Source organism: Hevea brasiliensis, chromosome 9, assembly GCF_030052815.1.
Source record: "Hevea brasiliensis isolate MT/VB/25A 57/8 chromosome 9, ASM3005281v1, whole genome shotgun sequence".
In the NCBI taxonomy this organism is placed as follows: Eukaryota; Viridiplantae; Streptophyta; class Magnoliopsida; order Malpighiales; family Euphorbiaceae; genus Hevea; species Hevea brasiliensis.
In genome coordinates, this window is record NC_079501.1 from 6,527,991 (window position 1) to 6,595,981 (window position 67,991).

At 34.3% G+C, this 67,991-nt stretch overlaps 7 protein-coding genes, 1 long non-coding RNA gene and 1 pseudogene across 10 annotated transcripts; 4 read left to right on the forward strand and 5 right to left on the reverse strand.

Annotated features, from left to right (window-relative positions):
• The first annotated feature begins 1,596 nt into the window (after nucleotides 1–1,596).
• LOC110646825 (probable galacturonosyltransferase-like 7) lies at nucleotides 1,597–3,830 on the forward strand. The gene is made up of 2 exons (XM_021800388.2): nucleotides 1,597–3,203; nucleotides 3,468–3,830. Exon 1 carries the CDS (start codon nucleotides 2,093–2,095, stop codon nucleotides 3,182–3,184), a length of 1,092 nt encoding a protein of 363 aa, XP_021656080.2. The 5' UTR covers nucleotides 1,597–2,092; the 3' UTR covers nucleotides 3,185–3,203; nucleotides 3,468–3,830.
• A 3,541-nt stretch (nucleotides 3,831–7,371) lies between these two features.
• LOC110646818 (cellulose synthase-like protein D5) lies at nucleotides 7,372–11,721 on the reverse strand (annotated as a pseudogene).
• Nucleotides 11,722–17,509: 5,788 nt separating this feature from the next.
• On the forward strand, nucleotides 17,510–20,074 carry LOC110652335 (COBRA-like protein 7). The gene is made up of 2 exons (XM_021807899.2): nucleotides 17,510–18,201; nucleotides 18,590–20,074. Exons 1-2 carry the CDS (start codon nucleotides 17,688–17,690, stop codon nucleotides 19,996–19,998), a joined length of 1,923 nt encoding a protein of 640 aa, XP_021663591.2. The 5' UTR covers nucleotides 17,510–17,687; the 3' UTR covers nucleotides 19,999–20,074.
• A 143-nt stretch (nucleotides 20,075–20,217) lies between these two features.
• Nucleotides 20,218–24,269, reverse strand: LOC110652336 (syntaxin-42). Of its 3 annotated transcripts, none has more exons than XM_021807901.2 (9): nucleotides 23,789–24,269; nucleotides 23,068–23,341; nucleotides 22,657–22,746; nucleotides 22,353–22,430; nucleotides 21,948–22,025; nucleotides 21,805–21,870; nucleotides 21,637–21,717; nucleotides 20,593–21,400; nucleotides 20,218–20,469 (listed from the first exon to the last, which is right to left on the reverse strand). In XM_021807901.2, the coding sequence occupies exons 1-8, from the start codon at nucleotides 23,974–23,976 to the stop codon at nucleotides 21,293–21,295; spliced, it is 963 nt and encodes a 320-aa protein (XP_021663593.2). In that variant the 5' UTR covers nucleotides 23,977–24,269; the 3' UTR covers nucleotides 20,218–20,469; nucleotides 20,593–21,292. The 3 variants fall into 3 exon arrangements, with proteins under 3 accessions (XP_021663593.2, XP_021663594.1, XP_021663592.2); XM_021807902.2 differs by having other exon boundaries at nucleotides 23,068–23,312; nucleotides 23,789–24,244; XM_021807900.2 differs by having other exon boundaries at nucleotides 23,068–23,344; nucleotides 23,789–24,230.
• A 71-nt stretch (nucleotides 24,270–24,340) lies between these two features.
• LOC110646824 (PRA1 family protein F3) lies at nucleotides 24,341–28,613 on the forward strand. The gene is made up of 2 exons (XM_058152621.1): nucleotides 24,341–24,758; nucleotides 25,217–28,613. The coding sequence occupies exon 2, from the start codon at nucleotides 26,528–26,530 to the stop codon at nucleotides 27,137–27,139; it is 612 nt and encodes a 203-aa protein (XP_058008604.1). The 5' UTR covers nucleotides 24,341–24,758; nucleotides 25,217–26,527; the 3' UTR covers nucleotides 27,140–28,613.
• Nucleotides 28,614–28,651: 38 nt separating this feature from the next.
• LOC110646821 (cytidine deaminase 1) lies at nucleotides 28,652–29,835 on the reverse strand. The gene has a single exon (XM_021800385.2). It carries the CDS (start codon nucleotides 29,707–29,709, stop codon nucleotides 28,777–28,779), a length of 933 nt encoding a protein of 310 aa, XP_021656077.2. The 5' UTR covers nucleotides 29,710–29,835; the 3' UTR covers nucleotides 28,652–28,776.
• A 13,882-nt stretch (nucleotides 29,836–43,717) lies between these two features.
• LOC110646807 (uncharacterized) lies at nucleotides 43,718–49,945 on the reverse strand. Its single transcript, XM_058152622.1, has 7 exons — nucleotides 49,421–49,945; nucleotides 48,407–48,606; nucleotides 45,319–45,601; nucleotides 45,123–45,208; nucleotides 44,926–45,017; nucleotides 44,604–44,803; nucleotides 43,718–44,481 (listed from the first exon to the last, which is right to left on the reverse strand). The coding sequence occupies exons 1-7, from the start codon at nucleotides 49,694–49,696 to the stop codon at nucleotides 44,281–44,283; spliced, it is 1,338 nt and encodes a 445-aa protein (XP_058008605.1). The 5' UTR covers nucleotides 49,697–49,945; the 3' UTR covers nucleotides 43,718–44,280.
• A 2,704-nt stretch (nucleotides 49,946–52,649) lies between these two features.
• On the forward strand, nucleotides 52,650–62,603 carry LOC110646816 (nicotinamide adenine dinucleotide transporter 1, chloroplastic). Its single transcript, XM_021800380.2, has 9 exons — nucleotides 52,650–53,068; nucleotides 53,321–53,416; nucleotides 53,702–53,808; nucleotides 60,170–60,218; nucleotides 60,434–60,540; nucleotides 61,050–61,144; nucleotides 61,245–61,333; nucleotides 61,409–61,503; nucleotides 62,014–62,603. The coding sequence occupies exons 1-9, from the start codon at nucleotides 52,999–53,001 to the stop codon at nucleotides 62,248–62,250; spliced, it is 945 nt and encodes a 314-aa protein (XP_021656072.2). The 5' UTR covers nucleotides 52,650–52,998; the 3' UTR covers nucleotides 62,251–62,603.
• A 1,192-nt stretch (nucleotides 62,604–63,795) lies between these two features.
• Nucleotides 63,796–65,130, reverse strand: LOC110646815 (uncharacterized). Its single transcript, XR_002493229.2, has 2 exons — nucleotides 64,997–65,130; nucleotides 63,796–64,132 (listed from the first exon to the last, which is right to left on the reverse strand). It is a non-coding gene; the product is annotated as an uncharacterized LOC110646815 (long non-coding RNA).
• Between the last annotated feature and the right edge of the window lie 2,861 nt (nucleotides 65,131–67,991).

The window sequence follows — 67,991 nt, forward strand, 5'->3', positions numbered from 1 at the left end:
TTAAATATAAGCTATATACTAATTTATTTTTACTCTCTCTAACTTTTTGATAAAATTTTTATCATCAATATTTACATGATTTTTTTTCAATTATTTTATAAAATTTTTATAATATAAATTTATTGAAAGCAATAATTATAAATTATCAAAATCACAAATTTTATATTATAAATATCTAATTAACTCATCATATATATATACATGATATATTTATTTTAGATTAATTTATTAAAAAATTAATTGATAAAATATTAAAGAAAATTAATTACTATCTATAATATCTGTAATATATATATATAAGTAAGAAGCGAAATTACCTAAATCATTCGAATGATTTAAGAGACTAATTTGTTTGATTTTTTTAAATCTTGTTTAGTTTTGCATTAATAATCCAATTATATTGTATAAAATATAAATAATAAATTCATAATATTAGTATATAGACTTCTTATTAGATTAGTTTTCATAATAATCTAATTATATTTTATAAATATAAATAACATATTTATAATATTAGTATATAGACTTCCTATTAGATTAGTATTTTTAAGTTCTATTTAATTATAATTCTATATTGGTTAATTAGTAAAATATTTTTATAGCAATTAAATAAAATAATTATATTAAACACATAAGAATAGTTTTGTCCATTTAAAAGTTCTCCCTTTATTCAATATAGGAAGATAAATATAGGTAAACTCTTATTGTATTATTTTTTTTCCCCCAAAGATACTTATTGTATTAACTTAATTGGTTAAATTTTGTTTGGAAATAAGCTCAATTTGCCCATTGTAATTTTAGAAATATCTAATTTAGCTCATTTTTAACTTTTTGATCTAATTTTATCATTTTATTTTTTGTTTCAGTTCAAATTAGTTCAAGCGTTATTTTTAATATTTTAATATTTTTTCATTTTTTAATTTTAAAATGTTATTTTTATTATTTTTTATAATTAATTAAATTAAATAATAAAAATAATATTATTTAATATTATTAATAAAAATGAAAGTATTGAAAAAAATATTGTTTTTATATCTTCATTAATGAAATAAAAATAAATTAATTAAATTGAAAAATAATTAAAAATATTTTTATTTTCATATAATTAATTAAAATTAAAAATTACTATTATATATAAATTTAATTATTTAAAATAAAAAATATTATTTTATATTTTTATTTTCTTAATTAAAATTAGAAAATTATAATAAAATAGAATTAAAAAATATAAAATATTATTTTTTCCATATTATTAATTAATATTAAAAATTTAAATATAAAAAATTAACTAATTATAATTATTTTATTAATACTGAAAAATGATTAATTAAGTAATTAATATTAAAAAAATAATACAAGTATTAAGTGGTGAGTAAATTGCATATTGGATTAAATATTGAATTAATTTAAATTTAAATTAAAAAATAGAAAAATTAAATTAAATTAAAAATTATTTAAAATATTAAAAAAAAATATAAGAAACAAATTAAGCTGATTTTCATTTTTTTTATGAGAAGTTGTATTAACTTATTATTAAGATATTACCATTTGTTACCCTAATAAAATTTGTGTGTTTTTGTTTTGGCCGTGGATTTCTATGGTGGAAAACGCAAGCAAAAGCTGGAAAAATAAACGCTTAAGTCCCCTCTCTCTCTCTCTCTCTCTCTCTCTCTCTCTCTCTCTACTCGTGTCTCTGTTCTGCTTCTATCGCCTTCTTTCATAGGCCAGTAGCCAGAGATAGAGTGCAAGCTGAGAGTCAGAAGGGAAGAGGTGGGAGACGAGCGCAGCTAAGCACTGAGGCCTGATTCTGCGCCCTGGTTGGTTCCCTTTTCATGGATTCTTCTATTTTCTCCGTCCTCTATGATCGCTTCGTTACCACGGCAATTCTGGTTTCAAACTAAGGAAAACATGGATTCTTGTTTCCATTTCCCCCCCCTGGTTAGAATCTCTGCATTTCTCGTATCTACAACTAACTCTGGCGGACCTTAAAGGAACTCTTGTGTTCCTTCGATCCTCTCTTTTCTCCTTCCTGTCAGATCAGTTCGATTTCAAATCTAATAAAAAAAAGAGGAGAGGGATTTATCAGGGGAAAATGCTATGGGTTATGCGTTTTTCAGGCTTCTTCTCTGCAGCCATGATCATGATTATCCTCTCCCCCTCTCTTCAATCCTTCCCTCCTGCCGAGGCCATTCGATCTTCTCACCTCGACGGCTTCTTGGGAAATCCTATCACTGATTTGCCGGACCGATTCTGCTTCCGAAAAGCGGCTGTATTCCACAATGCCGACAAATGTGGCTTCAGAGATAACAGAATCTCCGGAAAAACTGACGTCTGTGATCCGTCCTTGGTACATGTTGCCATTACACTCGATGTTGAGTACCTTCGGGGGTCAATCGCCGCTGTACACTCCATATTACAACATTCATTGTGTCCAGAGAGTGTTTTTTTTCACTTTTTGGTTTCGGAGATCAATCTGGAATACCTAGTGAGGTCTACTTTCCCTCAATTGAAGTTCAAGGTGTATTACTTCGATCCAGAGATTGTGCGAAATCTGATCTCCACTTCCGTGAGGCAAGCCCTTGAACAGCCACTCAATTACGCGAGGAATTACTTGGCTGATCTGCTGGAGCCTTGTGTTCGCCGAGTGATCTACTTGGACTCTGATTTAGTCGTGGTTGATGATATTGCAAAGCTGTGGACTACGAATTTGGGTTCTAGAACAATCGGTGCCCCGGAATACTGCCACGCAAACTTTACGAAATATTTCACGGCGAGCTTCTGGTTGAATTTAAAGTTTTCCGGTACTTTTAGTGGTCGGAAATCGTGCTATTTCAACACTGGAGTAATGGTGATAGATCTGGCTAAGTGGAGACGGGTCGGGTACACAAAGCGGATTGAGAGATGGATGGAGATCCAGAAGAGTGATCGGATCTATGAGCTGGGGTCGCTGCCGCCGTTCCTCTTAGTATTCGCGGGACACGTAGCGCCGATTGAGCACCGGTGGAACCAACACGGATTAGGTGGTGATAATGTGAGAGGCAGCTGTCGTAACTTGCATCCAGGTCCAGTTAGCCTTCTGCATTGGTCCGGCAGTGGCAAGCCTTGGCTGAGGATAGACTCGAAGCAACCTTGCCCGCTTGATGCTCTATGGGCTCCATACGACTTGTACGGACACTCACATTGAATCACAGGAGTAGTCGCCGGTAACTTCCCTCCTGCACTGTTTTGTCACTATTTTTTTTTTGGTTTTTTATAATTTCTTCTCATTTGGGCATTTCTTCTTTTTCTTCATCTTTATTATTTTTGTGTCTTTCTCTGACTAGACCTTACCCATTTTTCTTTGATTTTCATTTTTTTTTTTAGTTATAATATCAAGTCATTTCTTAGGCGATTTGTATTCTATTCTATTATATTTTTTTTACTTCTGTCTCTGAAAATAACAGAAAGAAAAAAAAATAAAAAAACAGGGAGATATTCAATTTGATTGTGCGAGTGTCTGTTGGATTTGGCATTAAAGTTACAGTAGCAATTAGGGCCACAACTGGTCTGTCAGCTGGAGATATTCAATGGTGAGAGGGAGACGGACCAGACGGTGCACGTGATAATGGTGCCATTGCGGTGGATATGCATTTTTTGAAATGACCAAATTGCACTTGTTGCTGTTGGGGAATTGTTAATTATAAGCATTCTGGCTGGTGTCGGTCAACTGATTTGTGAAAAATTATGTGATGAAACTGATGAGTATCTTATAATTTTATTATAATAATTAATTGTGATAAATATTATAAAAATAATTAATAATTATAATAATATATCGATTTTATTTATTATTTGTTTGAGCTCTCGGACTCATTAGTGAAAGAAAGATTATAGTTTTTATTAAATAAAAATTCTTTGTTTAGGCTTTCGGATCTCTTTATGAACGGAGGGGAAAGACGGTACTATTGAATTGATTTTCCCTTTTAGTACACTTGGCAGGCCATTTGGGTTTTGTGGCACAGTACTTGCTCGCATATAGGCAGGGAACTTTGAAAAGAGGCAATTTTTTTTTTTATTTTCGCACACAATCCTTTTTGCATCCCATTTTCTAGAATTAGAAGTGCGCATATACTTTGTGAAGTGATGATTTATGTCTATAAATGTAAACGTTGGTGGAGGGCAATGAGCAAAAAGGGCGGAGGGGCATGTGAACGAAGTATGGCTAGTCGGTTGTCCATTGTGTGTAATGACCGAAAGGAGCATTAGTGCGCATCATCCAAAGCAAAAGGAAGGTGCCGGCTTGGAGGAAATTTTGAATTAGGCATCGGAAGAATATATAAGGTGGTGATGGTATTCTCCAGAAATAAAATAAAAATAATAATAAAGAAAGGGGTTGATGATACCGAAGTCGAGTCGACGGGAGTTGGTGGCAGCAAGAGGCTTGTGAACAACTCATATTCTTTGCCTCTGCGCATATGGGTGTTTTTCTAGTTAAAAAAAGAAAAGAAAACTACCATGCGCCACAGAAAAAATATATTTATTGTTTATCAAGCTGCCAAAGTAATCAAGTATTATTACTATTGTTATCGGGTTTAATTGTGATTTGTGGCATCGAAAGGAACCCAGAATTCATTTGTTGCTTTGGAGCTGTCCAATGTAGGGGTGGGGACCGATTCCTTCTGCCGTGGCATCACACGTGGCTATTTGCTTGGGCTTTCTCCGGGAATCAGCTTGTTACATCTTGCATGTGGTTTCTAGTTTATAGCATGATTGGATGGATTGTGTTCTACTCACCAGGTTTATGCTCTTTTTCTACAGTGCTGGCTGCTCGTGTTGCTTTCTAATTGTTTTGTTTGCGCCACAGATAAGCTTAATTAATTTTTTTAGGAAAACTGATTAGGACATAGCAACTGCCTCTCAGAGGTGAAATCATAAAGATATTAATCTGACCTCGGCAGATTTATGGTGGATAATTATTGTAATCTTATTCTTATACCAAAATATATATATATATATATATATTTTTTTTTAATTTTAATCATTCGGTAAGGTTAGTTCTAGAACGGAATAGCTGGGCAATGATCTGGTGCAACACAAGTTTGGAGTCGGGCCTCGCCTTACGACATTGTTTTTTTATTTTTATTTTTTATGGGCTTTGAGAGAGTCGGTTACTCACGTGGATGGAATCGCACACGGCACATCATAATAGGCAATGTTCTGATGAGTTCTCTTCCTTTCCTGGATAATGATACGAAATTTAAATCTGCAAATCTGAATGTACAGGCTTTTATAATGTAAAATAAGTTTTTTTATTTCTTTTATAATGATAATAATATAAATAAATAAGATAAATATACATTAAGAAACATTATTAAATGGATTAAAAAATATATTATTAAAATTAATAAATTGTATCTAAAATTAGAAAATATTAATTATATTAATAAACTGAATGATAAATAAATTATTTCAGAATATGGATATATATATATATATATATATATATATTTAAAAACTTAGAAGTGCATTTATGTAATGTGAAGAGAAAATTCTTGTTATAGAACTCCTCGGTCAATCTAATTGCACAAATTCTTATTTCATAATAAATAATGTTTATTGACAGTGATGAATTGTTTATTTTGAAGTTTTAATACAGAAAATCCTATTATCACAAAAGAATTTTTGAAACCATATAAATGTAATTGGTTTCAGGTAGTCTAGGTATGGTTCGTTTGGGTTGTATTTTATGAATCATCCAATTTCCTTCAGATAACGCTTAAAACAACACGTTTAGATTATGGCTACGGCTTCGAGGATGAATGCACAGCATCTCGAACCGGGCGACACTTAACTGGAGCAAGAGGCCCTGGAGACACTGCTTGATCTTCTTCTTTTTCTCTTCTTACGTTTTCAAATTTAGCTCCACTCCTGGAAATCATTCCAGGTGGCCTAGAATGAAACAGATTAACATCTCTTTGGCTCAGAGGTTCAAGAACTGAGATGCTTAAAAGACCAAGAGTCGTATCATGTGGAGAAATGAATAAGCAAAAGAAGAAAAGGGGGACAACCGCACATGAATGAAAACTTGAATTTCATAGCATTTACAGCTAGAAGCGGCCGTTCGGTTTGACATGAGGAACAATGGACCATTAGCAATCCCTGGTCCACCACCACCACAGTTTGTTCTTCGCTTGCTACCGTACATGTTAGGAAGTGCTACAATTTAAACCTTTGCTAGGCCTAACCTCAAATGGCACATGCCAACCAGTTAGTAGCAAGAATCATATCTTTTTAAGGGGGACAACTCCGGTAATAAGTGAATCTATGAGTGGACATAATGGGATTATAAGAGGGTAACTTTTGTCTGAGACAGAAAAACACAAAGGAACAATACAAAGAGTAATGAAAACAACTAACCACAAATCCCATCAGGATATATATGATGATGGTATACTGGTAGCCTTATATGATAAGGGACTATAATTAGCCAGGCTGTAAGCCTTTTCAACAATAATGTTATTAGAATTTTTCCTAAGGACAATGATCACTGTAATTTCTGCAAGTTAGAGCAAGCTTGGCTTCTTCTGCAGCTTCTTCCTTCCCTTTTTTTTTTTCAATCCCCGTACTATGCAAAGGAAACCGAGAAGAGAAAATAGAGACAAACTTTATGCCCAAACCCAAAAAAATAATCTGAGTAAGAACTAAAAGCAAATGATAAGGACAGGAAGAGCATATTATGTTTCTCTAATTTACAAGATACAAAGCAGACAAGGGCTCAACAAACATTACCATGAAAGTAAAGACAGCACTCCTTAATTTGGCAATTCATCATCCTCTTCTAAAATTTTGAGTGTCTTTTCTTTTGCTTTTGCCAACATCTTAGATGCCCCATCATTGTCAGAACCAGCGGAAATTTCATCAACTTCCTCATTACTTCTACGGTCCTTCAACGTTCCTTATCTTAATCGACAGGACCACATGAAAAGCCTTCTCAACAAATGAAACGTGCTAGGGAAAGCGTCCAAAATTTTGCGGTGCAGGATAGGGATAACAAAATTGAGTTTGATTGCCTAAAATTGGATTATAGGACTTCTGCAATATCTATTTAATTTCGTAAGAGAGGTGTTATTTTCATTCAGATAAGATGGGAAAGAAAATTCTTATTTGCTCAGATATATATTTTAGACACTGATTTTAGTTTCAGAACAACATGAAAAACTTGCTGTTACATCGTCAGGTCTTATAATGTTCCGACAATGAACTGATAATAATGTTCCAACAGATGATGAGAAGGTTTTATAATATTTTCAGTTAAGATTTAACTTCTAAGAATTCGAAACATTGAAGGCATGCATGAGTTATTATAAGGCCCGACTATGTATGATCCTCAGGTGACAATAAAACCATGAACTATGAGATTACACTTTTAACAATAAAAAGAAGCAGAATTCAAATCAATTAAAGTAAAACTACAAAGATGAAGTTGAGAAACTTCACTTTTTGTTTACTGCTGTAGTTACATACATGCCTTGCCTACCACTATATAACCAGTTAACAGCATATCAAGGGAACTGAAACTTCATGTAGTCTTCCCTTCCTGGAGGAGGACTAATGCACACCCAAAGTCAAGAAATGATGATGGAGAGCAAACCGGACCACACATAAACAATGAAATGATGGAGAGCAAACCAGACCACACATAAACAATGGTTGGTACCTTCCCCCTTCTTCCCATCAAGCCTTTTGCAAATGGGTAGAGATGGGACAAAACCCAGAAGCTGAAGAACACCCCTCCAAACAGCTTGCTCCACTGTGGATAAGTACTGTACCCATTTGCACATTGTCCTTGCAACTCCTACTGCGATTGCAATTATGTTCAAAATCATTATTGTGATTGGGGGTACCATTAAGAAGCTCCATTTAACCACATATAGCTCAGCAAACTCATCATCTCCTTCATCAGAGGCGGCAGATTTAGACGTCAATGTGAATGAGATGTCAACTCCTGCTATAACTTTTAGTAGTCCTTGTAGCACTGCTGCAGGATGGGCACTTGTTCCCCCAATCAACCAAAACTGTTCATTTCGCCACCAATCGTGGAGAGTGATTCCTGACCACTTAATTTCGAGGAGTGCAAGCATGCAAAGAGTAATTGTGATAGCCAACAAGAACACTAGAAATGTCACGCTGAGAGATTGGACTATGAACTGACCAGAAAATAGAGATACTGTAGCTAGGACGCAATAGACTATGAGAAACATAGATGTAAAAGGGTACATTCCCACATTGAAATATGCCACCCTTAGCAAGAATTTCATCATGGGACTAGCAAATAGTGCATTATTCCTTGAGAAAAATATTTCAACCGACCCAGTTGCCCATAGGACCTCCATCCTCTATTGTGCATTCGATAACCAGTCAACACATCTTCTGTCACAGAACCATATATCCAACCCACCCTTTTCCCCCACTCAGTTTTATCCTCGTAGAAGCAAGAGATAACACTAATTGCCTTCTGCAACAGTTGCGGCATCCAAAGGCTCCCTAGGAGAACAGCAAGGGAAGTGGAGTTTCCAAATCCTTTTGGTAGAAGCAAAGATTCAATATCTGCATCATCATCATGGTGTTCCCCATTGATTGGCAATGCTATCTCATCCTCTTGTTTCTTTGTAGTCTTGGGTTTCCTCAAAAACAATTTGATTTTCTTTCTGCCAAACCATCCATGGTGTTCTGTGGTTCCAAATCTTTTTGGTAGAAGCAAAGACTCAATATCTGCATCATCATCATTGTGTTCTCCATTGATTGGCAATGCTATCTCATCCTCTTGTTTCTTTGTAGTCTTGGGTTTCCTCAAAAACAATTTGATTTTCTTTCTGCCAAACCATCCATGGTGTTCTGTGGTTCTAGGAGGACTAAACCCATAGAGAGCTGTTCTACGGAATATGCAGCCTGTTCCTACATACATTGGACCCTGCAACCCATCAAGAGCTCTCATGCTCACATCAAAGAATACTGTGTTTTGATTAGCATACCGATCACTTGGATCAATCCCTTCAAACCTTTGTGGAAACTGAACATAACAGTTCCTATCACCACCTCTATGAAGCATAAAGCACATTCCCTCCCTCAAAGCCAGGGAATTATAAATGTAGTGATCGCAGTCGAGATTTAAAATAAATGGGCCATTTGACATGATTGCACTAGTTCTAACTAGAGCATTCATAGCTCCAGCTTTCTTGTTGTGATCGTAACCTAGCCTCTTCTCACGAGACACATAGACGAGCATTGGCAATCTGATATCAACTTCTGTTGTGCCGATCATGTTCTCCCCATCTGCTTCTGCCCCATAAACAGGTTCTGCATTTGGTGGGGCTAACATTGCCTGCAAACAAAAGCAGAATGTTAAATCATAACCATTTCAGAAACATTGTTAGCAGAAAGCTTACAGGCTTAAAAAGAAAGAACTACTTAAATTATGCCCGCATGGTCTCCCCTTGAGTGGTCACTCTCTCCCGAAGCCCAAGTCCCAGGCCAATGAGAACCATCTGACATCCAAGCAGCCTTTGGTACCTTAATAAGTTCTGATGGATTGCCACCCATTTCCATCTGTTTCTTTTTCGCTCGAAGCTCTTCATGGGCGTTATAAGCATCTGATCTTCTCAACGAATTAATCCTCACCTTAAATTCATCATATTTTCTCTTCACCCTTCTCCTCTCTCTAACAAAGTCAAGCCTCACTTTGTTCTTAAGAAAATCACGCTTCTGCCCGAAATAGGCCTCAGGGTTCCTGGGTTCTATATTGTGTTTTTTGCAGAAGGGAACCCAAATTCTGGCCAAGCTAGCAGTCTCAGCTAGAGCTTCAAATGTCAGAAGAGATCCACCATCATCCGATAAGTAACAAGCCAGCTTCTCCTCTGGATAGTCAACTGCGAGGATTGAAAGAATTGTGTTTGCAGTGACAAAAGGGGGTTCTTTATCAGGATCTACTGTTGAAACAAACACGTCAATACCAGGAAGGTCCGATCGGCCTTTTGGGTTTCGAAGATTGGGGGATTCAAAGCGGTCTTTTAGCACGAAAAGGCCAGTCACCCTATTTACAGGGCAGAGCTTAGGAAGCTGATCAAGAATCCAAGAAATGGCAAACCAGGTCTCACAAGAGTTATGGACATCCCCCATAACCACATTGCCTCGCGATTAGGATGTCGGATTCTCCATGTAAGAAACATACAAAGGGCTGCCAGACGTATTGCAATTAGTAGTCTGCATAGCAACAATATCATTCTCATCGTCAGATACTAATGGCTCGGTAATAAACAGAGTGGTTCATCTTTTAGAACCAGCTAAGATGTGTTAATTCAGGCATACAAGTTCATTCATCATATCACACACACAGAGAGAACTATAGATTCTAAATCCAAGAAGAAGCTCATCTTCTGGAACGACCAGTAGTCTAGAAGCAAAGAATGAGATAACTAAAGCAGAATATGGGATGTAAAAATCTCCAAGGAAATCTAAGAAACCAGGCACTCGTAGAAAGTTGAAATAGATTTGTCATTCCTTTAAATTTAATGCATACAACCAAAAGTTAAAAGCAAATTATTCAGGTTGCAACAATAGCCATTCAAGTTCAATTAAAGAAAGAAACAGAAATTACACTGCGAGTGTACATGTAGGGGCTGAGAATTGCAGCGGAAACCCCAACTTTCCTGGTCAGAGGCCTTCTACTTCTCTCTTCAAAATCTGGAGGATGCTCAAATCCATTTGCTCCTGACCCAGCTCCATACCCATCTTTAGGCCACACAGCATTTCTATACCCATAAGTTCCCTTTGTCTCAAACAACCATCGCGTGTGATCAAAATCAGGAGGATGATTCAGCGCCTTGGTTGACTTCACAAGGGAAAGTCTCTTATCCAACTTTGGCAACGGCAATGCCTGGTCTTCTTCTTCGCTTTTAGCCTCATCATCTTCGTCAAGTTCCTCATCATCAACATCCTTGTATGGTTCTTTGCAACCAGGACAATGGCCCACCCCATTAGACCCCACACAATCTAAATAACAATCCCTACAAATCTTGAATCCACACTCGCATAATCCTTGAACTGCTTTGTCATCACAACCCTTCACCCCACAAACAAGCCCTGATTTCAGTGACTTGGTTACTTCGATCAAGCGGTCAATGACATGCCCACGCGTCACCGAATTCAAACCACCGGTGAAGATAGTACCAGAAATGTAAAGCCTTTCGGGCTTTGCAGCGTTGTTGATATCTTCACAGAGGCTAGTCTGTGAGACTGACATTGGCTGGTGGTCTGGAGTAGGAGGTATATGAACTGTGTATGTGACAAACTCTGAGCTCATCTCCTCCGAGGTATCATCTTTGGACATTGAACAGAATCTGCCTCCGCTAGAGGTCCGGTTCTTACTGTTGCTAAGAGTTGCTAAGAGGGGAATTTGGGTTGTTAGATATTGAAGCTCTTGGTACTGAACTTGTTAAGCCCATGCTTCTACTTCCTCCTCCTTTGCCCCCAGATGAGACCATTATGGTCACCGAAGAAGAAGACGGAGAATTAGCCGTTTTCACCATTATTTGATGCGTTACCCTTCCTCAAAATAGCATTCAGAGGATGGAAATTCAGATAAAAAAAAAATCTTCAGGAACCAAAAGGAAGATGAGAAATTTTGTCAAGTGAAGAATAATAATGGTGTAAGGTAAGCATAAAAGAGGGAATCACTCAAGGGGGTTTGTGTAATCAGTGCGCTAGTTCAATTTGAATTTGTGAGCGAGAAGAGGTTTTGAAGGGTTGGGGTTTAATTACAACGGTCGGCTGATCAGGACCGTAGGTACGATGGGATCCGACAGTTTAGATTTATTTTAAACGGTCAGGTCGGGGATGTGACATGTCCAGTGGTCCCACGAGGGAAGAAAGTAAAAAAAAGTTATGGCCAAAAGCGCTTTTTCTATGCTTTAATATAAAAGAGAGATTTTTTTTCTTTTAAAATTTGACGATTTATTAATAATAATACGCGCATAACATAATATTTTTGTTAAAGAAAAAAATATAAATATAAATAATTAAATAATTTTATTTAGTGATGATTTTAATAGAGTAAAATAATTTTTTAGATAATAATTATTTTTTTAATTTTGAATGATTAAAAAATTTTTTTGTAATATTATTTTTTTTTATCTGATTATTTTTGTGATTCATATAAAATATTAAATCACCAAACATAAGAAATATGTTATATATTAAACTACATTAATAAAAGATCATTATCAATATTTTAATTCTTCAATCAAAAGAAATAAACTATTTATGTTATATTTTAAATTATCAAATAATTTATTTAAATATTATAAAAAATAAAATAAATAAAATCCTATTAAGAGAAGAAGAAAATAAAACCCCAGTGAAGGAAAGATTACAACTTACCTTGTAAAGAGAAATTATATAATAAAATAAAGATTTTATATAGAAATTACGTAATTTTAGATAAGATTTTCTATATAAAATAATAATTCAATAGTGAGCGAATGTGTATAAGTCTCAAAATATATAATCACTTTATAAGTTTTTTTTTTAAAAAATAATAATTATACATTTATTTATATGTCTAATTATCATTTGATTATCATTCCATATGATATTATATAATTTCTTCATTATAAGGCATAATTATCTAAAGCTATATATTTATTTTTCAATTAAAAATAAATACAATTTCCAAAGGTTTCATAAATATAGATATTAATTTATGATTTTTTAAAACTTTTGTATATGTAATTTATTCTATATTTTTTTATTATTTTCTCACTTTAACTAATAGAAAATTATTTTTTTAATCAGAGAATCACATTACTGACATAATTAAAATGAATAAATAAAATTAAGGATATGTTAGGCAATAATTTTTAAGGTAGTATTTAGTATTTTGATAATAATCAAAACACTGTTTCTTTTATTTATACTGCTCAATGATATAATATTGTTGCTAATGTTTAGAAATTGAGAGAGTGATTCATGAAAATGTACCCCTCCTAACTTTTAGAGGTTAAGGAATCATTTTGATTAAGGTCAATAAAATATTATTATCATTTTTAAATTTAATAACTAATTCAATAACTAATCATTAATAGTCAATATCTAATAGCTGATAACTATTAAAACAGTTAATATTATTAACCAGTGCCTAAGAATAAAAAAATTTAATTATAATTTTTATCAAATAATAAGAATTAAATTATAATTTATCTAAATATACAACCGTTACTCCATTAGTAGTATATATCAATTCAGTAAATTATTCAGTACTTTTATATTTATATATATATATATATATATATATAATTATATAAAACTCAATTTTTATATATTTAAAAAATAACTTTTGTAAATATAAAGTGAATTAATAAAGTTTTTAAAGAAAATGTGATAAAAGTTTGACTTTGGAGCTCAGTAAAAGGTAGTCTACTCCCTTCTAAGTTCTATCTTACGGGTTAATAATAATAATAATAATAATAATAAAAGTTGTATCAGATCGGAGAAATTAATTAAGTATTTTTTTAAAATTAAAAATAAATATGTATAAATATAAATTTAGAGAATGAATACATTTTTTAGTAGAATTGTAATAATTTTATCAAGACACTAACTTTTAGAAGTCTTTACAATCTTTTTAAAAATATTTTTAACAAAAACAAGTAAATGGATACTTTCTTTCTATTTTTATTTTTGGGCTCTGAGCCTTCTACGGGTACCGTTCCCGGAGGCCTGGAAAAGCCATGGGCTTTTCATTTAATAAAATACGCAACTAAACTCAACTCAACTAAATTTTTATCTAAAAAATTTGGGGTCAGCTATATGGATTCGCTTTCTCCACTCTAAATTATTTTGGGTTAAATCCTCAGAAAATGTGTAATGCTTCTAGGTCATGTTGCACTACTCTCTTCTAAGTCAATTTAGGTCTACTCATTTTTTTTCTTTCTATCCTCTAACCTAATGTGCTCTACTTGTCTAACTGGAGCCTCCGTATGTCTACGCTTCACATGATCAAACTGCCTCAATCTCCCTTTTCTCAACTTATCTTCAATTGGCACCACTCCTACCTTTTATCTAATACTCTCATTACGGACTTTATCTAGTATAGTATGGCCACTCATCCACCTTAACATTCTCATCTCTGCAACTCTTATCTTAGACGCATACGACTCTTTCAGTGCCCAACACTCACTACTATATAACATAGCTGGTCGTATGGCTGTACGGTAAAATTTTTCTTTCAACTTATTGGGAATCTTATGATCACATAAAACTCCCGTGGCACGTCTCCACTTCAACCATCCGGCTTTAATCCTATGACTAACATCCTCCTCACATCCCCCATCTACTTGAAGGACTGAACCTAGATATTTAAAGTGATTACTTTGGGACACCATTCAAACTAACTCATTCCCTATCACCAGTTTGGCCTTCACTGAACTTGCAATGCATGTATTCTGTCTTTGTTCTACTTAACTTAAAAACCCTTTGACTCTAAAGCACTTCTCCAAAGCTCTAGCTTTCTATTGACTCCTTCTCGTGTCTTATCTATCAGAGCAATATCATCTGCAAATATCATGCACCAAGGAATACTCTCTTGTATATGTTTCGTCAATTCATCTAAAACTAATGTAAAAAGGTAAGGGCTTATGGCTGATCCTTGGTGTAATCCAATTGAGATCGGAAAATCTCTTGTGTCCCCTCCCACCGTACGCACAATAGTAGTTACTCCTTCATACATATCTTTCAACACTTGTATGTACCTAATAGATACCCTCTTTTATTCTAACACATTCCATAAGACATTTCTTGGAACACTATCATAAGCTTTCTCCAAATCAATAAAAATCATGTGTAGATCTTTCTTCACATCTCTATATTTCTCCATCAAGCTTCCAATGAGAAAAATCGCTTCCATAGTTGAATGACCGGGCATGAAACCAAATTGATTGAGAGAGATAGAAGTATCATGACGTAGTCGATGCTCCACAACTCTCTCCCACAACTTCATAGTATGGCTCATGAGTTTAATTCTCCTATAGTTTGAGCAACTCTGTATGTCTCCCTTATTTTTAAAAATAGGTACTAAGATACTCCTCCTTCATTCATTAGGCATTTTCTTTGAGTTTAGAATCTTATTAAATAATTTAGTTAACCATGCCACTCCCATATCTCCCAAACACTTCCACACTTCAATTGGTATTTCATCGGGTCCACAGGCTTTACCCATTTTTATTCTCTTAAGTGCTTCATTTACTTCTAAAGATCTAACCCTTTTAGTATAATTCACATTATTTTCTATTGTTCTATAATCTATTTTCTATTGTTCTATAATCTATATTTACGCTATTACCATTTTGACTATTATTAAAGAGATCATTAAAATAATTTCTCCATCTTTCTTTAATGTCCTCATCTTTCTCCAACACTTTTCCTTCTTTATCCTTGATGCACCTAACTTGATTGAGATCTTGACATTTCCTTTCTCTCCTCCTTGCTAATCTATAAATATCTTTCTCCCTTCTTTAGTTCTAAATTTCTCATATAACTTTTCAAAGGCCTGTGCTCTTGCTTGACTAACTGCCTTTTTTGCCTCTTTCTTTGCTATCTTGTACTGTTCATATGCCTCATTATTATTACATTTAGGTAATTTCTTATACCATTCTCTTTTTCTCTTCACTGCCTTTTGTACTTCCTCATTCCACCACCATCTCTCTTTTGAAGGTGGTCCATGTCCTTTAGACTCTCCAAGTACTTTTCTAGCTACTTCTCTAATCTTTGATGCCATCTGTATCCACATATCATTGGCCTCCATATCCAGCTTCCATACTTCGGACTCGAGAAGCTCATTTTTAAACTTCACTTGCTTTACTCTTCTGAACTCCCACCACTTTGTTCGAGCTACACTATTTCTTCTGACCTTACTTGACTTGTTCCTAAACTTGACATCCAAGATCACCAACCGATGTTGACTTGTTAGAGCCTCTCCTGGAATGACCTTGCAATCCTTGCATAGAGTTTTATTTGTCTTCCTGTTTAAGAGGAAGTCGATTTGGCTTCTATGTTGCCCACTTTTGAAAGTCACTAAATGTGACTCTCTTTTTATAAAGTAGGTATTTGCTAGTATTAGGTCGTATGTCACAGCAAAATCCAGGATGCTTTTTCCCTCCTCATTTCGACTTCCAAAACCAAAACCTCCATGAACATTCTCATAATCTTATCTATCACTTTCTACATGTCTATTCAAATCTCCACCAATGAAAATATTCTCTTCTTTCGTATGCTTTGCATTAAATCATCTATATCTTTTCAAAACCTTTGTTTATTGTCACTTTCTAGTCCTATTTGTGGGGCATAAGTACTAACTATATTTATTGTTTCTCCTTCTAGTACTAGCTTTACTAGTATAATTCTATCTCTTACTCTTTTCACAGCTATTACTGCGTCTTTCAATGTCTTGTCTATGATTATGCCCACTCCATTCTTATTTCTCTCCTTTCCGGTAAACTACAGTTTGTACCCTGAATTACCCACTTCCTTACTTTTCTCTCCTACCCATTTAGTTTCCTGAATGCAAGCAATATTCACCATTTTCCTTTCTAAGGTATCCACAACCTCCATTAATTTTCCTGTAAGTGATCCAACATTCCAAGTACCAACCCTGATCCTGCTCCTAACCTACTCCTTAATTGGTCTCTTTCTATGATATCTTCTATTGTTTTCTATGTCTATCATGTATTTTGTTCCACTATCTGTTCTACTATCTGTCTTATGGACTAACTTCTTTATCCACACCCGTCCATGATATGGGAACCCTTGCTCACTTAACACCACACCCGGGTGCCGGCATGACGCGTCGCTTTCGGTTAACGCCCTACACCCTTGCATATTTCTCACTACACCCGGGCTCTGATGTAGCGCGTCGTTAGTAGAGGACGCCCCAATGTTTATATCATTTGAATCCATATTATAAGGTGTGACGAAATTTTTACGCTGGTTGTCACCTACCGCAACCCTCCTCCTTTATCCGGGCTTAGGCGGAGTTATTTAATAAAACACGCAATTGAAAAAAAATAATATTAATAAACGTTTAAACGAAAAACCTTGGAGAACAACTCCCGTTTATTATTCAAGGAGACCATTGGAATTTCAACTAAAATTTAAGGAAAAAAAGAAAAAAGCAAACCTCCATCATGCCAGTAAAATGCATCCATGCATAAAATCAAACTCCAACCAAATCATGAATAAATAAAATAAAAAAAAAATCTGCAGCTAACATCAATATCCATTGGTCGTTTTTACTTGGTAAAATATTGTCCTGAACGATAATATACTGAAATAAAATGATCGGAGACTCGGTAAGCTTACATGCACTAAAGGACGTAATCCATGGACCTGTTCTTCCCAATTTCTTGTACAATTCATTAAATATCAGTAATAATAATAAAGAAAGACCAGTTCTTTCTCTTCCTCTATTTCTCTTGCAGCCGCCGGCACGCCACTGCGTTTGCTAGTTCCATACTTAAATTTCTTTCATTTTCAACTACCACCTGTTTACTAGAAAGCTTTTGTCCTCCATCTTCCTTCTTTCCCTAATGTCTCTACTTATGTTCCTTCTCTTTTGTTAATTCATAATCTGGTTACCCACTACAAAAAAAATAACCCATATGGCTAACAGGAATCTATTGCTTATTTTTGTTATAGTCTCATTCTTTGTGTACAGTTCTCTCTCTCAGCCATTAAAGACCACCTGCAATGGTGTGTTCTTGTCCTACAACTACACCGGAGGCTATCCTATCCCGCCCACTGACCCCACTAACCAACCGTACCGTTTCGAATCCACTGTAACCGTGCTCAACAACGGACGTGATGAGCTCAAATCTTGGAGCGTCTTCGTTGGGTTTCAAAATAATGAGGTCTTGGTCTCTGCGACAAATGCTTTGTTGGCTGATGGCAGGTCGCTGCCCGCTTTCGTTGGAAACGGTACCGTTTTGGTCGGGTCTTCTAACACTGACCTCAAATCAGCTATTGAGACTGCAGGCGATTTGACCCAGATGGAGGTTATAATCCAGGTTGTTGGGACACGTTTTGGAAATAGAAATGGAACTTTGGATGCTCCGTTGCCTCTTAATTTGACTCTGGCTAATGATGGCTACTCTTGTCCTTCTCCAACAAGACAAGGTAATTAATATGGTACTATTTCAAAGGCTTCCATTACAATGGTGTTCATCTTGTAACCCAAAAAAAAAATTGACAGTTTATCTGTTACTTTGCCTTTGAAGAAGTTAAGGCTCATAGTTCCTGTTTGTTTCTTGACAGAATTGTTATAATAACTGGTATTTGGCTAGAAATTGTAGAACTAAAATTAGTAACAGAGCACAAATAAGATCATTTTATATGCTTTGTTTCCTTTTTTTTTTGATGGATGAGAAAGAAAATTCAAGATTCTTTTATGCAAATCATATGTGTGTAGGAAATCCAAACTTCTTGTCAGGTTTTTCAACCTCTTTATTCGGTGACTTGAGTTCCGAATTTGCTTAATGCTCCTCTTTGTGTGACTTGTGTTCAGGCAACGAGTTGCAACTGTGTTGCACTAGAGATTTGAATGCTCCATCAAACATCACCCTGGAAAATTTCCAGCCCCGAAAAGATGGTGACCTTATAATCATGTATGATATAATCAGAACATATGAAACTGATTACTGGGCACAAGTGTCTATCTCGAACCATAATCCTCTCGGACGTCTTGACAATTGGAAATTAAGCTGGGATTGGACAAGGGGTGAATTTATCTATGCCATGAAAGGAGCTTATCCTTCTGTTGTTGATACAACAGGATGTGTTTTTGGTCCCCAAGGTCAGCACTACAAGGAAATGGATTTTTCTCAGGCACTGAATTGTGCGAGGAGCCCTACAATCGTTGACTTGCCTCCAACAAGAGCAAACGATACACAGATTGGCTTGATTCCCTTCTGCTGTCGAAACGGGACTATTCTACCACCTAATATGGATCCAAGTAAGTCTCTTTCAGCTTTCCAAATGCAAGTGTTCAAGATGCCGCCAGACTTGAACAGGACAGAATTCTTTCCACCACTGAACTGGAAGATTAATGGCACATTCAGTTCAAATTTCCAATGTGGGCCTCCGGTGCAAGTGAGCCCAAGCCAGTACCCTGACCCAACTGGTTTGCCTTCAAGAACAGAAGCAGTAGCTAGTTGGCAAGTGGCTTGCAACATAACACGTTTCACGGAGGAGCCCCCAAAATGTTGCGTATCTTTTTCGTCTTTTTTCAATGATTCTGTTGTCCCTTGTAGCACCTGTGCATGCGGCTGCAACAACCCAAGTCAAACCTGCAATGCTAACGAACCAGCTCTTCTTCTACCATCGGAATCTCTTCTGGTCCCATTTGAGAACCGGACTGCTGAAGCTTTGAAATGGGCAGAATTGAAAAGGAGGGATGTGCGTAATCCACTGCCGTGTGGGGATAACTGCGGAGTTAGCATTAACTGGCATTTACTATCAGATTATAGAGATGGCTGGACCGCAAGGATCACCCTTTTCAACTGGGGTGACACTGATTTTGCAAATTGGGTTGCTGCAGTGCAACTCGACAAGGCAGGGCCAGGCTTTGAAAAAGCCTACTCCTTCAATGGAAGTGTCCTGCCTAATTCCAGCAATATCATATTCATGCAAGGCCTTCCAGACTTCAATTACCTAGTGGCAGAAATGGATGGCGCCAACCCAAGAAAAGATCCTCGGGTTCCTGGCACACAGCAGTCAGTTCTTTCTTTCACCAAGAAAAAAACACCTGGCATTGATGTGGCTGATGGCGATGGGTTTCCTATGAGAGTCTTCTTTAATGGTGAGGAGTGCGCACTCCCTACAATACGTCCAACCAACAACGGTCGCAAGGCAATCGCAACTAATAGTGCTTTCAGCTCTCTATTAGTTCTAGCTCTCTTTCTGATGTATTGGTAGCAGTTATAGGGCTTGATTGTTCTTGATTTTTGAAATTGTCTCTCCTTCCTGATTAATCTAATTTTTCTTGGTTTGATTTAGTAAAGCCAAATTACATGTTTGGTAATTTGGACATGCAATCAGTATCAATTAAAACAATGTAATTTACTTTGATGTAATTTTTTTTGGATATATTTTTTAATTAAACTTTTAACAATCCTAAAATACTTAAAAAAAATGTAAGCAATATAAAATCTCATGCGAGACAATTTAGTTGATTATACTTGAATTGATGATGAAAGATCTGTCCAAACATAAAGAGATGAACTCTAGTTTCAATGAGAACATGACAGTATCTAACCTTTCCTATCCATGAAGAAGAAAGCTGCACGAGAAATGCAGAACAAGGAGGCTCGAGAGGTCTGTGCAGAAGAATCATTTGTCTGATTGCCCAGCAATGCTATATTTTATTAGAACTGGTGCTACCCCTTGCTGTAAGAAAAGACAAGAAAATTTCAGTTAATTCTCAGCAACTTATAATATCTATCAATAGCAATCAACCATGAGGAAAAAGATGTGCAAAAAATAAAAAATGAGCAAGTCCACAGAATTGACCTAGATAAATGCTCCATGAAACATCTCATGATCTAAATGTTGGAGATAAAGTTAAGGCTCGTAGGTCAATTTAGCAGTCTCATAAGAATCATCAAATGAATCAGCAACTGAAGCAGTCCGAGAATTCTGAGCAATCATGCTCCTCCAATACTGACATGAATCATGTAAAAGAATTGGACTCTAGGCGACTTTCTGGGGATACTTGTGGGTGCTCACCAATGACAACCATCTCTAAGCCTCCTTGAACGCTAAAGGCCTCACAAGCCACATTCAAACTACACGCTTTATTAATTTACAAAAATCTATAATTCAATTCGCCATATTCTGGAGTAAGATGTCTTCTACATTTATTAAATTAAATATATTTGCAAGAAAAAATTGTTAATATAAAGCTATACTTTTAAAAAATGCTGAGGAGCCTAACAACCAAAAATGGTAGGGCCTACAGAAAAATACATGTATAAAAAAGGGGGTAAAAACTAAAAAGGAAAGAAAGAAAAGGCCCAGTCTGCTGGCAAAATTTTCTTCCAATGGCAAAACTGCAATGGAAACTCCCATGTAGATGATAATTTCCCACAACTCAAGTGGGTCAGACACGTATTCAGGTCATCTTTACACACTTCCCAGTCAGCTTGCAAACCTAACATGCAGGTTCACATTCAACTAGCGGGCCAAGGTATCAGTAACAAACATAAAATGATCACAAAAATAACTGCTTGAGGATCAAGAGGACTAGCATGATGAAGCACATAATAACAAGCACTGTTGCACACATCACCATCCCTCCTTTCTTCTGCGATCTTTCTGCCTGCAATTCCAGGATACCCAACATGATTATTGTTCAACTGACCTCCAAATGCTCGCACAAACATATACACAAATTAATCTCAATTAAAATGGAAGACTCAATCATATATGGATGATCTTGGTAAAACACCAAACATATTGACCCTCAGCAAAAACATATTCTAAAAAATAGATGAGCATGTGCATGAATGTGCGCATGCCCACTTAAGCGTTATGTGAAAGAATAAGACATAGAACCTTCTGCAGCTGTTTAAAGCCCTCATCCACTGATGAAGCAACATTCTGAATGTTGTAGTCTATCCGATCAACAATTGTACCCTGCTTGAGAGAATTAAGTTTCATTAGTACCTGTTGCTGTAACTCAAAAAACCTACCTGCATGACACTATAAATTTGTAGCTCAAACCTGATCTATCACAAGGACAGATAGGTCCTTCATGATTTGAGCAAGCTCATTTACTGATGCCACAACCTACAAAGAGAGATTATATCAATTATAGTGGAAATCAAAATTTGATCTCGAACAATCAATTAAATCTATTTCAATACCTGTTTAATCTCTCTCTCCCTTTCCTCAGTTAATTGCTCACTTTTCTTTAGCTGAATTGTTTGGTGCTGATTAAAACCCTGGATTTATCAACCATGGAACCAACAAATTGAATACAGAAGTAGTTAAAAAATATGATAAAAGGTTTCAAAAACGACCCAACCTTTTCCAGAGAAAATGTTAGGGCTGTGAGACCTACCACTTAGGCAAAATCCTCAGACCACAAACTTTTTGACAGAAGGATGACTTAAATCAGTCATTTTATATATCCAGAGGAATATTTAAAGAATATTTAGATAATAATTTCTTGAAGGATATTTAATGACTAATTGTATACATAGGCCGTAGACGTTCCAGAAATCAAGTAGAACCCATCAAATGTAAGCTAAAAAAGCAAAGGAGCATACCAGGTCACTGAATTCATCATCTTTATATCTGGATTTGTTCTCATTTAGGTTCATCCCGAAGTCAAACCCATCGTGTTCCTAAACAACCAGAAGAATAAATATTATATAATACAAGCACAGAAAAATACTACAATAAAATCATTACCACTGTAAGCAGACAACAATATAAAACCATAGCAAAAGAGCAACCAGTTCCAGATTATCTAACAAGAAACCCAAGGTGGCCAAGTATGCATGCTAGTTCCAAAAAAATAAATTGACAACATTTTCCTCACTAGTAACATGTGTGTAAGCATATGCAGACCTCTTTTTGCTGCTGCAGACGTTTAAGATATGTTGACTGTCTTCTCCGAAGATCCATTGAGAGGTTCTGAAGGTCTGTTGCAAGACAATGCTGCAGGAAAAAGAGACATCCCAAATCAACTAAAAATAGTCAGCAAGGAACATAAAAGCACAAGCATGCCAAAATGCATGAGTCTGGAGCCATTGGTGAAGAAAACCAACTTTTTAAAGTATAATAGCACATAAAGTAGTAAAAGTAATTAGCTATAAACAATTTTACAACATTGGAACAGAAGTTGCAGCACGGCAGAAAAATAATCAGTGCAATAGGTCATAAAACACTAACATAACTATAAGAAACGCAGCTCAGATATTTTGTGAATGTCTTACTGAAACAGAATATACAGCACATACCAACCAAACAGAACCATACCTGTACATTTTTTCTAATATTTGAATCCTCGGGTGACTCACTAGCAGGAAGTTTCTGTAATCTCTTCTCAGATTTCCTCAATAAATCAGTAATCTCACGAGTAAGAGCCTCAATGGTTCGCTGATCTTCTTTGCCATCTCCAAACGTAGGCATTAACGCTTTCGAATGCGCCTTGACTAACTCAGCCATTTTGGTTCGGACAATTTGAATGTTTGCAGCTATTTCTTCAGTATCATCCAACCAGGCTGGTGGCAAACCAATGGTAAAGGCATCACTACTGTACCAAGGAAATGGTATTCTCAAGATGAAGATGCGTTTGCAGTTTTAAAACAAATTCAATGAGCCAAATTCGAAAATAAAGTAGAATGGAAAATGCTGGAGCAAAATCCTCGTTGAATTATGACGTTTCATAGACTGAAAACTTTTTAGCCCGTGAAATTGTAATTTCCCAAAATTCTCTCTTGCCAGCCAACCAACATGAAGCAAGAATTCACACACGCTCAACAGAGCAATTACTACAAAATTATTCACCATGGACACAATGGATGCAAATTATGAGAATATTTTCCTCACAATACTACTATAATTAGGTATATTAATGCGAATTATCGCTTAATTGGCGGAAATTAAAACAAATTATGATTGTCTAATTCCTTATACCATAACCAAAGACCCCTACACCAAGTCCATAAGAATCTTTAAGCAACAAAAGGTGGGTTACCTGGAAGGACCAGGATCTTCAGTGCTAAGGGGAGCATAAGAGGCATGATTGGAACGTAGTATCGAAGTGTTAACCATTTCAATAACCGGACCGCCCAAACCTGACACCGACGATGACAAAGGATCACGCACGCTCTTCACTGCATCTCTGTGCTTTTTGTGCTGAATGGTCCGGTTTCTCGTCGCCATGGATTCCCAAAAAAAAAAAAAACCAGGAGAAAAAGAAAAACTATCGATGAAAATTTACAGTGGGTTTGTTGGCGGACGAGGAACTTGTGAGTGAGGAAAATGGTTTCTCAGGAATTTCAAGAGTGTGAGCAGGAGAGGAATTGAACTACTCATGGAAATTAGGATTTTGGGGGTTTTAAGAAGGGATGGAAGAGCTGGGAAATGCTTGCTAATCAGGGAAGGAAGCTTTGAAAAGGTAGTTACGGAGACTGCTTTGCGCGTTTTCATACACAAACTTGGTTGCTGGGCCGCTTCGTGTTTGGGCTTCCATTAGCCCAATCTACAATAGACCATGTAAAAGGGCAGCAGCAAACAAATAATAGCAGCTGAGCAGAAGCTGTGAAAATGGGAAAGGCGAGCTCTCTATGGAGGAAATGCGCAGATTACCTGTACGCCAAGTGGGAGAGGACGATTCTTTGGGATATGATAAAGCCATACAAGGGGAGACCCAAGTTGTCTACTCCTCTCGTTACTATTTATATAGCTGCTTTCTACATGGGGGTCATTGGCTCTGCCATTACTGAGCAACTCTAAAAGGCAAACTCACTTCCTAAATTCTCATCTCCTCACCCTTTTTTTTTTGGCTGGAAATCAGTTAGATGTTGCATATATATATATATTTTTTGGCTGTTAGATAAAAAAAATTTCACCTTGGATTGTAAGAAGCTCTAATCTGTTCCCGCTTTCTAAGAATTCCACATGGATTAAAAAAAAAAAAAAATTCTAGATTGCTCCTAATTCAGGTATGTTCCATCTTCTATGCTAATAAAAAGCCGTGAATCTTATTGAATTGTAATAAAACTCTGCATATCCACTATGTTGATTTTTGTAAAGCTTCACTGTAATCATGAACACTGAATGATACAGGCGCATCAATGTTTTGCTCCATTTGGCTAGCTTGCATAAAGGATTTTTTTTTTTAAATCATTATTATTTTTTGAAGCCACTTTAACAAGGTAACTGAATGTAGCCTATACTTTTATCTTGTTCATCCATGCTCATGATTTATGATTTATTATTATTATTATTATTTTTCAAAAAGATCTTATTGGAATTTATTTGCCCTCATCTATCAAATATTATCTTAATATTTTAACTTATTTCTTGGTCTAAATTTTATTTAAATTCTGGTAATTACTTGTTTGGGGCTGCAAGCTTCTTGGCTCTAATTAAAGACTTGCTTCTGGTATTGATTGAGCAGGAGAAGTACTGGGAAGATCATCCCAGTGAAGCAGTGCCTCTCAAGAAGCCAAAATTCTACTATGGCCCTTGGAAGGTGCTTAGAGGGGAGGATCTGCCGCCCAGTCTGTGAAAACCACAACAATTTTATTTGTTTTCAGTTACTTCCAATTTGTTTTTTGTTTCTTTTTTTTATATGTCACAGGCTCCATAGATTTTAGCAAACAAGGATTTCCCACTGCTTGAAAATAAATATATGGAGCATACATTGTCAGTTGTCATAATGATTATGCTTTTTGTTGGCCAATGCCTAATTGAATAGGAAGCGTTTTTAGTCCCTGTTTGACATACGATTTGCATTTGAGAAATCTTGTTGTCTGCTTGAACCAGAAAGGTTGCTTTGCTTAGCATTTAAAAAATCATTTCACCACTAAAATTTCTGCCTAATTCCTCCCTTTTTGCCTTTTTGTTTATAAAGTTAACGAAGGAGGTGCTTATTTACCCTTTAGATAGTTAGATCCTTGAGATTGGGACTTTCTTTTGATACTTTTGTCCATGTTTCGGCCCATGTAATTGAATTTAATGTAAAGAAATGATTTTTTCAGTTTACTGTGTTCAATTACATTTAGCTCTCTTTTTGGCATGGAGTTTGTTAAAAACACTCTCTTGAACTGGTTGGACAATATTTAATATGCACCAATTAAATGTGTCTGTATGTTTTGATATCAGCGGCCTGCTTAACAAGATTCATTTATTCACCTGTAGTGTATGGTTTCTACAATGGTATTAATAGGAAGGAAAGGAACATTTTGTTTGTGAATTGGTATTTCTAGGGAAGGAATGTATGGATCAAGTAAGTTTTATCTATACTCGGATGTATATACCTAATCAATCAACAAATGTCATTTTAGTTGAAATCATAGCAGGTCTCACATATAAATATATGGCAGTAGTTTTTAATTGATGGGGTGCATAAATATCCCAATGTATGCAAGAATTTTTCGTAAAGATTTGTCTTTCCATAGGTTGTTTATTTAGTTTGTCTTAGAAAGGAACAGAATCTAGTGCTTCTGGTGCACAATACAAACCACAATCTCAAACTTGCTCAATCACTTGATCAATCAGCAACCTAAGATCAATGTGTGATATTCTATTGCAATATAAACCATCAGAGTCAGGACTAACAGTCAATTAATGGTGCACCTTTGCCATATTTCTCATGCCTCTTTCTTGAACTTGTAAAACCGTTTTTTTGGCCTTCTTCTTCCCCTTCCAGGTTAGCATTTCCCTAGAGTCCTTTCTCTCCCTGTATGTGTGCGTTGATCGTCGAAAAATGGCAACATATGGAACAATACCAACAGAATTGCATCCACCATCAAACCTACGCATCATTTCAAACGCAAAAGAAAAGATCGAATTGAGCCTTGGCACACGAAGACCATGGAGGGAAATGATCCAGCTGCAATCTTTCAACCTTCCTTTCACATTAAGCGAGTCCGTTCAAAAGATCAAAACGAATGTTGCATTCTTTCGTTATAACTATGTTATTATCATACTTTTCATCTTGTTCCTCAGCTTGCTCTGGCACCCTGTATCGTTGATCGTCTTCATAATAATGATGGCTGCATGGTTGTTCCTGTATTTTCTGCGTGACGATCCCCTGGTGGTTTTAGGCATTGTAATCTCTGATAAAGTCGTGATGGTAATCTTGTTGATGGCTACAATCATCATGCTTTCTCTTACAAATGTAACTGATAATATTATTGTTGCCCTGTTCTTGGGGGTGGTGGTTATTTTGGTTCATGGGGCATTTAGAAATATTGATGATTTGATGTTTGTGGAAGATGAAGAAGGTTTTGGATCGGCTGGCATATTGAGCGGCAGAGATAATGCAGCCACTGTGCCTCTCAAAAATGCTGCATCTCCTTCTTTTTCTGCCTCCTAGTCAGTCCATGCTAGTGGTTTTTGGTTCTCCGTGTTCTCCTCCATTGAGATTTGTTGTTACAGTATAATCGTCACTTTGAAATGGGTGATATTGAGCTTGAGGTTTCCTAATGTTTTTTACCCTTTGATTTGATTATCAATGAAAAGTAGGAAAGGGGGAAAAGATTGGGTTAATAGTATTGATTTTATTAGACAATGAAAAACATCATTGTTGATTAATTTAGAGATAAATAGATTATTTCTTCCACAAGGAACTTATGCACTAACATTATTGATATTGGTAAACAGTCTTCTCAGAATTTTGATAGCGTTGTTGGTGTTTGTTTTTCAACGACTTTTGTATTTTTCCAACCTCAGCCGACGCATCAGACTCATGAGTGACTGTTGGTCATGTGATTCATATGTATCTTAATGTCAATTCCCAAAACAAGACAAGCCAAAAAAATTCTAGTTCCAATGTACAATGGGCTACACAGGTGATACTGCTTTGAAAGAGAAAAAAAAAAAAAAAAAAAAAAAGGGAAGAAATAGTTATTCTGGCTCTACGGCCTTGTCTGGCCTACTGTTGAACCTTAAAATTTTTGCATTAATTATGGAATTGGAATGGTGCGATGGGAATTTAGAGAAATCTTGGATAAGGGTTAAAGATACAACAAAGGAAGCAACCACAGGTAGATAAACAGATGCGTTGCCTAGTTAAAGTCTTCCTGTTCTCAATTCTACAGGGAAGTCTTTTTTTTATTCTTTTATTTGCATAGACCACAAAGTAGTTCAAACCTTCTGGTCAGAGATCCAAATCCACAGAATTGGCCTCCAGTGTGCTATTGGGTAGTTTCATTTTGTTTGCATAATAAAATGTCATCAAATTCTGCACATACAGGAGGAAAACATCGAAAAGAGCAGTTTCTTTTGGTCGCAATCCGCAGCCACTAAACTCGATAAAGACGCGCTCCTGCCACAATCAACAACATATGAAATGCAACTGCCACTAATTTATTTTATTTTATTTTTTTTTTGATGATGCAAGTTCAAAAGGATAGTTAACGAGTTTTACATCTGACACTTGTGTGATAGTATTATCAGCTATTGATTGCTTCCTTAGCTGTATTACAATCACACAAAGTGTGTGTTGAAGTGAACCCCTTGTAAATATTGGAAGTCCAACTCAAGAGTCTCACGCCACGCTAACAGCCAATCATACAACTCTCTGATCAGATGACCCAAGCTTCTTTTGAAATGTCTGTAATCTCTACTTTTTTACCGGAAAAAATTGCTTTAAAAAATGATCAGCAGCCGCAACTGCCTTTTCCTTGCCACAGTCTCATCGCATAGAAATGGTCAAGACCCAAAAGAGTCCAAGTCCCATTGTTCGAAACAAATCATATTTTCCTTGTTCATTAATTTGAAAATATAGTAAATTTTTCACAAAAGGAATTAATTTAAACTAAAAGAACAAATTGTATATTTGCATGCTAATATACAGGCAGAAGCTAAAACTATCAAGAAGGTGGAATATTATAAGAGAGAGATATTCATTCATTTCCATCTTTCATGGCCAAGAAATTGGCCCTCGAAACAAATACAGGAAGAGATAGTAAGAAGAATATAAACACAAGTTACCAATAGCTACAAGATGATTCAACAAGACCTCGTAATACAATGGAACGCCTTAAACTCGCACTTGGGAGAAATCATCTGCAAAAGCTGCCTTGCCGCGTACTCCTGTCGCACTACAGCCCCTTCTTTCTCCACCAATACAGCAGCCACAATTTTCTCATAGTCATCACCGCCTCCGCCCACCACATAAGCCACAAGGGCCGCCTGTACAGGCCCCAGGCTCGGATTATACGCGGCAGACTCCATGTACGACCCTCTATGGACCTTCCCTGCACAATCCATCAACGCCACCCCAGATGGGCAATTACTATACGGAGCATGGGACTTGTTGGCGGCCTCTAAAGCCGCATATTTCAAATCATCGCAAACAGGACTAGTAATCCCATTTCGGATGTAACTATTAGAATCGCTTAGAAAGGACAAGTGATTATGATGTGGTTCTAAAGCCAAAGGAACATCCTTATCCAAAAGGTCATCTGGTCCGAACCTGTGCGGTAGAAAGTGGGACAAGGACTCGAATTTCTTCATGTCCCCATAATTATCAGCCACACCACCGCAATTACTATTCTTACTATCGTCTGTGATGAGGATCTGGATATCGGGGGCGTTGCGAATTTCTTGGAAAAACTGACGGCAGTGGCCACAGGGGGCGGCGGAAACGGCCATGTAGTTGAGGCCGCGTTCAGCATTGAGAGTGAGATTGGTGATGAGAAATTGTTCGGCGTGGATGGTGTGGTGGAGAGGGAGGCCCGGAAATTCGATGTTGGCCCCAAAAAAGATGCGGCCGGAGGATCCAAGGCCAACGACACCGACGTGGTAGTTGGAGATGGGCGTGCAGGCCAAGGACCGGGCCTCTTTAACTAGGGAAGGAAGAAGCTGGAGAACCGCAAGACCTGATTCTTTGGCCATCGATTCGGCTTCCGATGCTTCTATTACGAATCTGCGCTGAAACATTTTTGTGGTGGGACTGCTTGAGATGGGAGATTTAGATTAGGGAATAAAGAAACGCCAGAGAGAGAGAGAGAGAGAGAGAGAGAGAGAGAGAGACTTCCCGGAAATGAGGAGGACGGGCCTTGGGGTGTGGGAGGGAGTGACGGGATTATTTATAGGGGGAAAGTGTTCTAAGTTTCAGTCAAATTTTGCTATCTCCAGGAAGATTCCCCTTGAATCATTATTTTCGTTGCCATTTTTTAAAGCTATGTATGACAGTGCTTGCTACAATTGTATGATAATATTCAAACAATTAGTTTGATAAATTTATCAAAATTATAATTGATAACAAATAAATTATTAATTAATTATAATTTATATCAGTTGTGAATAAGAGTTTTTTTAATTGGTAGTTGATTTGATTTTTTATTTAAATTATATTATTTTTTAAAATTTATTAATTATAAAATTTTATATCTTTAAATTAATTTTTATATCATTAAATTATTTATAATATAAGAAATAATAGATAAATATAAAAATATTATTAAATTAGTAATAATACTAATTTTTATATGATTAAAAAATATGTATACATTGAAAAATAATAATTTTTAAAAATAAAATTTAATTTTTACATATATTATATAATAAATTAATAATTATATATTTATTTTAATATTAAAATAAATATTATTATTTTTATTTTAACAGTTACACATAATCATTTTACACATATGTACTGCCTCACACAGGCCCATTCCGTCCTCGTCCTCGTCCTCGTCCTCGTCCTCCTCATTTTCGGGAACTCTCTCTCTCTCTCTCTCTCTCATTTCTATGTTGCCTAATAATTGTTTTTTCTATTTGTTTTCCATTAAATAATATATACGAACCATAATTAATTCCCCGCCCTTTTCGTTCAATACAAGTTATCGTTGGCATACTAATTAATAGATTAAAGTAATATTTTAATAATTAAATCATGAAAAAATCACTTTTTACGTGAAGATTGAGGAGTCCTTCGTTACCTTCACTCCTAATTACAAAGGCTCATGGAAAATGCTAATTAAGTTGGTATTTTCAGTACACGTTTGCAATATTTTGATTGTTATAGAAAATGCAGTTTGATTGGAGTTTTATAGAGCAACTTTTTTATTCTCGTGCCATGTGATCGACTTCTGTATTGGACAATTAGAGTGAAAAATGCTTATAAAATTAGTGTTTTTTTTTTTTAAGTTTATTTACGATAAAAATAATTTAGTTAATAAAAAATTTAAATATAAACGTGTCAGATACTGTAATTTCAATGTAAAAGATAATTAGAATTTTAAAAATAATAAATAAATTAATTAATTACTTTGATATAAAAAAAGCGTTTTTCTTATAACATGTACAAACATTAGCTTTTGTAAATTATTTTTCGGTTGATGTTATTTTGATAAATAATTTTTTTAATGTTATTTTAATAATTAATCCTTAAATTTACTATATCCAGGAAATGAAAATTCTTATGTAATGCATCCAGTCCACAGTTGTGAAATAAAAACATGGATTTGCTGTTGAGTGAAAGCATAAACTTGGTTTTTGAGAAATATGATGAAGGTTTGTGGTTGAGAAATTGTCCTGAAAATGGCAATTACGAATAAATTAAAAACATTAGATAGAGATGAATGACTTTTTTTGCTTTTAATATTTGCAATTAGAAAATTGATATGATTTTATAATTTTAAATGTTATACAATTCATCAAAGCAGAAAAAAGTAGACAAACTGGAGATGCAATCAAACAAGGGAATCATGCCAAAAGCATTTATTTTATGATTTAACTAGTCATCCACTGTTGCAGACGTAATTGCATAGCTTAGATTAGCATTTTCCTTCTCTGCTCGTGGACTGTACTGTACTGTACTGTACTGCCCAAAATACTCCAAACACCTCTTGGTTCTGCTAAGATATGCTTGGGTTTCGTTTCATAATGTTTCATAAATAACATTATCCTAATGTAATAATAATAATAATAAATTTAATTTTAAATTTTTTTTATTAACATATTTTTAGGTATGTTTATCCTGATAACATCTCTAATAGTAAAAACCAAACTTTAGATAGAATGATAGATAAATGAGATTACAGAGAAGAAGGATAAGTCTGCACATGCAACCAGATAAAACAACATATGCTTTCAGCCAATTGATGCTGACATTGGATTCACACTGCTTGGAATTTTATACGTAGTTGCTGCAAGCTTGCAAGCATTTGTTTATTTATTACTATGTGAATGTTACTTCTGATGGCATCTAATAAAAAACAAACAGACATTTCTTTGTCATTAAGATTGAAGCTAGCTCGTCCACTACCACACCAACCAATCTACGTTGACGCCATATCTCTAGTTTGGTTTCATGTGTCACAAGATTGGTATGATTAGCGGAGCAAGCTCAACTGGCCACAAAAAGAGAACATGTAATTAACTGCATTATAACATTTGACCACTATTTTGATTTATTAGTTGGCAAGTGAAATTCTAAGAGAGCGTTTTATACACTAATCGGTACTCAATGATGTCTGGCAAGTGAATCTTCACATATGATACCACTTCACAAACTAAATCTCATAGAGATGGATTACCCCATTGGCCATAGCATAGCATCATTTGGAAAGGATTTGTGCAAATAATAAAATATGCTTTTGTTTACATTTGAGATTTACAAAACTTAGCAGGTGGATGATGAATCTGTTATCACAAAATGAGTGTGGTAGACAAGACAACTCAGGATTGCTGATTAGATTTCCCTTCAATGGTTCTGCAGTCATCTTGGACAGCAAAAAGGCATTCTAAATTGATGTGCACATTTTGTGCGATTCTCTAATCATGGTGAAGTTGAAACCTGAAAGAAAGAAGCTAAAAGTGACGCAAGGACTCAAAAGAAACCAGTGTTAGGGGGATGAATGTATGGGGCAAATACCAGTGTTAAGGGGATGAATGTATGGGGCAAATGCAATGTCTCGTTTGCTCCATCCAATCATCCACGCCTTAATTACCACCGATAATTGCTGCTTGTAGGCCTCATTTGCATCCAAAAACTGTCCTCTTTTCAAATAAATGGGGGCACAAAATTGACAATAAGTTAATGGTAAGGAACTAAACTATGCAGCTTATGAGAAATAATCTCAAATAAGCATCATAACTTGACAAACAATGAACACTATCGTCACAAGGACCTAAAACTCTGGGAGAAGCTTCCTTGTCAACCATTTCTTTTGCAGTCTGACATACAGTGCCATAAATTAGCTTTCATTTCATCTTCTAACAAATCGCATGCATCTAATATGAGCTCTTCATCCACGTCTGGCAAAGCTTGGACTGCTTTAATTACATTCTCTATCAAGATAGAGTTTGAATTCTTGAGTTCTCACATTGCTTTAATATGCCCTCTTTGCGGTGTGCCTTTTTAGAGCCAGCAGAATTTGATTGGCTTTCTAATTGGCATTTCTTCTTCTGATTAAACACGTTTTTGAACCTGAATGTACAGACTCCAATATGTTACCTGCTTCCTCTTCCATGGAAACTAATGCAGCTGGCGATTGAGAACTCTGTGACGCTCTAGGAAACTTGACTTCTGGAAGATCATTTTGCAGGTTCAAGCACTAAGCAGAGAAGCAGTCACTTTCATCAAAGTTTTGATCACTGCATAGCAAACAAGTGTCTTTGTAGTATGGGGCAGGTCGAGTCATGAACTGCTGAGCATCTGTATATGTCTGCATGTAATCACATCGAAACTCTTAGAATGATGTTGGTCCACTTCCACACAACTCCTTAGTAAGCATTATAATTGACTATTAATTCCAGAATCTATATAATACAAGAAATTCAATTTTGCTCTCACATGGTTTCCCAACAATATATAAAAACCAATACATACCCTGATATAGTCCTCCAGCCATAGTCATCAGCAGTCACCATTTGGTGAGTATCATCCCAAGTAAACCCTGGCAATTCAAGAAGGTTCTTTGTAACATTTTACTGCCTCCATAGTTTTGTAGCGATTTGTCAGAACATCCACATCGTAGTTAAAGCCAGAGGGGATTTGGTCTGTTCAGTTCCAAACTGAACTCACCTAGAAAAACCTAAAAATCAAAACGCTTGAAATTTTGAACCGAATTGAATTGATAATCCAAGAATAATCAAACCTAACCAAACCTACAAATATCAATTTAGTTAGTTTAGTTCAATTAAAACCAAAATTATTTAAAAATCAACATTAAAATCAATTCACGTCTATGAAATAAATATCAATAATGTATAAAAATCCATACAATTATATAAAAAAAGAAAAAAATGTTCATAAAGGGTTGAATCCATACTACATAGAAGTCCATAAAATTAAAACACCACACAGTGCTACATAAAAGTTCACAAAAACAAGTATGACATAAAAGTCCAAAATGGATTAAAATCCATATTAAATAAAAATCCATAAAAATAAAGCACCACATAATAATACATAAAACACAGAAGATGCAAAACATATCATCACATGAGCAGTCCAAGTGTCCAACCAAATCCAAAAACATCAACATTTGGAGCCTACTTGGAACCTGCACAAAGAAAATAGAAAAAAAATGAACCAAGTATTTCTCATCAATCCTCATCCAAGAAAAGATGTCAAAAGCACAAACTAAAATCAAGCAGTAAAGCAATAATAAATCTTTAATAATTAAAGGTGTGTTTGGTATCACTATTGATTTTATGTTTTTTGTTTTATGAAAATCAAAAACTGTTAATAGTTTTTTATTATTTACTTGTTGAAAACTGTCTTTTACCAGTATACTTACATAAATGAATTGTTTTTTAAGAAATAATAAATATAAATTATTGATTAATGGCTTTTAATATATATATACCTTAATTATAATTATTATAGATAGATAAATTATTTTAAACAAATTTAAGCTATAATTAATTAAATAGTATATAAACTCAAATATTATTAAAAAAATTTGAACTGTAGTATCTCCTCCACTATCTGTACTTATAAGTTGTAAAGAAGTATATTTAAAAAATAATAATAATAATAAAGAAGTAGTGCAGAATAAAGTAACCCATTATCTCCTTATTTATTATTATTTCTTTTTTTACTTAAAATAACGTTGGAAAGTGGAAACCAAGACTTGTGGCTGTCAGCATTACTGTTTTTTGCTTTCAAAACGCTTATTGTGGCTTTCAGCAGAACCGTTTTTGCTTTCAAAACGCTTATAGACAATTTATGAAAAATAAACGGTAACAGATATTTGCGAACGTGTTTCAAATTTTTTTAAAGGAAAACAAAAAACCACAGACCAAAACATTAACGAATGCGCCCTAAACTTACATCTATGAGTTAGTAGGTAGAACTTCATCATGCTAAACCGTGAGTGATTCCAACAAGTGGTAGCACTAAAAATCAAAGTATTTAATGGAAAAAAAAGATACCAATATACATCCCAATGAAATATGGAAAAATAAAAATAAAATGAATACATAAATATTAGATATCCTCTTCAAGCTTTTCAAGTTCCTCTAAATCTTTCTCAACATTTATTTAGCTATTTGATAAACGAAACCAATCTTGTGCATATATCAAGCCATCCACAATTTTAGGAGTCAATGAACTCGTAAAGCAATCAGGCACTTTCCTATCGGTACTAAAAGCATTATCTGATGCAACCGTTGAAACTGAAATTGCCAATATGTCTCTTATCATTTCTCTAAGGATAAAAAATCTCTCATATTTGATTTTCCACCATTTCAGGATATCAAAATCTTCCTTGTCTTCTTGAATAGCCTCACTTAGATACAATTCCAACTCTATTTTTGAATAAAAACGCCAAATTTCTCTAATTTTTGCTTCTTGTAGTGATGCTTCAACAAAAATTTTGGCTTCAGATTTATTGAATTACAAGTATTGCCACTTGAGACCTATGAACTGCTATCACTTGATTGATCAACATCAGGATGCTACATTTTCTTGTACTCATTAAACAAGTCAATTATAGATGTTTCCACTTTATGGAACAACTGTACACTCTTTTCTTTACCATACATTTGACAAAATGTATACTCTACATACTCAAATTTATCACGAGCGTCAAGAATAATAGCAAAATAATTATATCCCCCCAGTACTTGTCAAATTTGACCATCATTCTTTCCCCTATAGATTTCACCTCATTATCAATACTACCCATCCATTGATTCAAGATAAAAACTAAGTCACTTATCTTACTGAAGAACATGTTAAATATGACACATTGGGAGCCCAAAATATGCAAAGTAAGCTCATAAAAATGAGCTAACATTAAGTCATTTTCCTAACTCGAGACCAATAATAAAAATCAAGTATCCCATTCTCTCCCAAGTCAATATTGAACATATGTTCTTGTGACTCGTATCTCTCCAATGCCTTTTCATATTTTTGAGTTGTATTCAGCATTAAGTATGTTGAATTCCACCTAGTAGGCATATCCAAACACAAAGAAGAGCCTTCAATTTTTTCAGATTCAACTCACTCCTTAAACTTTTTCAACCTAGCTAGAGAACTCTTGATGTATCTCACTGCATCCCTAACCTTCAATACCAAATTACTAACATCTTTCAAGCCATCCATGACAACTAAATTAATTATATGTGTTATACACCTCATATGAAGGTAATTAGAATTAGATACCCTAATATCCCAATTTACAAGCTTCCTTTTCAAATAAGAGATGGCTAAATCATGTGAACTAGCATTGTCAACTGTAATAATGATTTTTTTATCCAAACTCCACTCTAGCGAACAAGTTTCAATTGTCTTATCAATTGCATCACCTTTATGACTTGAAATAGGACAAAAATTAATAATTTTCTTATGCAACTTCCAATCATTATCAATGAAGTAAGCAGTAATACACGTACAATTAATTTGCTACCTTTTGACAAATTCTCTTAAAAAAAAAAAGCTTCAATTTTGATCTCTCCTCAACAAATAATTGATAACAATCCTATGAAACAGTCCACTGAGAGGGAATCCTAAACTTAGGACATATGACTCATAAATCTTTTAAATTCCACACCTTCAATCAGTCTAAAAGGCAATTCATCAATGATAATCATGCATGCAAGAGCCTCCATAATTGCATTTTCATCATATTTCCAAGTAGTAAGTATGCCTAATTCAATAAAACCTCTACATCTTGAAAAGTTGAATTCAGTTGCAAAGCCAATAGTGTTTGCTTAGTCTCAATGGAATGTGGGTGCTTTTTGCACGCGTTGATATGATTCCTAAGTGTAGTGGTTCCATTTTTCTTTGAATAACAACAAAACTTCTTGTACAATAATTACACACGCCTTTTGTGACACCCCTCACCCGTCTATAGTTTAGCCGAGCAAGGCATACCAGGCAGTGTGCCGGAATACCATATTTTATCCTAATCACTTTTATCCTTCCTTAATTTATTTCTTCATGGATATGAAGTGCAATTGGTGAAACTTAACTCATTTAAGTCATTTATTGAAATTATAAATTAATTTAGGGTTTCGAAAATTTTATAGAAAATCCGGCGGAGCATCGGCTAAAAATGGATAATACAGTTCTTCGGAACCTGTAAAAAACACTTCCAATACATTTTCAATCATTCTCACAACTTCTTTTATTTGACATTCATTCATTTCAAATGATAATCATGTTCAAATTATCAATAAATACTAAATTTTTATTAATAAACACAAATTACAAATATTTGCATTAATATTAAAATATATTGCATGAGTTTCAATTTATACATGAGAAAATAAAAGTTTGATTACAAACAGTACAAACAACATAAAATATCAAAATGGGACCTAGTGTCCTCCTACCAATGCAATGTAGCCTGTGAGGTGACATGGATACTATGCAAAATTGTGAACGGCCTCACCCAATCTGTGGTCTACTGAGCTCTCTATCCAAATCTTCAGTACCTACGCGTTGCAAAAGCGACTTGCTAAGTATAAAACTTAGTGGTGCCAATAATACAAGAAAATATAATATGCAAATAAAAATAAAAATTTTTTAGTTATTGTGCTTATAAGAAATAAATAATTACTAACTTATTGTTTAGTCGAAAGCTAATTACATTTTATGATATTTATTCTTTCTAGCATTTTATTAATTATTTTCTTGATTATTTTGAGCCTCTTTATTTTATTGTAATCATTCTTGTTCTTTATCTTGATGTTTAATTTCCTTATTTTCTTTAATAATCAATTCAATTACAATTATACTTTTCCATGCCCAAATAACCTACACAAATTGACCGGACTGGATAAACTAGCACTGGGTATTAGATACCTCGGGCCGTCACACCATCGGTCACAATGTGTCTTCCGGTGTGCAGACAAAATGGTTAATAAGCCATGAAAGTAAAAAGGCATAAAGCCCAGTATAACATCATAATCAGTATAGCCATAGGCTATCATATCACAGAATGGCATGAAGCCATACGCAGTACTGCTATCAGAACCCTATTGGCATGCCAATCTATCCAAACCAATCACACTAGGTCGACTAGGGCATATTACACTTTTAATTATGCAGTTCTTTGCAATTGAAGTTCAAGTGTTACTATTAATTTCATTAGTCAACTAAAATGTTGACTTTTTCATAAACAATAAGTATATTGATTCTAATATCACCAACATATCACATTTTGCATTCTAAAATTATTGGCATTGATTGCCAATACCATTGCAAAGCTTAGTGTTGGTTATTTATAATTTTCAGATTTCAAGCACTAAGTTCACTGTTCCATTGGTCATTTGTACAGTGAGAATTTGGCCAAATGTTCTTCATCAAAATTATTCATTATTGTGTCTAGTTATATTTCTTTTTTTGAATCACTCCATTTGGAGTTTTGTAGCTCAAGTTATGGCCTAAACACCATAACTGGCCGGATTACAATTTTTCCATAATTTCTGGACAGAATCAATTCTGCGGTTTTTTGTACACCAAATGCAGGTCAGTTTTTGGACATGTTATGGTCAACATTTGGGTTTGTTTTCTTCATTAAAGTTGTAGGTCTATATCTCAGCTTTCTACTGGTAAAAATTTCAGGTCAATTGGACCTTTCTACACTGAGTTATGACCAAATAAATGAACACTATTCATTTGGTCATTTTCTAGAGACTGCATATTGGTCACCCGGATTAGGTAAATTTTTAGAGCCACTTAGGTTAGTTTTCTGGGACAGGTTCCTTCATCAAAGTTGTTGCATTTTGTGTCTAGTCTAACCTTCAATTAGCCTTACACTAATTGGAGTTACCTAGCTTGAGTTATGTCCCCAAGAACACACTGGACTCAAAGGGTCCAGAATGCACACTTAAGGCAGTCTAATTCTCTACATTAGTTAATGTCACCAATCACTCCATTTCCAATTCAAACTACACCAAATAGTCACCACATGACCATTACAACATCATTTTTTATTCAATTGCATCTACTCCTATATTGAAGTTTCAAACCCTAACCCTAGAATTCGAAAGTTTCATTTTATTGCACTAAACTCATAAACTAATGTTTTGAGTGATACAATCATATCAAGGGTAGCCTATTCACTCAATTAATCCAAAGAAATCATCAACACCATAACAAGTCTATGGCTGCTAAAAATAGGGTGACACTATAACATGTTTATTTTTAAAGAAATTACATATATCCTAGCTCAAATTTTCATTCTAATGAGAATTTAAGGGAAAAAGTCCAGGAATTGGACACTAACCTCAATTAATCTCTCTTCCAAGTTTCCAAATATTTCTTTTTCCTTCTTCTTTTTGTTGGCTAGATGTTGTTTATGATGCAAGATCAATTTTTTGTGAAGCAAGTTAGTGATTTTGGGTGATTTGGTGGGTTAGCTCAAGCTTGATCAAGCTTCCATAGAGTTTTCTTTCCTCACTTTCTCTCTCTACGTTTCTGCTGCCGAAAAATTGAAGATGGCTGTCCACTTTTTTTAATTTTTATCTCCTTTTATTCATGTTTAAGTAGTTTATAATGATGTGTCAAAATTTGGTTGGGTAAAAATATTTTAATTATATCATACTTATGTCATAAATATAACTTTTATTTCATTTTCTTTTCTTTTCTTCTCATTTTCAATTAAATTTTAGCAATATTTTTTTATATTTTAGATCATAATAATTATTTACTTAACTGGACAAGTCGGCCAAAAATCATCTCTGAAAACGAAATGACAAAAATGCTCTCCATTTGGCTTATTGAGCTAAAATTATCTGTACCGATAAAAAAATTTTTTTAAGCATTTTCTTGGCATTCTAATGCTATAAAAACCTCAATGTCTCTTTTCTGGAGTTTCAAAAATTATTTTATGAATTTTCTCTCAGGTTTAAGGCTTTTAGTTGCAAGGACCGCAACTTCCCACTGGGTTACCAATCGCTAGAACACTGACTCATTTAACTTGGTTGTATTTTATTTTTAAAATTTTTTCTTAATTTTTCTTATTATTATTTGAGTTATTTATGACTCCTCAAATAAGTCTAAATATTTTTTCGGACGTTCTAGCTGTCCGGACCGATACCGATCACCTGAGTAATAGAATGTATGAAATGGCTACAGTGAGGGTGTTACACCTTTTGTTTCACCCTCATCATTTTTGAACTTAGTGAAGTGATCCCAAACTAGAGATTCTTTAATCCTCATTATCTATAATTTCTTGAAAAGTCTATGGGAGCTCCCTCAAAAACACTCTTTACTTGAGTGGCATTGATGGTTTCATCCCTAGCTAAATCTGGCAACAACTCTAGCACACAGTCACCTGGTTGCCAATAGCAGCAGATTTTAAAATTTTCAAGAACTTAATTGTACTTAATGTAGACAGTATCAAGATTAGAGTCTCACCTTTTTCTTGAATGTTAGTATCCCCACGTATCAAACAAAAATCTTTATAATATGGATAGTTTTCATCTTATATGCTTGAACATCAGGATGTACCTGAAATAATAAACCATTAGACTCACCAATTACAATTACCAATACATAGAAAAATCTTTAAATTGCTAAAAAGTGATGTCTGTTCACCTTGAATATATATTATCCCAAACATTATTTCCAGTTGTCAACATATGTCAATTTTCATCCCAGCTGATCGCCCCGATCGGGGAGCTTCTTTACAGGCTTTAATAAATTCCTCCTCCAACTTTTCAAAACGTTCTGTTCATTTTAAAAATTGAACTTGGCATTAAACAATGAAGTCATATACTTCCATGCTCGTTTGCCAAATAAATGATCATCAAACTTGTTCCCTTTGCTGACCTGCTCTAACAGAAGACCAATAAAAAAAATCTATCCATTTCAGATGTCTAAATAGTCCTCAGACGATCATTAAAACAATAAGAAAAATCGTAGCATAGTCTGCAACTGTAATCGCTTTCCTATAAAAATTGTTGCCTTTTAAACATGACACCCATTTTAAAATTTTCCATTTTCTTCAACAATTAAGCTTCTCTGAATCAAACACAGCAAACCCAGAGCATAATTCCAAGAGGAATATACAAACATTTGTTGATAATATACGCCGAATGGAAGCAGTAACCATAGATAGAAGGCGAAATTAAAAGAAGCCAATTTAATCAAATATAAAATAGAGATTAAGTTAGTGCTGGCTACCCAGTATATAGAGGAGTATAAAGATAGAACTGTGAGGGGATAGATTAACACTCACATTGGAATCGAGTGGAAAGATGCGGGACGAGTACCATCAGGTTTCTGAAGTTTAGGGTTAAGACTTTCCAGGATAGCGCTCAAATAACGCCCTGGATAGTAGCATTAAGATAGATAATTGTATTTAATCACATTCAAATTGGATTCATTCTCGCTCTTTTTCTTAAAGGTAAGCTCCTTTGCTTCGCTTATAGAAAATATTTTTTATTGTTTAATTGTAATATTAAATTAATGATACATGTGATTGTATATAATATTTTTATATTTTAATAAAAATATTAAAATTTATAAAATAAAAAATAATTTTTTTTTAAAATATTTTTCATCTTAGTTGAAAAATAATCTATAGTGACGTGAAACAGTCGGAGCCTTATTATTGGACTAAAGCATTAGTTAATGAAATTTTTTTTTTTATATATAAAGCAGAAAACATCTTTATATTTTACAAATTTTAGAGAAATTACTCCATGCACTTAAAGTAAATATTCTTTTTCTCATACGTATGAGACTTATATTTTAAAAAATAATTAAATTTTAAAAATATAAAGTTATAATGTTTGTTCTAAGATTTCATTTGTCAATTTTTTTTATTAATAAATTTTTTGCTTGTCTTTTTTTTCATTATTAATTTCTTAAAAAAAGTAAAAAATAAAAAAAATTAATAAAATGAACCCTTAATACATCGCATGGACGCAATATTTTAATCATCGATTAGATTATATCAATTTCGATGATAAGTCATTTGATTTTGTTCCCTATAAAAATAAAATAAGGTGTTTTATAATTTAATTTACAAAATTTAGACAAATATGTAAATTAATTTCTATATATATATTTTTTTTAATTTTATGATTATATTCTTAAAGTTTGTTTCAATTTATTATTTAAAGGGTCATTCAGTCCAAAATTAGTTTAAGCTTAATTTATCATTGTCGAAATAAAAAATTCAAATCCTAACTTAAAATAAAATCTCAAAGTTATCTTAATTTTCTCCCTATTTATTTTATTTCTCCCCCTCTCCTTCTCTATTTGATTTGTATCTCACGGTCCTCCCTCTTCTCTCTATACGCTATTTTTCTCTCTTGGTTTCTTATCCCTCTCTATCCTCCTTCTTCTTCTCTTTTTTATCTTGCCTCTCTCTCTCTATATCAAAATAATAAACACCAAATCCAAAAAATATCGATGGCAATTTTCTAAAGAGAAGCTCAAGAACCTTTGTAGCAAAATAACACCACAATTACTACAAAATAAGTTATTGTTTGAACCCACCACAGCCAACAATAATCATCAACAACCTTCTTCAAATAATTAAGATTACCGGTACCGCAATTACACTTCCATCAGAGCTCAGACCCAACATAGTTCCACAACACCACGTTCAGTCAAAGCATGGATTGGAGGAAATTTTTTTTTTTTTTTTTTTTGAAAAAATCCAAACTAAAGGATAGACAAAGAAGGAGGAGATGGAGCAATTTTATCAATTTGAAACCAGATTGAGTAAATAACAATTAGTATTTAAGCCATTATTGGAAAAAAGAGTAAGGTATTGTTTGCACAAAACTAACGTGTTCGATAATCCTTGTGTTTTTCGTTTCTTCCTTATTAGTGTAGTAAGCCAAGTTCCCTCGGACTGAGCTGGCGTATATGGTGATGGTGCTGTTGCCAACACTTGGAGAGTCTTTGATAGAACGAAAATGGCCTTTACCGAAGCAAGTTTTCTTCTTCCTCTGTTTCTGCCTCCACGTGACTTGAGAAAAAAAAAATCTAAAACCAACTACAGAGAATGTCGAGGATGGGCTAGGCAAAAGTCCCCCAGATTTGGTGGATTGTCGTTTTTAAATGAAATTTTTAAGTTGGATTTTTTTTTTTTTGTCATTTTCATTATGGCTATCGATAAAATTAGAGGAATTTGAACAGAAAGACCTTTTAGCAAATAGATTTCATAGATACAATCATGACATTTTAAATCTTATTCATTACTTTATTTTTATTTTATTTTATATACTATGTTCTTTTCACCGCTTCATTAAATTTCATTAATTCATCCAATTCATTAAAAAAAAAAAGTTTGCTATTGAAACTCCCAATTAACAAATATGAAGTCATACCTTAAAAAAAAGTTTTGCTAAATCAATTTGTAAGAAAATCATCTCCCCAAAAATATTGTAATATAAGTCGATTTCGATTAAATTTAAGGTTTCAGTTCAAATTCTAACAGCATTTTATACCATTTTTAATTTGACAAAATTGGATTTAAAATTTTAATTAGCAGGGCAATCGGCTTCAGTTTGACAGGTTGAATGCACGAAACAAATGAATATTATTTTACAATTGAGATATTGAACTTATAAACCTATTCCACTCTTCTTGAACATCTTATTTACAAGATTTAACTAGAAATATTTAATAAGAGTCTGAGAAAACTAATCCCTCGAGTCGAATGCTTCCGCAATGCCTTTAAAAACTAAAAGAAAATAAATAAACGAGAGGGGTCGACGCCGTCATTACTCATACAAATATGGTAAGATTCCCACATGACAAGTGAAATCGGTGCGGTGCTTACCGGATATGACACAATTACCATGATGGTAATGTCACACTGCAAAATACTAGTAGTATTCTTATCAGTGGATGCATATAAATCCCCTTCTTAATTTTTGCGACAATCTAGGGGAAAATTAATCCCTGAAAAGCTATACAACTTAGTAAACACAAAATATCAACTATAAGAGCATACTCACTAGACGACTGATCATCTCAAAAAAAAAAAAAAAAAGACTAGACTACGGATTCGACATATAGAATAAACCTGATAAATCAGAAGATACTCTGCCTTCAGAACTGTAGGTATGGGACCTAAGGGATTAGATGGCCAAACACAGTGCAAATTTCCTGCAGCAATGCCAAAAGTTCGAGGAGGGAATCACGGGAATCAAGCAAGAAGGTGTAGTGAGAGATTTAACAATATATGCCCAGACTATAAATTCATGAAGTTCCCCATGCACAGCAAAATAGGAAAGAGTCCAACTACATTCCCCTTTTACCATCTCTAATGGATGCTGCCGCTGTGAGGGAGAGAACTTGCAATCAGCAAATTTTGCTGTTTGCAATGCGAGGAAGATTTTTATGCATATCATCACTGCTATGAATTACGTGAAACGAAAAATTGGAAATCAGGAAGATTAACCTCCAAACTTCGAAGCCAATTATCAGCAGCCTGTAATAGAGAGTTTGCTTGCTGCCATTCATGGGCTCCAATTGGAGTTAAAATTGAACCTCTAAACTTGTAGGAAGCAAGGCCAAAAACAGGTAGAGCAATCTTGGAAGAAGCAGTCATGCTATAAGCCTTCCCGCCACTGAGCACCTCCAACTGTACCTGATTTTTGCCTAAGAAGTCACAGAAACCACAGCAAAATCACTTCTCACAGCAAAGCACATACCATCATCTAATCAAGAAACACAAATACAGAGAGAGAGAGAGAGAGAGAGAGAGAGTGAGAGAGATGTACTTCTAGCTTTTGTGGATAAGGAATGGAAGGTCAAAAAAGATGCATCCAGATTTTGCAGTGTTGGACCCATAGGTATTCTATATATTGGGTACCTGTATCCAATTTCCAATGTAAATAAATAAATAAGCGGATAATAATCAGAATCAATCACCATTCCAGCATCCAATACTTAAGAGTTCAACAGGGGAAACAAATACCAAGCCACAGAAACCCAACTCCCAGGCAATAAATCACAGCTTCTGTAGATTTTGATATCGGGAAATTGAGATGCAAGTGATGAAACCTGAAGGAGAGGCCAGGGCAAAGTAAGTGCACAGGTGGTTGAGTCAAGAAAAAAAACTGACCAACCACAACCTTGACACATTTATATTCGTGAACATGGAATGGACTTGCCTTATCATATAAAGGCTTCCGACAATGGGGTTGCTCCTGTTCCAAATACTCATAAACAAGCAGCCCATGTGAGCTGGAAATCTCCATTTCATCGTTGGATGAACAATGAAGAGGTTTATCTCTCAAGATAAGCCTCTGCATTCCCTGTGAGTTTAAGTTCTTGAGATAATGCTGATCTGCACCGTCAACACCACCTTTAGTGTGCTTTTCTGCTTCAAAGTCACTACTACCAGCACCGCTTGTCTCCTTTGAAGACTCAGCATCACTATACTCTCCATGCCTCCTAATTCAATATAAAAGATAGATTTATAAATAAACAGATTTATAAAAAATGAGCAAGAATCTTAAAAAGTTGTACATAAACATAAACCAGTTCTAAAGAAAGTATATGATAATTGAACTTAAGAAATCTATCAAAGCAGTATTGAACCTGAACACTGCCCTTAACGCAATTTAGAGCATATCCCTGCTTCAAGAGATTAATTTGTCCAATGAAAGACAGATAGCAGGGAACTTCTTCCAACAAATTGCAGCTATTAACGGAAAAGAATTGAAAAAGAAAGGCAAGAATTTTTCTGCTCAAGATACAAGTGATTTACAAAAGGGTTTTGACGAGACCCTCATTTGGCATCCGCCTTCTATGCATGAACAAACTAGGGAAGATGGCTCAACCTTTTACTTTTATAACATTTTAAATGCTTATTTCAACTGCTCAAAAAATCAAATTGTGAAATATAGTAACAAGAACTACAGCATTTCCCTCATCCATGAGCACTTTTTGAGAGACTTGGCAAACCCAATTACATGAATTGGTTCATAATAGGGGCGAGCATTTGGTTGGTTCAATTCCGAACCGAACCGAAAAACCAAAAACTGAATTATTAGAATTTTACAAACTGAACCGATATTTAAGGAGTAACCGAACCAAACCGAACTAAACCAACAAATATCGATTCGGTTCGGTAGTTCGGTTCTCCAATCTACAATTTACATTCACCCACTGAAAACCAAATTCAAAATCAATAATCTTCAAATTCTCAGTTTCAATTGACAAGCTTTTTCAATTCTCAGATTCATAAACTTCAAATCAACAATTTCAACTCAACAACCAATAATCAATCAAACAATTTCAACTCCACAACCCATAATCAATTACACAATTTCAACTAATAACTCATAATTAATTACACAATTTCAAGTCAATAATCCTGAAGCTCAATCCCAGATGAGAAATATAAGGAACAACAAGAAATTGACCCAAGAAAAATGAAATTAAAACATCAAAATGAAATCAACCCATGTAATGTTGCATGCAAACATTGAAACCCCAGGTCTCCAAAGCAATTTCATTTGATTCAAGTCTTCAATCAATTTTGTTTATACCTCTGCTGGTGCAACGCAATCTGGCGATGCTGGACGACTGAGGATCAAGAGAGAGGGAGGCTGATGTAGGGGTGAGTTGAGGGAAAGACAGGCTTGCTCAGATGCTCAAGCCATCAAGGAAGGACTTGGGACTCAATTATAAATTTCAAAACTTCAATCATGAAAACTACATGCTACTCTAATTATGAAAATTCAGCATTCGAAAAAGGTGATGTTTTCATGATCAAAGATGATCGAAGGTGGTAATCCAAGTTGTAAGCTCGAGGCGTGGATGAAAGTGAAAATAAGGAGGAGTTAGGGTTCTATACGTGCGTGTGTGTGCGTTTATGTGTAACCGAGTTTACCCAAAATCTAAAACTGAACCAATTGAACCAAATTGGTTTGGTTTGGGTATGGTTTTTTTATTTAAATCGAATATGGCAGCCCTAGTTTAGAAGTCCTAACTTGCAAGTAGTTCACTCTATCAAGTCAAAGTGATTTCTTTCGACTGATATAAAAGTTGATAAACAAAAATGTTTGAAGATCTTAAAATAATTCAATGACTAAATTTAAAAACAATAGAATAAATAAATAATTCGAAACAGAATTCACAACGGGCACAAATGGCTCATGAAATATTTCCAGCCCTATATATAGCACTAGCCACTTATCATCTAAAGATCCATAAGAAATCCAGTATATATGGACAATCTCCATTAATGGCATCATGGTCACTTCTAGATTGCCAATAATACAAACTAAAAGACCCTGCATAAACCCAAAGTCTCGTGGCAGATAGTACGTTGAGGCTGCAGATGAAGAAAGCTATATGATTTAATAGTACTCAAAAGATTGTCATAATAAGGAAGGGCAGCAGCACCAAACATAAGCTTCATATACAAACAAATGCAGTGCACCATCATGAGAAGTGACCTAAGAATGAATTTATTACAAAAATACATAATCAAAAATGAGAAAAAAAATTTTCTTCAATATGTTACTTTATTTCAGTTCTAGAACTTGTTTTGTCAATTGTCCACAGCATGATTTCAGCCCTTGTAGTCAGTTCAAATTTCAATATTGGAATAGGCTTAAGAATAACAAAGTTTCCATTCCCATTGTCCATCGAAAATAATAATTTATTTATTTTCCACTATATCCAATCCCTGAGCCATATCTTCCATTTTTCTTCTGCTAACATGATTAGCCACAAATTTAACGCTCAATCAGAAGATAAAAGGAATCCCTTCAGGAATGGTTGGGCTATACGAGAACTTTACATTCTTTCCACTCATTTTCAAATAAAGAACCAACGAAGCTCAACTCTAACCCCTCTGGTCTTGCAATCCACCGTAGTGATAATCATTATTATAAGGACTAGTACCAGTAGACTTGAATTTGATGTATGCAATGAAATCACCAGTCACTACCCACAAAGAATGTGTACATTATTAGTGGCATTGCATTCCATATATGATTCACAAGGCTCCCCATGTTAACGAACAAAGAACACACAAGGCAAGATCTGCAAGCATGAGAATTTCTGCCTAGCATCCAATGCAAGAGAAGGAAAGTTGAGAACGGGTCTAGATAACTGATCAAAATCCATGACAACCACAAGAATTGTTCAAATAAAACTAATAAAGGAAGAGTACCCTAGGGCATGGGTCATCAGAACTTGAACAGTAGCTAAATAAAATAGGAAAGAGCATGAAAGTAGGCTCACCTCAACCTACTTGGGTCTACATACAATTGTATGCCTGACAAGGATGGGACATAGTACTGTTTAACAGTGTCACTCCCATTTAATAGGAGAGGCACTCCTGCTCCATACACACTCCACTCTTTGAATGATTCCCATAGTTCTCCAAGACAAAAAAAAGGCTGTATATCAGCTTCCTGAGTTCTCCGACCCTGTAACCTTGCCTGTAGACCAAAACTGAATAATTGACAACAGAAAAGTTCGCTGGGATTGCCAAGTAAATGCAATGAAAATGAAAGGTTTTTTTTTTTAAAAAAAAAGGAAAAAAAATGCCAATTCTGAATTCTCCAACAGCAACAAACAATTTGGGAAAAACGACCTAAGCTGAGTTCTAAGATAAATTTGACTTTTTGGTGTATTCATGAGATCTTTATCCAGTGATTCAAAGAGCAGAAAAATTTGGCAAAGCTTCTTAGCCTTTGACATGTTTCCTTTTCCATCCTAAGCATTGAACAATAATTTTAAAAACAACAACAACGCCTGAAACAAGCATGGTGTTTGGCAAATTGTTCAGCTGACAAACGAAGAAAGGATATTTTGAATTTTGAGTAAATCATTACTTCTTCTATAGCATATAAAATAAAACTTGGACAAATCTCTGCTTCTATTGATTCTAGCTGATTTCACCAAGCAATATCTTTAACTCATACATTAGTAATTGATTGCCACCAAGAAATAACATCGGACTAAGTAATAGCTCCTATAACAGAGCCATTCAACAGTTCATGAAACTAATAAAAAATACACAGAAATTCTGATATTCACAACTCTCTTCAGCCAATAAGTAAGCTATCAAATTTCTATCCTGAACTTTCAACTTTTATTGCCAAACACCTCATTCCTAATAATACACATTAGCTTAGCCTAAGCTGAGTTTACATTTCCTTACAAAAGGAACTTCAGAAACTCAAAAGCAAATTCTCTATCAGAGCTACAATCATGAAGTATAAAAAATTTATGTTTTCTACTGCGAAGTACCTCGGGCAAGTACTGAGCAGAAACAGCGGGAGTAACCGATTCCATAAGCCGATCTAAATTGGTTAAATGAATATTAATAGGAGGAGAAGCCGACACCGAGTTGGACATACACAATGTCGAATAGTCCGAGTCCGCTCGGGCCTCTACCTCGGCTGAATCGATTCGGTTGTCGCTGTTGAACGCCCTCTGAATTTGTTTCTGCAGCAGAAGCCGGTGCTGGTTGCGCCTCATCGGCGGTGGGTTATAGAATCGGTCGCCGGATCGAGTCCGAGTCATAGAGTTAGACAGTAGTAAAGAGGCACTTGGAGGGTTTTATTGGGGTTTTAAGAGAACAACATTTTTTTTTCAAAGGTAGATATATACGTAGTTTAGAGACAGTACACACCTTGAAAAATTAAGAGAGCGTATGAGCGCGTAGTTTTGCGCTTTTGGAAGTGAATTGACTGGAAAAGAACCGACAATGAAAAGGCTTCTCCTTGTTTTATCATTTATGGTTGGCAAATTATGCGACTCGCCGTCCACCTGTATACCTGGCAGGAATTGAACATTTGTTGCTCTGTGAATTTGCCAAAATTGGCCTCACTGACGGTACTTATTTTTCATCCCATCCGCTTACGTCTTGTGGAAAATGCCTTGCTTGACTTCCCTACTCGCGTCTGTTCAACAATAATGTTAGAAAAATATTTTTTAAAAATAAATTAATCAATAAATATTAAAAATAATTTAAAATTAAATTTAATAATTTTTAATTATAAAAAATATTAAAATAATAAAATAAAATTTTTTAACTATATTTTTTAGGAGTATTTAAAATATACTAAATAAGCATTACAATAGCGAAGTATTTTTTTTAAACGATAGCAATATATATATATATATATATATATATATATATATATATATATATATATAGAGAGAGAGAGAGAGAGAGAGTGAGAGAGAGAGAGAGAGAGAGAGGCAACTAGCACAAATTAAAAGTGTTCTCTCTTTAATGTTTTAGAGAGAGATATATTCTGTATTTTTTTTTATTGCTTATGAGGTTCAGGCCTTCTCCTCTAATCGACGCTAACGTAATCTGTATGGTTGGTTTGGGTGATCGATGATAGCTTTCCTTGAAGTTGACTTGGTCTGGATAGCATTAGGGAGAGTACAATGTCACCGTGAGAAATGATATCTTCAAAAGTTCTTTCACTGGCCTAGTTGTAGCTGCCAAGGAGCTCTACCATTCTGGCCTCGTCGCAAGCCACAGAGAAGGAATTGTGTTACTGTGTGTTTGGAGGCCTCTTTTCTTGCTTTTGTTGCTAGCTTAGGGTTCCTTGTGTCATGGACCTTGGACCTTGTCTGTTTGTAAAGATAGCTTAACGAAACTAAGGCCTTTTTTTTTTATTTCATCTTTGTGGTTGGGCTATTTGTTGGGAGTGATTTCAGCAAGTCTTAGGCTTCTTCTATCCCTTTTAATGAAATCTATTTTCAATATAAAAAAAATCGTGGTAATTAACACCTTCTCGATTAATAATTTGAATTGATGTAATCTGTGATTTAATATATTATTAATTTTTTTTAATTACATATAGAAAAAGTAATGAATTGAACCTGAATCTTTCAAATATAACATTTATGTAGTTAACATTAGACTATATCCACACTTCAATATATATTATTATTTAAAGAATAAAATTTTTATTTTTATTAAGAGTTTACCTTGTGGTTTGGAGTTCCTACGCTATCCTAAATCTGTTAATAAAATATTACAGCGACAAAGGGAAATCGAAGAGGAAAACAAAATTCAAACCAGAGATTCGTGGCATCCCATATTTTTCATTCCATTTGCTACGGCGTCCATACAATCATTTTCTTTTCTATCAACATAGAATTTTAATACACTTACCATAATTTTGAATTAATAATATATTTACATGAGATTTATTTTTAAATTTAATATATTTACGTATGGAGATGGATTTATTAATAGAAAATTATAAATGACATAAGGATTTGACCAATTTACCGTGTCAAATTTGAGCAGCTACCACATTCCATCACCCACCGTCGACTCGTTGAAAATTTTTGTCTTTCAGTTGCTGTCAAGCGCATGGCTGGCTACCCATTCAACATTTCTATGCATACATAATATTTTTCTTCGATTACATTTCACTATATTTCATTATTTTATCAAATATACACTTAGCACATACAAGTAAATATAAAATTATATTTAAAAAAAATTATAATCATCATCTTCATTTTTAAAATATATTTAATCCATTTTCATCCTTAAAAATTAAATATTTTAATTTAATAATAAAAATGATAATTTCTTTTCACGGTTGGATAAGAAAAAAAAAAAACATAAAAAATGGCTTTTGTTTACGGAAAATTAAAATATAAGCCTGTCCAAAGGAGGAAAAAAGCTTAGGCCACGTGGGGGAAGCTTACGTAAGATTTCTGATAGGCCTGATAAGATTCGACAGAAGCTAAACGCCTCAAGTTGAGGAATTTCAGGAAATGAATATCCTCAACGACCACACCGTTTCATCTCTTGTCAGACTCGGACTGAGTCGATCTGCCAGACATAGTGAAAAAAGAAAAATCTGCCTGACCGATTTAATCAAGATATAGATCGATGGCCGGTCCAGTTTTTATGAATTTGTTTGATATTAATTAAATTATTTTTCTATTATTTCTATAATAAATAAAATTAATTAAATATTTTTATAAGTTTAATTCGTAAGAAAATATTTTAATTAATTTATGAAAATAAATTTATTACTTATTTTAATATTAATTTTAATTTCAATTAAACTCCAACCGTCAGCTGAGCTCCGGTTCAACCTTAAACCGTGATCAAACGTCTTACACTCTGTTTAGAAAATCTTTTAAGGGGAAAGAAAAATAAAGAGTGAAAAATAAAAAATATTTTTCTTTTGTTATTTACATTCCTCATGTTTGGATAGAAAGAAAAAAAAATAAAAAGAAAAATGAAAAGTATGATAAATTTATAATTTTATTCAATATATTTAAAAAAAATTTAAAAAAATATAATTTTATAATTTTAACTTATAATTCTACACTTTTATTTGGAGAGAAAATAACAAGTGAAAAATAAGGATTATTTTCCTTCCTCCCTTTATTTTCTCTTCATTTCCAAACAAGAAAAAGTATCAATCTCAAATTATTTTCCCTTGTTTATTTTCTTTCCTCTCTCTTTTCCTCCCATCCAAACAGGGTGTTAATGGTTTTGAAAACCTCAATTCACGGCGCTTACAACGTTTCCCCTCTTCTTCTCTCGATCTCATCGCAGCTCGCTTTTGCCTCCACCTCCCCCCCAATAGCTCCCTGATTTCTCCGCACCTGACATATTCACCAAAACCCTAAATCGGAGTGATTCGACTCATTCAACGCGCGCAAATACACATAGAGTGAGTGATTCGACACATTCAACACGCGCAAATACAGAGAGTACTATCCTCTGGCCATGCGACTCTGGTTCTCTGCAATCTCCCTCTCCAGAGAGGACTCGTTGAGTTTTGTTCAAAACTCTGCTTGCCCACTGTTTGATTGTACGAATTCTACAAGAAATGTCCACCGATTCTAATGTTCCTAATCCCAGGGGTCTTCTCTGCAATGCCGGCGCAGGGGCCGCTGCGGGTACGCTTTCTTTATATTTTTTCTTTTTCTTTTTCCCGTTCTTTTATTTGCTTAAACTGTGATTGGTTATCGAGAAAACTGGGTGAAAGAAAGGCTTTTAATATGATGGTCAAACAATTGTAACAATCGAAAACTTGGAATTGTGACTGCTTTTTTTGATCTTAATTTTCCTAGTGTTGTGAATCTGGTCATTTTGATCGTTGTTTCGATTTATTGCTTGTTTCTTTCTTCTTTCGGGTACTGCTTGTGCAGGAGTTATTGCTGCAACATTTGTCTGTCCTTTAGATGTAATCAAGACTAGGTTTCAGGTTCACGGGCTGCCGAAGCTCGATAATGGAAGTATTAAAGGTATGCTTGTCTCTTCACCTTACACATACGCGTTATGCATTGGCATAAAATCTCTTTGGTTCAAGCGAAGCACTATTTCTATTAATTACCTATTGAAGGTCACAAATGTGACGAATTCTATTTTATTCTTATAAGGCAAACGTGTTTGTTGGTTCATAATTCTATTATATCGGACATAAAATTAAAATGATGTCTTAACAGTTGCTAGACATATATTGTTGCTTGTAAGTTTTTGTGCACATTGAGGAACAAAATGTAATTAATTATTAAATTTCATTTTGCCAGGAAGTCTCATAGTGGGTAGTTTGGAACAAATATTCCAGAAGGAAGGTCTACGGGGCATGTACCGGGGCCTTGGTTCTACTGTGTTGGCATTACTTCCTAATTGGGCAGTAAGTGATGTTCTTCCCTGAATTTGTTTTTCTTAGTCACTCTTCTTGGAATTCTGATTTTCCAGAAAAAGAGAAGGAAAAGAAATTGAATACAGTGAATAATGCTTCTTACTCATGCTCTGTTTAGTGTTGGTTATGCTGTGTAAAAAAACTTAATATGAAAAGGGAAAACTTTTGGATTCCTCGCTATTATATTGATCATATAATTTTATCTGTAACTGTTTTTAATTAAATTTTGAAGAATTTGAGAAAGGAATTCATCAATAAATAGTCTTTGTTAAATTTATTGGTACTGTGGAATGTGTTGACTTATTGTTTTAAAAAGTGTGTGTGTATTTATATATAGATAGATAGTGTAGGAGGAGGGCGTGAGGCGAAATATCATCAATTGGAATTTTATAAAATGCACCAGGTAATACCCTGAAAAGATGGTGGAGTCACAATGGTCTCACTTAAGTACCACCTCCTTAGACAGCATTTCCTAAACATGCACTTCATACAATCCTAATAGAATCAAACCACTGGTAAGTACCGTCTTCCCATCACACTACCACGGTGCTAAGGATTTATGACACGAAGGCATAGATAGACAGTAGTCGCCACCCGGCTAATAATCGGGACATATTCAGTGTTTCTTCTGAGGGTCATGGATGTTAACTTACTCCTTGCTGAGTTTCCACAACCGTCATTACCATAGACCAATGTCTTGGTTTGGGATAGTGGGTACGTAAGGGTAAGGTGTTAGGCACCCCTTACGCCTGGTCTAACCTCGTTAATTCGAGTGCCAGTCCTCTACTAATGTTTCTAGAAGTCTTGTTTATTATTCATTTATTAAACTTTATCCAAAAAAATGCAATTCTAATCTTACACACGCAAGTAATTCACAAAATGGTTGTTTTTTACACACAATTTTCATGCACAAGTAATTCTTATCTATGGGGTTGCTAATTATTTAAATGATATTTACCAAATGACTAAAATTAATTTATTATTGAGAATTTAATTTACAAACAAATTAAATTTCAAATAACCCTACGTTTCTATTTAACCTAATTAATTAATTTTCACCAAGTTACCTTAAGGATAATTGAACTAAGTTAATTATGTACATGTGTAATTTATTCTAATATCACATAAGTCCCAAACAATCACAACTTAATAAAGATTTCTAACATGCAAATTTATTTTACAATTACCAAGTATTAAATTAAATTTATTTTACATGCCAATGTTAGTTTAATTTATAAATAAGATTAATTTTAATTTACAAAGTATTTATTTAAATTAATTACATGCAAAAGTTAGTTAAATTAAAAACAAAGTTAATTTTAATTTACCAAATAAAAGTTCTATTATTACTACAATTTCATGCAATAGTTATTCGAGAAGTTTAGAGCTACTTACCTATTGATAAATGCAGTTGCCATTGGGGCAAGCTACCCTTAAAAGAGGGTCTTCTCTTCTAGTATGGCAATGATATCTCTGGCTTACTCCCATTTAGCTTCATATAAGCTCCACGCAAATGCCCTCTTTGGTATTTACCTTAGGGTTACTTACCAATTTTGTTTGTAATAAAAATAAAGAAACTAAAGAAAATAAAAGAAATAAAGAAAATATTAATAACAATTTATATTGGATTCTAACTCTAGTCTCCTAAAGGGATAAGATTCCTAATTAGTTACAACTACCTAATGGTCTAAGTCTTCTAACATGATCCAAGCACTTCATAACACTTTTTGAATTAAAAAAACACAGAAAAGTAGATCAAATATCAATTACAACCCAAAAAAATACAAGAACATGCATAAATATATAATTTCTAAATTCTGGCAGATTAACGATAGTAAGAAATACGATTTTTTAAAAATAGTTATACATGCCTAAAAATCATAAAAAAAAATTACAGAAGACAGCCTACATATCATACAAGATCATAAAATTTATAAATCAAACAAAACCCTAGCCGAATGGTCTACATAAATCGTAACTTTTCTAAGTGATAGAATCGTACTACTTTTTTTGTAAAATTCATAACTCATTAACCACAACAGATATGAATGCAAAACTAATTGAAAAAGATTCATAAGATTCTGAAGTTAATTTTAGACACTAGATTTACACAAAAATATTAAGGAACAATGGAGATATGGGCTCCACAAGTCGGATATCCTGCAAATCAGATTTTACAAGAACCCTAACTTCAAACAGCCATAACTTACAAAATATTAAAGCTTTTTTAGTGATTCTTGAGTCTAAAATTAATGGAATCTCGTGTAGAATATGAATATAATTTTTACAAATTTTTTTACAGATTCAAAAAATAAAGAAAAATAATAAAAATACGAGAGACAGAAACTAAACATGTGCAGAGTTGTGTATCCCCTCAAATTAAACATGATTACATGATCTATATGAACATATAAAATAAATTGAAGACAGAGTATAGAATTAAAATATTGTGTGGTATAGATCTTGAAAAGAAAATAACAAAAACTGACCTTCCAGAAATCTTGTATGAAAATCTTCTTGAAGAAAAGAAAAAATAAGAAAGAACCCAAAGAGTCTTGAATATCTCTAAATTTCTTATAGCTCTGAATTTTCTCTTCCTCTTTCCTCCCATCTCCTCTTTCTTCCCTTCTCTAGTAGGGTGTTTATAGGGTTTTGAAAGAGAGGTGTGATGGGGTTTGGAGTCTTAAGATGATAAAGTTTAGATGACTTAAACAATTACGATTGCAGAATTCGAATAAGACTGGTATATGGGTGAGGTGTTTCAACCAATAGGAAGACAGGAAAAAATGGAAGGCACCAATAGGAAGTGAGGAAGAGGTGTCGTAAGGTTTGGAATCTTAGGGTGATAGAGTTTAGATGACTTAAACAACTACAATTGCAGAATTCGAATAAGACTAGGATATGGGTTAGGTGTTTCAATCAATAGGAAGACAGGAAAAAATAGAAGGCACCAATAGGGAGTGAGGAAAAGGTGTGGTAGGGTTTGGAGTACTAGTGTGATAAAGTTTAGATAACTTAAATTACTAGGATTGATGAATTTGGATGAGACTGGAATATGGGTGAGGTGTTCTAACCAATAGAAAGAGAGGAAAAGGGGGTGACACTTATAGGGAGTGAGGAAGAGAGTGGGGCTAAGGAGGAGAGAGATATTTTGTTATTTTAATTTTTAGAAAATAATTAAATGAGTCATATTTAAAATTCCTAACTAGGCTTTCTTAGGCCCATGGAGCCCAATTAAACTTAATTAGATCCATTTAAGAACTACCCATATTAAATTTAAACAAAATAAAATTTTATTTAAATTTAATTAAATTAATTTTTCCAAAAATTTATTATTATTTTTATTTTTTCAAGATCATGCCACGGAATTAATAATTCAGCTCCATGCCTCCAATTACATTTTACAGTTATATAATTTTTCATCATCGGGTTTCCCACGGCCTCAATGCACATACTCATCACAAAATAAGAGTCTACATATAAATAGAAAAAGAGAGGGAGAGTAAAGCTAAAGCGTAGAGAAGGTCTTAACCTCAGTTTGACATGTGGCACTCTCTGCTTTGAGCTTTTGTCCACATGGCTAATCCGTTGTTTTTGTGAAAAATCACAAGACTAACGTGGTTAACCTAAGCCTCCTTGACTCCTTGTTCTTTTAACACGTATTGCATTAGATGCATCAGAGTAATCTTTTATACCTTTTCTATGCACATACATTCTGGGAGCACTTGTTGGACAAATTTCCTAATTCTAAAGCAAAGCTTTGTTTAGGAACTGTTATGTGATTGATGGCCACAAAATTTTTTTCATTTACTTTTGGCTCAGGAATCTTGGGAAATATTTTAACCTCAGATAACTTGATGAAATAAGGGTATTGCTTGTTTTATGGTGATTTGTTTTCAAGAGTCTAGGGACCACTTTTTTTCTTCATTGCAAATGGGTGAAAAGATATTTGGTGTTTGGTGTATATGCTATCCTTGGAATTAATTCTTTCTGTGCAAAGAATATAGAGATGGAACTAAGTGCTGCAAGGTAATCTTATTATAGGGTACGTTAAATGCTATTGCTTTGGTTATTTTTTGGAGTATATAGAGGGAGTGGAGGGTTTGAGAATTGAGATTGTAGAAACGCCTTTGGACATAAAATAAAGAGAGATGGGTGCATACTCTTCAAATGTGGATGACGAGGACATTTGTGTAGATCATTTTTCTTTTGTGAATTTTGTTATTAGTCTCTACTAAGGAAACCCTGAATTGTTTATCCCTTAGCTTACATATGTGGAGCCCATCTGGTTTCTCAACTCAACTCAACTCAACTAAACCTTTATCCCAAAAATTTGGGGTCGGCTATATAGATTCGCTTTCTCTACTCTAAACGATTTTGGGTTAAATCCTTAGAAATTTGTAATGCTTCTAGGTCATGTTGTACTACTCTTCTCCAAGTCAATTTAGGTCTACCCCTTTTTTTCTTTCTATCCTCTAACCTAATGTGCTTTACTTGTCTAATTGGAGCCTCCGTACGTCTACGTTTCACATGACCAAACCACCTCAATCTCCCTTCTCTTAACTTATCCTCAATTGGTACCACTTCTACCTTTTCTCTAATACTCTCATTATGGACTTTATCTAGTTTAGTATGGCCACTCATCCACCTTAACATTCTCATCTCTGCAACTCTTATCTTAGACACATATGACTTCTTCAAAGCCCAACACTCACTACCATATAACATAGCCGATCGTATGGCTGTACGGTAAAATTTTCCTTTCAACTTATTGGGAATCTTGCGATCACATAAAACTCCCGTAGCACGTCTCCACTTCAACCATCCGGCTTTAATCCTATGACTAACATCCTCCTCACATCCCCCATCTACTTGAAGGACTGAGCCGAGATATTTAAAGTGATTACTTTGGGACAGTACCACTCCATCTAAACTAACTCCTTCCCTATCACCATTTTGGCCTTCACTGAACTTGCAATGCATGTATTCAGTCTTCATTCTACTTAAAGCTCTTTGACTCTAGAGTACTTCTCCAAAGATCTAACTTTCTGTTGACTCCTTCTCGCGTCTCATTTATCAGAACAATATCATCCGCAAACATCATGCACTAAGGAATACTCTCTTGTATATGTTTCGTCAGTTCATCTAAAACTAATGTAAAAATGTAAGGGCTTATAGCTGATCCTTGGTGTAATCCAATTGAGATCGAAAAATCTCTTGTGTCCCCTTCCACTGTGCGCACAATAGTAGTTACTCCTTCATACATATCTTTCAACATTTGTATGTACCTAATAGATACCCTCTTTTGTTCTAACACACTCTATAGGACATCTCTACCATGTGTAGATCTTTCTTCACATCTCTATATTTATCCATCAAGCTTCTAATGAGAAAGATGCTTCCATAGTTGAACGACCGGGCATGAAGCCAAATTGATTGAGAGAGATAGAAGTATCATGACGTAGTCGATGCTCCACAACTCTCTCCCACAACTTCATAGTATGGCTCATGAGTTTAATTCTCCTATAATTCGAGCAACTCTATATGTCTCCCTTATTTTTAAAAATAGGTACTAAAATACTCCTCCTCCATTCATCAGGCATTTTCTTTGAGTTTAGAATCTTATTAAATAATTTAGTTAACCATGCCACTCCCATATCTCCCAAACACTTCCACACTTCAATTGGTATTCCATCGAGTCCACAGGCTTTACCCACTTTTATTCTCTTAAGTGTTTCCTTTACTTCTAAAGATCTAATCCTTCTAGTATAATTCACATTCTTTTAGAGCCCATCTGGTTTCATTCTAATTTATTTATTTTATATCAGTGGTATGCCATTAATCCCTCCGTTTGTTCTATTATAACCTTTGGTAGATTGAAAATGATTAATTACACACTGGAAAGGTAAAGGATTTTCCTTTTTGATTGCTTGCTGCAGCAATTATTTCAATGATCAAATAATCTATTTGAATGTTTAAAAGTTAAAATCAATTACTGGAAAGAAAACATGGAAGGAAGATGATAATTCACTCATGAAGTGAAAGAAATTATGCCTATTATTGATGTTGAAGACCATGATCAACTTGATTGCCAATTTGAATTTTGCTTCTTAATCCAGAATATATTATGCTGGGGTTGTTTTAGAGGGACACATTTGATTGTTTAGCGACTTTACGTAGTGGTCTACTCTGAGATAGATCATTAGTGAGGCCAATGGTGTAATTTTAAGGATCTTTAAATTTTGGCAGATTCAGTTCTTGTTTTTTCCTTATTTTTCATAGTGGCTTTATGCGGCTTGTAATTATTCCATTGTAGTTTTCTTTCAAATAACCCAGTTTTGTAAATTTTCAGGTCTATTTTGCAATATATGAGCAGCTCAAAAGCTTTCTTTCTTCCAATGGTTAGTGCTCTCGCTTTTGCTTTTGTTAGGGGTAATATAAATACTTCATTCTTTTTCATCTGGTGCATAGATTTTTTTTTTTTTAATTGATGGTGCATAGATTTTTATGAAGGTCACCTTTCTGTTTCTTCTTCTCAAGTGTTACTTTTTCTTTAATTGTTTGTTTTTCTTTAATGCCAAGTCTTAATGTTTTTGTAATGCTGGTGCTTGTATAGATGAGAATCATCTTTCAATAGCTGCTAATATGATAGCTGCTTCTGGAGCTGGAGCTGCAACAACCATTTTTACAAACCCCCTTTGGGTTGTGAAGACAAGACTTCAAGTGTGTCCCACAAACTCATGTCCTTATTTCCTTATTATTACAAAAAAGAGGCATTTCAATTATTACGACATTTTGTCAGTAGTTGAGTGTACATAAATTTTTAGGTAATGTCCCATGATGTTCCCCCAATAGCTTTAGTAGGGTACAAAATGTTTTTACCACTAGTACATAACTACATACGTTGCATGCCTTTGAGTTTTTCTTTCCATATTGAACTTTAGCCATAACCAGAAGGATGGGAGGGTATTTGTGTGGTGAACAACGAGAGACTTGAATTGGAATAATTCATCTTGGAAAAAATCACTTGATACACATTATGCTTTGTGCAAGATAACCAAATTAAAAAAAAAAAAAAAAAAGAGTCCCACTTTGTGCAATTGACATTATTTGGCAAGCAAAGTAGAGAGAATCATTTTAGCTTGCCGCTTGCAAGAGTGAAATTTTATTACTTCTTCAAAAGTTTGGAAGCACTTATAATTCACTTTCTTCTCTCTCTTTTTGCTCTTTAGACCCAGGGAATTAGAGCAAGTGTGGTTCCATATAGGAGTACACTGTCTGCTTTGAGGAGAATAGCTCATGAGGAGGGTATTCGTGGGTTATACAGGTACCATTTTCTGTGGCCAATTTTAGTGAACTGTGTAATTAACTTTTTTCTAGTTGCAAAGACAAAGAAATAATGTTGTTAAGCTTCGTGTGGTGAGCAGTGGTCTTCTGCCTGCATTGGCTGGCATCAGTCATGTTGCCATTCAATTTCCAACATATGAGACGATCAAATTTTATTTGGCTGATCGAGGTAATTGCTTGTCTGGTTGAGCCTTTGACAATATTGATCTGTAGAGTTAATTTTAAATTAAAGAGGTTTTTTCAGAGAATACTACAATGGATAAACTAAGTGCGCGCCATGTTGCTGTTGCCTCATCAGTCTCAAAAATATTTGCTTCCGCATTGACATATCCCCATGAGGTATGCTGCTGAACAAATTCTCTATTAATATATACTCTTAAAAAAAATATATTCATATCAGCATGAAGAATAGAAAAGTCATGGTTGCTAATTGCTAATCAATTTTCATTCCTCGCCTCCACCAAATTTGCTAAAATAATAAGTTGAAAGAGGATGTTTAAAGACTTTCGCAGATTACATCAATTTTTAAAGGGATGCTTGTAATTTAAAATGTTATTTCCTTTTCAACCTTCACAATGGAACATGTTTACCTAAATGTGTTGACTATCTACCACTCATGTTGCTAAGAATATGTTCATTGTATGCTAAAGGACCTTTTCCTTAGTGAGCTAAGCAGTATTTGTTTTCCTTATCTGATAAGCTGCCTTTTAAGGTCAGTTTTTTGGCAGCTAGTGACCACTGTTTGACTTTGGTGTTTGGAGGGCCCAACTAACAGGAATTGTTGCTATCTGTGTTGACTACTTAGTCAGCTCAAATGATAATAAATTAGTTCTCCTATGATATTTGCAGGTTGTACGCTCAAGGCTTCAAGAACAGGGCCACCATTCTGAGAAGCGTTACTCTGGTGTAGTTGATTGCATAAAAAAAGTATTTCAGCAGGATGGTTTTCCTGGTTTTTACCGTGGGTGTGCCACCAACCTTCTTAGGACCACCCCTGCTGCTGTTATTACATTCACCAGCTTTGAGATGATTCACCGGTTTCTTGTTACCCTTTTCCCTCCTGACCCACATCCTCACACATTGTGAAAGTGGATTGATCTCGAGACTGTTTGTATGGATGGACCAACTTGCATTACCATGGACAACAAAATGGAAGAATTGCTGAGGTTAGGTTGACATAGTCTTAATGATGATACATTTTCTAGATTGCTAGTATTCGGTATTTATTTCAGGTAGTTTGCAGCAAGTAGCAACAGTGATAGATATTGAAGCTACATCATCCCCCTCATAGAACTTCTGCAACTAAAAATAGTTGGAGGGGAAGGAATTTTTATGTTATACTGAATTACTGATAGTGATAATGACGACATAAAGGGTGCCTTGTGGACTTGAATATTCAAACATTTTTTCAATGATGACTTAATAAATTTTATTAGAAATCTCGACTTCCAACATCTTTTTTGGCATCATAGATGGGTTATGTGTGCTTAGTAATTCAAACCGAGTATTTGGTCAATTACTGGACATCCTTGTTCACTTTGCTTCACTGGTTGTCTTATTTGCCATTCTAGCTTCAGGGTTACTATGCATAAATGTATATTAACATGTTTAAATTAACAATCCATAGCAACAATTCTTCTTGAAGGCACAAAGGTCCTAATGTGCACAAAGATATTTTATGTACAATTCTTTAACATGTTTAAGATTAAATTATCATCTTACGATCTCTGCAAAAGACATTATGGCGTCTGCTTCTGTGGTAGGTCACAAGAACTCTCTATTGAGGAGGTTCTAAAGCCTGCCTTTTTGGGAATTTTAAAAGAAATTGATCAAGGTGGGAACTGGAGAGCAATGGCCTTCTGAATGCTGAAGTTGAGGCCATCCAGCTTTGAACTATACAGCGGACATACATGCACAATTTGCCTGTTTGACAGTAGGAGGACCAACTTAGTCATGGACAGGGTGTTGCTTGTCCCTGAGAGAACTGAAAAGTCCTAAATCCTTCAGCTCTGGCGAGTTGAGCTGTCCGAATCAAGGGACCTCTATTTATGCCCATCCGCTAAAGGCAAAACAGGGAGTAAAAAAAAAAAAAGGAAGGTCTTGATTGGATAAGTCTAAATCTAATCACTCAAAAAAGTTTCTGCTCCTAATAGGATAACCAGTTAGGAGGTTGATATCATCTTTTTTTCTTTGGGGAGGGGGAAGCAAATTAATGCTATATTATTTGGGTTAAGATGCAAAATTAAAGTCTTAATAGTGCTGAATTATGCCTGTCCCTTAAAGAAGAACATCCCTACTCAAAAGCTTTTAGGGCTAAAACAATGAATTTGATTTGAAAAATCTTCATCTCTTTCTGTCCCCAGTGCCAGTTAAAAGTGTGCTAATAAAAGAGAGAGTGCCCATAATATGACAACTCACTAAGCAAAAAAGGGGATCCAATGACCTTCATCTCCTCATTTTTCAGACCAAGACAACTTACAGGTCCGTTTAATAAATCAACAGGACTTTTTAATGACTTTCTTTAATAAAATTCTCTCCCCTAATTAATTGGAACAACTGGATTTTAAGATATTGATAAAAGCAAGAAAACACAACTGTTAGTTGTGACCCAAGAAATTCATCAAATCACTCTTGACGTGAGGCTGAGCTCAAAAGAACATTCCAGGTAGCAGAACAAAAGAAAATTAGTAATTTGCAAGAAAGCTTACAAATTACAACTTCCCTCTATATTCTTCACCTTTTGGGTTGGGTTTCTTTTTGTGGTGCTGAAATATTACAAACTATATATTTGCAACAAGTACCATCCCATCCCCTGGTATAATTAGAGGGCATGGGACTACAAGGAACAAAAGGACTAACCTTTCATCACCCATCATAGTTAATTTGGTCGGTTCAAAAGAGCAGAGCCACCAAGAGATCTAGGAGTGCAATGCTTCATGATTCATTGGGAATGCTTGTTGCCCCACCCCTATACTTAAGAAAGAAATTAAAAATAAATAAATGAATAAATAAAGGGCCAAACCTATGATGCTTATTCCCTCTCTTCCTCTCTTTTATCGCCTATACTTTTTCCATGTTTTTGATTAAGGGTAAACCAAACGCCTTAACAAGAACCACTTCACTTGGTTGCTAACTCATTAACTAAAGATTACCTACTGGCAATGAAGTTTGGTCTGTTTCTTAACAAACTGTCCCTTCTTGAATACAAAGGCCTTTATTGCTTTTTATATGCCCAATTGCTATATGAGAATTGCTCTGCACTTCTTTAACTCTATATTTTGTTGAGAATTCTCCCTGTGTTGTGTTGTGTTTGCTTTCCAGATGGGATAGAGATAAATATTTTCTCTCTCCCTCGAGTCCTTTTTGACATCTCTGGCCACCCAAGAATAATAATTGCAATGATGGTTAGTGCTTTTTCTAAACCTGCTTGCCACTGTTTTTATTCTTTTACTAAGTGGCATAGCATCCTCTATTGGAAAACCTAAAGTTACCCTTTAAAATTCACTTCTATTATTAATCTACAAGTTGCATTTCTTTATCCTTTTGAGCTTGAAGGGTCACCATGGATGTATAAGAGTATCCAAAGCCTTCAGAAAATGAACAGGATATATACATTTAACATGTTTGGATTGCTAATACTGTTTTAATTCAGAAAGATTGCGAAGAAGTGAATAATGCATTTTATAACAAAAATTCATCACATGTATTTCAACGATCAACATACTCTAAAATATTAGTTTCGTTTGCAAAAGAAGTCTGTTTCTTGAACTTCCTTAAAGAAAAAATAACATTAAAATGTAGACAGTAAGAGGTCAATGGCTAGTCCTAGTACCTTGCTTGAATGTTGCTCATATTGAGAAATCTTTTTGCTTTAGTTAGTTGCAGAACAGTTGGTGCCCACATATATATATATATATATATATAGAGAGAGAGAGAGAGAGAGAGAGAGAGAGAGAGAGATTCATTACTTTCACCTAAGATCCTCAGCCTTAACTACCGAAACAAAGATATAAAGCTAGGGCTTCAGTTTGTTGTGGATAAGTGACGCATGTGCAGATGTGGTTCTAGTGCATGATGTGGCTTGCCATCTTCAGAGAACAAATTAAGTGATGTGCTTCTGCTTCTGCAATTCATCATTTTCATCATTTAAGTGGCTAGAGTCAAATTTGTAGGTTCACCAAACATGTGAAAAACAATTTTCCCTTTTTACTATCTGAAAATATTTGTTTCACTTATTCCTCCCTCCATCAACCAGCTGAGTAAATCTTCTTTCATTATATTTGGTTTCTTCATTTTCCTAAAATAAAATTGTTATCATAATTTGCAAATTATACAGCAAGAAATTTAATATTTATAGCGTGTTATAAAAGAAAAGTAACTGAAAATGAAGAAAAATTAGTTAATTCTATTTTATATATAATTATTATTTTAAATAATTGCACTAAAAGCTATTTTTAGTAAACACCACAGATCACTAATCTAAAAATTTATCTTTTAATGTAGCAATTTTCTTTTTTTTTCAAAAAAAATAAAAAAAAATTAATAAATTATTAAATGCTTTCTGTTCATGTACACTTTCATCTACAAAATTTTAAATCTCACGCTCTTAAATTTCGAAAATAATTAAATTTCAGTGAGTGATGCCGGTGCACCCAAAAGTTCGCCGAAAATGTTGAATGTCCGCAGGCGGGGAACAGAAGCTCCCCTTCCTTGCTGCTCTGATCATCTGATTCATTTCTGCAAATTTAACCCGCCGTTCTCTTGTCGCTGAACAACATATTCAATAATCCAATAAAAACACGCCACCTATGGAAAAAATGCTGTCATACAAACCACGTGGCTCTTTCCAGTTGACGCATTCTAAAACAATCTGTTAAAAGCCCGTCATATGATCATTGCCCTTTGTGGAAATTAAATTTTAAATAATCCAAGGCCTGCTAAATGCCCGTGAAGTGGGTCCAAGAAGGCCGCGCCACTGGGCTTCACGGGATTCCAAACCTACTTGGTTCGGCACCGAACCATCCATTTGAAATTTTTGAACGTTGAACTTGAAGCCACCAAACGCCTACTTGTTAATATCATTATCAATATCATATACGGCCTTGGATGCGCAAGCTTCTCTCTCTCTCTCTCAATATTTTACAATCATGGGTAGGACGAATGAGATTTACCATAAAATTATGAACCTATTAGGCATAAGGGGAAAAAATCAGAAAGCTTATTTTTACTTGGATCTCCCTCAAGGTCATAAATCATATAGCATTTGGTTAAAACGATCATTATGAGGGGGGAGAAGAGAAGGTTTGGCAACCGTTTTTCAACAACCGACCCACTGTGTGAAAGCTACACACTGCCTAACAGATGTGAACCATTTTAAAGTAACTAGTTGAATTTTGAAGCACTTGAAATTTTGGAATGCTTCCTTTTCAACCCTTTTTTTATTTTTTTTACTTGCTTCAGATTGTGTTCGTTTCTCTTTCAATTCTCTCTGTGCGCGCTGCTTTCTTCGCTTTAAAACTCAAGTAACTTTAATGCTACATAGATTTTTCTCTGCTGCATGTTTTGTTTAATGAAATTTATTATTATTTTAGTTTGAAGAGAATACTTTTTCTACAAGTCATAAATAGTTTGTGAATTTCAATTATTATTGACAAAATGGTTTCATTGCCCCCATTTGGTGTTTCCCCCATACCTCGTCGCGCAAAATCATCAATTTTTTTTTTTAAGTTAAATATCCAAATTATTTTTTTTAATTTTTATTATATTATATAATTTATTTTATTATTAAAATACATAAATAAAAATTAAATAGTATAAAAAAATATAAATAATTATGTAAATATATATATATATATATATTGAGATAAGAGTAAAGTGATCTTTTTATTTTAAAACAGTAATAATTGATTGAGAACAACTTGAATTTCACAATTTTTTGAATTGTATTAATTTAAAAGTATATCATATGGGGCTTGAGGATTGGCATACATGATATGCAAACTGGCACTAGAAGCCAATAGGCCAAGGACCCACGACCACTAAATTGAACATTTTGAACTTTGAGAAAAAAGAAAAAAAAAACATTTTGAATCTTTTCTGACAGGAAAAGTAATTATTATTATTATTATTATTATTATTATTATTATTTTAGAGAAAATATAATTTTTATTTACATTTAATCATATAATATTTATTTAAATATAAAATGTTATAATAAAATTATTATACATATTATTAATAATCATAATTTTGGTCCACTTTAAAATCATGATATTGCTTTCGTCATTGAAATTTGTTAATGACACTCTACTTTCTTTTATAATATTTTGAGAGTTTAAACACATATGATATAATAGATTAATTTTAAAAATATAAAATTCTTATTAAAAGAGAAATAATGAATAAAAATAAAAATTTTATAAAAATACAGAAGAACGAATTAAATTAAATAAAAACATTTAATTTTATTAAAAAAATAAAAACAAATGAAACTTATAGTATGTGTAAATAAACGATAATATCTTTAAAAATATTTTATAATAAAGAAAAAAAAATAGGAGGAGGGAGAACAGTATTATTACAATTTTTTTTTATAATGATGTGATGTGTTTATACATCAAATAATGAATTTCAATCAAATAGACAAACCCCACCCACCGTCTTTTATCATCGAAATCTTTCTTGTTTTTTGAATTTCCATGGGAGGGAACACTTAATTTCGTACCTTATAAAAGTATCAATTCCTTCAAGACGAAAAGGAGAAAATTTAATTCAATGAGTTTAAGCCAAAACGACGTTGTTTTTTTTTTTTTAATTAATTATAAGTC

Coding starts and splice junctions, on each gene's coding strand:
- LOC110652335 (XM_021807899.2), top strand. CDS start 17,688: ATGGCTAACAGGAATCTATTGCTTATTTTTGTTATAGTCTCATTCTTT. Junction 18,202..18,589: donor TCCTTCTCCAACAAGACAAG/GTAATTAATATG, acceptor ACTTGTGTTCAG/GCAACGAGTTGCAACTGTGT.
- LOC110646824 (XM_058152621.1), top strand. CDS start 26,528: ATGGCAACATATGGAACAATACCAACAGAATTGCATCCACCATCAAAC.
- LOC110646821 (XM_021800385.2), bottom strand. CDS start 29,709: ATGTTTCAGCGCAGATTCGTAATAGAAGCATCGGAAGCCGAATCGATG.
- LOC110646825 (XM_021800388.2), top strand. CDS start 2,093: ATGCTATGGGTTATGCGTTTTTCAGGCTTCTTCTCTGCAGCCATGATC.
- LOC110652336 (XM_021807900.2), bottom strand. CDS start 23,976: ATGGCGACGAGAAACCGGACCATTCAGCACAAAAAGCACAGAGATGCA. Junction 22,026..22,352: donor ATGATGAATTCAGTGACCTG/GTATGCTCCTTT, acceptor TGATAAATCCAG/GGTTTTAATCAGCACCAAAC. Junction 21,871..21,947: donor GGGAGAGAGAGATTAAACAG/GTATTGAAATAG, acceptor CTCTCTTTGTAG/GTTGTGGCATCAGTAAATGA.
- LOC110646816 (XM_021800380.2), top strand. CDS start 52,999: ATGTCCACCGATTCTAATGTTCCTAATCCCAGGGGTCTTCTCTGCAAT. Junction 60,219..60,433: donor AAGCTTTCTTTCTTCCAATG/GTTAGTGCTCTC, acceptor GTGCTTGTATAG/ATGAGAATCATCTTTCAATA. Junction 60,541..61,049: donor TTGTGAAGACAAGACTTCAA/GTGTGTCCCACA, acceptor TTTGCTCTTTAG/ACCCAGGGAATTAGAGCAAG.
- LOC110646807 (XM_058152622.1), bottom strand. CDS start 49,696: ATGACTCGGACTCGATCCGGCGACCGATTCTATAACCCACCGCCGATG. Junction 48,607..49,420: donor CTGCTCAGTACTTGCCCGAG/GTACTTCGCAGT, acceptor TTTGGTCTACAG/GCAAGGTTACAGGGTCGGAG. Junction 45,602..48,406: donor GTAGACCCAAGTAGGTTGAG/GTGAGCCTACTT, acceptor ATATTGAATTAG/GAGGCATGGAGAGTATAGTG.